Genomic DNA, 72,089 nt, shown 5'->3' on the forward strand with positions numbered 1-72,089 from the left:
AATAACGAATAATAATGATATAATAACGAAAAATTAAAATACCCCCCCACCTAACGATATCATCGTCCATCGCGATGGTTTACGTAACCATCGTCAACTGCCAATTTATGGGGACATCGCCCAACCCTACTGTCAAGTCAGGATATTCTTTAAATAATAAATAACGTAACCAAACGCTGTCATATAGCCCCAGAACATTTGGAATATACATTATTTTTACCAAAGGACCACTATGTGATAATTTTGTATCTTTTTACAAGTGCTGCTCGCCATACACTGCAATTATGTGCACAAGCACATGCAGGACTTTTTTTTAAATTTCATGTTGTGGTCTGGAAAAGAAAGAAATATATACAGCATTAAAGCAACACAAAAGGGTGAGTAAATAAAGATTTAGTTTTCATTTTCGGTAAATTATCCCTTGAATTAAGAAATTACTTTGAACCCATACCTGTGTTTTTGATATCATTAAACTGCATTACTTTGTGTGTGTGTGTGTGTATATAGTGTAAATATATAGTGTAAATATATACTTGTACATATTAATCTCACCTGATCAAGGATTGGAGCCAACAGGGTTAGTCACGTTTGTGACATGTGCAAATAACTTGTTTTCCTTTGGCTCCAAATCCTCAGTTGTTTTCTCTTTTAGAGATATGCAGTAATTAACCCTTAAGAGTTCCTAGGGACATTTTGTGCCATTTTGATTTTGATTTTTAAACCATCTTGACTGTGATGATTAAATATTGCCCAAACTTGCCAAAGGTTAATCATTTTTGATACAATTTAGAATATTGGTTTCAGTTTTTTAAATTAGCTTAAAATGGCTAAGCTACGCAAAAACCGACTAATGTGTTCCTTCGGACAAAAACTGCCCCATTGAAAACCATTATAACTACCATTTTTGACCCCCCATTTATCTTAACATAAACTAATACATACCTTTATGTCAATATATCATTTTAAACTACTGGCCTTGAAGTTTTAATTTTTATACTTGTCCACCAGGTGGCGCTACTTTTTACCATTTCATGCATTCATCAAAATGTCAAAATTTTTGCTGTTTTCTGTGGACCGCATAGCTGCTGAAAAGATAAACCTTTAATGTTGAAAATTGGTGTGTGTTTAAAAAAAGTGTGTCTGAGTGGTAAGGGGGTGGGGTGATGTCGGGGTGGGGTCGGTGATGAGTGGGGCAGGGGGGCATATTCAACATATCCAAATTCTTCTCTTTTTGAAAGGCACATTCTGCGTTATAAACTAATTCAGTAATAAAAACGATGAGAGGCCAGAACCGAAACAAAATCAATCTTCATTTTGGTTCTCGCTCATGTTGTTTATGCAAATACACTGCTATAAGTATGAACAGTATAGCAGAAGTAGTGAAAATGGCAAGGCATTACAGCACACATAAGGCTCCTGAAATAATCATGCACTTCAAGAGCGAGGATGGCTCCTCATCTTCCTCCGAGGATTCTAAGGTCGACACGGAGGCCTCAGAGGTAGAGGTAGAAGTAGACCAGCTGGAGTCTAATTCATTAGAGAGATCTTCAGAAGACTTGTCAGAAGGTGAGAGCGGAGAGGAGATGGATGAAGTGGCGGCAGGATGGACGTCAAAAATTGAAAAATCTTCTGGTCTCCCACAAACATGGAGACGCTCCGCTACTTTCCAGCAGCCAGAGATTTGATCCCAGGGCTCACACACTATGCCACTGCCCGAATCAGTGCCCTGACTTCAAGCTTTTTATTGATGCTGATGCATGAAATCCTGCAGCATATTGGGGCCATGACAAACCTACATGGGAGACAGTCACAGACTGGAGAGATCTTGAGACAGAGAAACTGCAGGCTTATGTGGGGCTGCTCATTCTGACCGGTGTTTACAGATAAAAAATTAATTAGCTCTCAGTCTCTGGAGTGAGAAATCAGGACAGGTCACTATTTGGGCTACGATGTCCCACAAAAGTTTTTACGACATCAGCTGAACACTGTGGTTCGATTAACGTTAACATATTGGCATTTAAAGGGTTAAAATTTCCACAAATTTAATTAATATTTGACATGTATGTTTCAGGAAGAAGTAGTGTTAAAAGATTTAATAGTTTAAAGTGGAAAAAAATATTGATGTATGATATTTTTAGAGCAGGTTTTGGGAAGGTGTTAGCCTGGTTAGCCAGACCTACATCAAGATGTAAGGTCTGGCAACTCTTCACACAAACGGCTCAATGCAAGGGGCGGGATATAAGGTTGTCCCTCAAAATGCCTCTGTACGCAATAGGATAGCGCTATGACCAATCAGAGCAACGAAGAAGGTGATGTATGAGTCCCATGCGTTTCCCCACCAGTGGAGCTAATTGGTATATCAAACTTTTACCGTAACCAGTCGGCAAAACTCCAAACACATCTTTCTTGCTTAAAAAGGGCTTCAGTAGGGTTATTTGCTCTTCACTCAAAGAAAAACATAAGTCTAAGTCCTCCAGAGTCGCGGCCAAAGCCGCTTCAAAAGAAAGCTGTTCGCCAGCAGCAGCAGCCATTCTTTGTTTTCAAGTAGGAACCGTCGCAGGCAGCTCTGTCGTCATCATGTTAAGCCCGCCCCACAGACGCTACACACGATGTGATTGGCCTGACCAAATTTTGGTTTTTGGAGCTGTTAAGTGTATTGTGAGTGCCTAGACTAAACCCTGGCAGCAAATATATTTTGCGGCCGCTAGGGTGCGTCTAGATTTCTAGGCTAGGAAGGTGTCATTTTGGTGTCATTTTGGTCTTAGGATCACAAGTGTGAGTTTTGTATAAAATCTGACCCTGTTCAAAAAATAACAATGCATCAAAATCAATGTTGCTACCAATCTTTGACCCATCCCAGGGTATAATAATAATTATAATCAAATGGTAGTTCAAATGTTTTTTTGTGGGAAAATTTTTAGTTTTTTGTTTTTTCTGTTAAAAAAACATGGACTAATGTAAACAAACAGGCATATAAAGGGTTAAAATTTCCACAAATTATATTAATATTTGACATGTATGTTTCAGGCAGAAGTAGTTCTAAAAGACTGCATCGTTTAAAATGAAAAAAAATTCACGTATGATATTTTTAGAGCCGTTTTTGGGAAGGTGTCATTTTGTGGCCTTAGGAACACTTAAGGAAGTTTTTTATAAAATCTGACCCTGTTCAAAAAATAACAATGCATGAAAATCAATGTTGCTACTAATCTTTGACCCATCTCAGGGTATAATAATAATAATAATCACATGGTGGTTCAAATGTGTTTTTTTGGAAAATATTTAGTTTTTTTGTTTTTTCTGTTAAAAAAAACATGGGCTAATGTAAACAAACAGGCATATAAAGGGTTAAAATTTTCACAAATTATATTAATATTTGATATGTATGTTTCAGCCAGAAGTAGTTCTAAAAGATTGCATCGTTTAAAATGAAAGAAAATATTGACGTATGATATTTTTAGAGCAGTTTTGCGAAGGTGTCATTTTGTGGCCTTAGGAACACTTAAGGAAGTTTTTTAAAGGAACTCTTGAGGGTTAAGTTCCCCCAAGACAATACAGTTGATGTTGTTCCTTCCAACTGGCTTGAAACAACAAATGAGGTATTTTTTATAGAAAATTTGGTGATATTTATTGATGTCTGATTACTTGATCAATTCATCTCTGATTGCAAATGTGAATATAGTGTTGTGTGAATAATCTTCACTAAATCAACATTGTAAGCTAATGCCTGTTGACATGAAAATCTTTTTTTTAACAGGGTATATATTGCTATTGGCCTCGAAAAAACTTTACAGCCAAAGTTAAGCGCAGAGACGTTCCAGATCCTGCCATGTGGTCAAAACACTTGGCATCTGTTCTGGTTTATGCAGGTATTTATGATTTGATTTTTTTACATTATCATGTTTAATACTGGAGATGCACCGATCGACCTTCCAGAGACCGAAATTGGCAGACACCGTTCTCACGACATTCCAATTTTGAGCTCTTGACTCATTATCCAACAGCTGCATTAAGTTCATTCGGTACCAGTAAATGTGATCTGTTTTACATAAAGACGTAACCCGAACTCCTGTACAGTCTGCCCATCCCTATATTGGTTCTTGGCCCACATCCGCAAAGGACACGTTGATATTTTTCCACCAGTTCACTTGCTCGTGTGCAGGACTCTGCTGGGGATTCGTTTCCAGAACAACAACATAACTCGCTGCTGAACTACTATAGTACAATGTATAGTGTTGGGAGAAACTAACTAGCTTGTCATGACTGTTTCCTGAAAATATAGTAACTGTGCTGCACATCTGTTGTTTGAACCATGTTGATTCAACAATATAGTTGATGATGTCCAGACAAGTAGGAGGTGGAGTAACCTACTAATTAATCTGTTCAGATCGATTTAATGTTGCTGAAATATATTTAGATTAACCGATATAGAATGCACTGCATGTCGCTTGCTTGTTTTTTTTTTCAAAACCTCATACTAACTAGGAACTATGCTTCTAACCAGCTGACCAACTGATATTTGGACATCTAACATAATGTCAGTAAGCTTGACTAAGTTTGAGAGCACTTTATTTTGAGATCTTTTCAAATGAAAGAAGACCATCATAAAAAATATTTTCATGACAGAGAAGTGTAGTTCTTAGAAAGAAAATTGGAATTGGCAAAAAAATCAGTATCGGCAGGCCACACCTACAGAAAAAAAAACGGAATCTGCCAAGATAATTGCAATCGGTGCATCTTTATTTAATAATCATTCTGGTCAAAACAAGCTGCCATGTTCTTTACAGAAAACTATGAGGAAGCCAGACTCAAGTCAAACCAGGCAACCGTTACTTCAAACCTGGAGAGTGATAAAGAACCTTCCCGAAGACCAGTACGGCGGCCAGCCAGATACAGAAGACCACTGGAGGATAGTGGTAAATACTGTTTAAAAAATTGGCAGAGGAGAATATATGAAGAGTTTGGTTCCAAAACGCGATAAACGCCATTTTTGAAAAAAATAAGTTACTGCCAAAATCAGCATTATATCAGGTCAGTAGTTAAAAGTAAATTCTTAATTTTACGCAAAATCCAATATCCGCCGTGTTATTCTGTCATCTTTTCTCCCTTTTTTCCCAAAATGCGATAAACGCCACTTCCCCATTTTTTACAGAACGCAATAAATCCCACAGCGCACCATTCACGCAATGTTAACAAACATGGCGGCGCGCTGAGTACATGGAGTCCTAGTTTTCCTCATCTACTTTGTGATCAACAAACAAAACAAAATAATACTTTAATTGCATTGATAAACCTGTGATGGTTTTCTGTGATGGGAAAGAAACGTAAGCCATCAACATCTAATAATTTCCCTGAAAGGCACTCGGGAGACGGGTGCTTGTTCTCCCGACAGCATCAAGCTTCTCATGGTAACACATTGACCCCAGAGGATCTTATGAAAAACTTTCCATAATTTTACTCAAAGTCAACGAAAATCGAGCAGGACCAAAAACATTTTACAGCTGATCTCTGTGAAAGACGTTAAGCGAAGACGTCAAGTAACCGCAATGACAGTGATCTTATTATGACAAAGTAAGTGTTTTGATTAATGACATTAATGTTTATATTTTTAATTAGTGTGTACAACTAGTCAACTAAATGAATATAACATGGCAAAGATGAATGCACATTTATATAGGCTATTGATTCAATAGATTTATAGCATTTTGAATAAAAACTTGTCATGGATTTATTGCATTTTGTGGAAAAAATTATCCGTTTTTATAATAAATCTTTGAAAATCAACTTATGGATTTGAATTTTTCATGTTTTTATAACCTAAAGATGCTATGTGAAAGTTTGTAACAGAAAATAGTTGTTTTCATCTTGCCACTTTCTTGGTATAGAAAACACGTTTTTACCAAAATTTGTCAAAATGGATTTATTGCGTTTTGGAACCAAACTCTTCATATATTTGTTATTCAAATGTTGCAGTTAAATTGCCACTTTTGGGAGTACGGTCCCACAAATAAGATTTAAGAATGTATGAATGTAGAATGTTCATAACTGGCAGATTCAAATGTGCTTTGGCTTGTGCAAGCAGGGTTTGTGTAGTGTGTAATACATGCAGTTGGTTAACATTTGTTGGTCTTAAAACTTCCATAGAAGACATGTTTGTTTAAATCAGATTACTTTGATCATGATTGCTATCAAGGTGTGAAGATACCTGTTACCCATTGTAAAACTTTACCTACCCTAGCTTTAAATGTAAATATTTTGTTACATTTATCAGGGTTCCTGTGGGGTCTTAATTTCAAAATCAAAATGCAACGCCTCTAATGCTGGTTGTAATGCTCTGCCAGCATGTTAGAATAATTTTTTTTTTTTTTGATAATTTCTTTCGCTCATCTCCGCGTATGCCTTTAACCGCAGTGATAGTTGAGAAGCCATTTGGATTATCATTATTATAAACTTAAATTTACTGCTGCCAGCTAATAGGTGACGACATGACAGTTTGCCAGTGCGCTCTCCCTCAAAATGCTTGTGTCACATGCAGACCCATCAAACACAAACCTGCACATTAACTACATAAAGCATTTCCCGTTTGCAGAAAATATCATATATGATTTATAATTATGAATTAAATGATATATAAGAATTCATTGGTGCAGTCTCTCACTCTGCCATGCATTAAAGCCCACTGCTTGCGTGTCCTGTGCATAAGACGCCAATGTCTCTTCTCAATTGAATTATTTCTATTTTTGCCATAAAATATGTCACTTCTATTGTTTTGTCTCAAGATGCACACCAGTATTGTATTTAGAAGGTGTGTTCCTAAGAAACTCCTAAAATGTCCTAAAATAAACAAGACATAGTCCTGGAATAATCTAAACCCTGTCCGGGAAACCACCCCTATATATTTTAACATTGTTATTAACAAAAACAATGTATTTATTTAGATTTAGGGATCGTAAGATTCCCAGATTTGCTCTGTGCATCGCATCGGTAGCTGGTTCATATGTATCTTTATGTATGTTGTAGGCTATGCAATACCATACATAATATGGATATGCGTATTGCATCGGACTGCACATCCCTATTAAGTTTCGTCTCATCATTATTGTCATTTTAAATGGTTTTGCCCACTTATGTCTATTTTATTACCAAAAATATCAGATTACTTGATAATCATCAATTACCAAAATAATTGTGAGTTCCGTTAAATAAATGGCTGTTTTCTATTCATGTATTTTATTATTAAGGATTTCTTAAAACGTCCTCTTGAAGTGTAAAAGTCTTGTCTCTTATTCTCGTGAACCCAATCCTGTGTCTCGTTTTGATCTTGTTTTTTGTCATGAAAGATAAAAGGTCTTAAAAAATTAATGGACACATGCACACTGGTCTATAAAATTGGACTTCATTGAGATTTTAAATTTCATTCATAATAGTTGTAAAAAGTTACATTTGACTTTGTAAAACCTGCAGAAACCCTGTTCATGTGTAGTTGACTTATACAGTTATGTTGTATAATTGGAATTATATTTCTAGATGAAGAGGACATGCCAGCACCAAAGATGTCACGCACTGTAAATACATCCAGATGTAAGTTATTGTTTTAACAAGCTTGATTATCCCTGCATAACAAACATTTCCTTAAGCGCTCTTTTTACATGCTAGGTCATGAGGAAGATCAACCATCATCAAAAAGACCCATTAACAAAGACAACATAATGAGCACACCAACGTGTGAGTGTGTGTGTGTGTGTATATATATATATATTATATGTTTAGTGTTTCATTAATTTTAATTTATATTTAATTTCGTTTTAGTCACCCCAAGGAGAGAATTTTTTGGTGAACGAATGGCAAAGAGTGAGTTTCTTTGTTTTGGTATATACACATTTTTAATTGTTGTTATGTTTTTGTCATTTTTAATTAGCTTCTAAATAGATAGTATAAAAACAACTTAACTAAAATGATTGCTGACATTAAACCATTATTTATTTTTTATAACAGAAAGCATTCCTGAAACGTTGCCAAGAAACACATTTTCCGAACCTTGTTCTTCAGGGCTTTTAATTCGTCAAGAACCTGAGTCTGACAGGGAACTTCTATTCGAAGGTAGGAAATTATATTAAAATTATTATATTCGTTTTTTTGTGTGTATTAATGTGTCACAATTTGGATAGTTATCTAAAAATAGTTGGTTTATTCCTTTACATTATAATCATTCTTAACCATTTAAAGGTCATGAATCTCCTTTTTTTATCTTAGTGTTGTTCTGAAGAGTCATATGTGCATCTTTTGCAGAAGGGTTAGAAAAATTATGATTTTAATTTTAAATACCCTTTTTAAAGATTTGTGTTGCTGATCATAGAAGATAATGGTAGCATCTGTTCATTTTAATTTTAGGAGAGAATGGTTAATTTTCATCTTGTGGGTTTAAAGCTAACATCAGAGCAATGACTAACATAGATGGTTGATGTACATTGACAGTTCATCAGTTTATCGTCTCCCATAATTATTCATGAGTCAGAGGGTTAAGGTCTTACTTGCTCCATAAGCGCTCCACTATCATGAGTAAAATTTATGCCAACGCATTCAAATGTTACATTTATAAAGCTAGTTTGATATAAATCAATGACTCAAATCAGAAAGAATGTGATGGTTATCAGAGGCGTCATGCCCATTCAAACTGAGGGGGCTCGTGCCCCCTTGGTTTTTTTGAGCCAAATGGAATTTTCATGCAACCTCAAAATCAAAGAAGCGCCCTCGGTTACTTGTCTTTTAATCGGTTTAATATGCACAATATTACGGTATCAATTCTGTGCTGCGTCACTTTTCAGAGATGTTTGCCGTTTTGATAGTGTTTTTATCATGTTACATTACATATTCTGGCGCTGCAGTCAGCGCAGTCGCAGATGTCATCAGCGTCTGAGCGCGCTCACTAGCTCTTTACTGTTGCTGCTTCATTTGGCTATCTGAGGAATTAAAACATGTAAGAAACACTCACAACAAACCCCAGTACGGTAATGTGCAGTTAACATCCTCTGTGTAGAAAATGTATGGTTTAAAATGTGACCGTCTCAACGTTATATTAGTAGAGATTTCTAGATTCATCTTCTTGGTACTACGCCAAAGTTCGCCAGAGTTCACGGGGGCGCAGAATCACACATGCTCACATATGAGGTAAAATTGAATGCACAAATCCGTTCCTCTAATAATTTTATCTAAACATATTTTATAAAATCATTATTGAACATTAAAATCAATCACGTGGCTATAGCTTATGTCATTTTCGTTGTTTATATACTTTTTATTTAAAATTACATGCATTGTAGTGCTGCCACTAACGACTAATTTTCTAACGACTAATCTTTCGACTAATTTTTCGAATAGTCGACTATTCTAAACGACTAATTAAAAAAAACTCAAGTGTTTGTTATTTCATTGTGTCCATTTTATTTTGAACCCACCGGTGTCATAAACAATATGAATAACTTAAATGTTACCAAATAAAAAATTACAATGTAAACAATATAAATAATAATAAAAACTTCCAGTGCAAAGTAGATGCTTAACAGAAATATGAAATGTTTCACTTCTACTCTTTGATCTTATATTGCATTTTAACACAACTGAATGCTATTTTACATATTATCTGTTCTGTTGTAGCCTATAAAATAGTGACTAAACATGACCCATCACCTCGTTTTTTATCCAACCAGCTGTTCCTTTAACTGCTGCTAAAATCCTGATTTAGATATGCAAAAATCACCATACATTTACATTGTAGCTTTACTGCTGTTGCTCTTCTCATAATTGTTGTTGTGTTTTGAGCCATTTCTTGATTTTAAATGCGAGTGATATAGCGCAGACAATTCGGTGCAAATTCAGAAATATAAGAGAATACACTGTTGTTGTTACATAGACTACAGAACACGTCATACAGCATCATAGGGAGGGAGAAAGCTCGCACACAGACTCACACTACTGCTAATCTTTCTTCAAGTCATGTTAACTCGATCAGTCGTCTTTGTGAGAGACATCTGTGAATGTTGACGTTTACGCAAAAAAAGAAAGTACATTAAAAACACTGCCACCTTTTCACTGTCACGTAAGAGAGAGGCGCGCGCGGTCGAGGCGCTGCAAGCAACATGAGTGATAGAGAGAGAGAGAGAGAGAGAGAGAGAGAGACGCTGAACACTCGCAACAATGAATTGAGCCGTTTAAAATAGTAAAATAAAAATGTAAATGGGAATCATGAAAAATCGATTTGTTGCGTCCAGTGTTGATTCCGTTGCGGAATCACGAGCAAACACTGATAGCCTTTAACATCCAAAGACAGAGTCATTGTACTTCTCAAAAGAGTTAATAAAACAGTACTGACTAGCTCGCCGTTTCATTAATAATCATATAACAGTTACTTACGTTGTCCTAGTCTCTGTGGGTGTATCGTCAATAACTCCCGAGTGTTTTCGGTTGAGATGCTCGTGCATTGTCGTTGTGCTCCCGTGATAAGCCAGCGACGTTTGGCACGGTGTAACAGACCACTCTTTTATCACAACTTGGTAGGGCTGGGCGATTAATCAAAAAATAACCGAAACCGAAATTCAGAACCTCTAACCGACATTATTTTATCATGTCGGTTATTTCGGTTTTTAATCCTGTTAATACTTTCCCTTTAAAAACAAACTGCTGCATGTGATGTTGCGTAACTCCGCCCCGTCCTGTCAGTGGCACAGCGAAACATGGAGGAGAACTCAAACACTGTTTAACTGAGCAGCAGGATCATCTAGTGCCCAAAAGAAGCACAGTACTTTTTTTAAGAAGTACTCGCGAATGTGCAGGCACCTGTGACAAAAATACGGAATGCGCGATCGGGTTTTTACCGCACACGCGCTCATTTTAATCTACCGATGGGTCTCTAAGCAGCCCGGGTAATGTCATCACATCTCACTCACTCAAAACCGTGAAAAGACGTGCCCGCGTGAGTTTAATTAGACACTTCAGAAATGACGGAGAGAGAGAACGGGAGAACTTCTAGTCTACATTAACACCAAAAGCATTACAGATGAGAATAAATGTCTTAGACATCAGTGCCCAGTTAAGAAAAAATGGATTGAATACAAGAAACGTGTAAAGGATACAGTCCAAGTATGTATTTTGCCCTACTCATCTCATTACAATATGCTATCTGGATACAACTTATTATGTATGTATCTGATGTCTATAATTAGTCATGGGGGTTGTATGATTCTTTGGTTCATAACTTCCCATTCTGAAAGTTTCATCAATTGTACATAATGACATGGAACATCTGCATAGAGTTAAGTCTATTTAATATTTTTCAGTAATGCAGTTATTTTGGGAAAAATGTGAATAATTGCATTGCAGGCTGATTTAAAGGTGACATAGAATGGTTGAACGGAGTATTTATCCTTGTTCTGTGATGTGACATGTAGACAAAATTTTTTTTGTTTGGGTCTGTAATGCCTTAGAAGCTTCCTAAAAACTTCTCTCAGAAAGCTCTTTTAGGGTGGGGGATTTCAAACAAGTGGTTTAGCACCTTTTTGGCTCCCCCTACTGGCTTAACTTGCAATCTCATTACTGATTGGCTGACTTTGCTGCCACTCTAAAAATGTAGCCAATTATTTTAAAGTGGATGGGCAGTTAGATGCATGTGATGTCATAAGCATCAGTTTTTCAGATTGGGCTGTTTTCTGGCTGATATTTCTAAAAGAGGATTTTCTATGAGACTGAGATGTTTAGCACTTTTTGTATGTTTGTGATTGTGGGTAGACTACCATTATTCAACAAAGACAAGGTAAAATGGTTTTTCCTTCTCTGTCCCCTTTAAGGTGTGCCCTAAACTTTCCAACCTTGTCAGTAGGGCTGGGACAACGCGTCGACGTAATCGACGACGTCGACGCAAAAAATACGTCGACGCAAAATATGCGCGTCGATTCGTCAGACCCAAAAAGGCGGCGCCGTAGAATACGTCAGACCCAAAAAGGCGGCACCGTAGAATAGTAGCAACGCGAGTGGCTTCAGTCCAAGCCGGTTTCACAAGTGTGAGCAGTACGTGCGGCGCGTGTTTTTTTTAGCGCCCATGTTAACAAGCATGCACCTCGCCGCATGAGCAGCGCGAGCTCGCGGCTCTGTAGCAAAAGTGCTGCAATCGTTTCTGCGTCGGTTCTGCTGCGCTGCTCATGCTCAATTAAAGTGAAAGTGCTTTGTTTATGGTTTAACTTCTTCCACCCTGAAGCTATTTTGGGGATTTTCGCCTGGATTTGGCCTACCCAATTTCAAAAGCTTCCCATACCCACATGCAGAGGTTTACATACAAATGTTTGGTATCATTTTACAGGAAACCCTTTGAAATTACATAAAACACTGTTGAAAGTGCTAAACATGGTTGTATGTGATGTCAGTCCTCTAATAAACAAAAAAATAAATAGGCGCTTTTTGATGTTTTTTTTCTAAAGTTTTTATTTAAAAGTGTATAACTCTGGCCCTGAGTGCCTCAGCTCTCTGTTTGATTCCAGCAATTGCCAGCTTACAGAGGAAAAAAGATTTTTTTCTCTATCTTAATCTATGCAAAAGTTATTTTACTCCAACTGATGGGAGGAATAATACCCTTTTTGTATACAATTTCTGCCTAAAAACATTTGAAGTGCTCCCATAACCACATACAGTGGAATAAATGCAAAATCTTTATATCATTTTAAAGAAAACCCTTTGAAGTTACATAAAAAGCTGCTGTTTGTGACAAATAGTGTTATTTATGTTGTTTTTCATATGATGAAACACCAAATTTTCTTTTTTATGTTGTAAATACTGTCTTTGATAGTGTATAACTCTGGTTCTGTGTGCTCTAGCAGACTGCAGACAGTTTTGGTTGTTAACAGTAAACACCCAAAAAAAGAATGATCTCTTTAGCATGTCGCATTCAAAAGTTATTTTCATTTTACTGAAGTGTCCGAAAATACATTTTTCATATAAATATTAATTTTTTGTTTTGGACATATAATAAATAACAAGGGATTATTCATGCACACAACCAAAGAAAATGCTGTGAATGGACTCATTTTTTAGAGTAGGACCTAAGAGAAAAGATGGTGTATTATTTGTGGCTATCTGTGCTATCTGAGCCAGTCCACACTAAATTTTCCCATATGTTTACAAAAGACGATTTTTTACCTTATTATTCATTCAACTATTGTTGGATATGTGTTAATAATAGAACAAAAATAATAGCCTTATTCCTGAGAATGAGAGCTTTTCATTTGATATAAGACTTGCCCATGTTTGTCATACTTGAAAAATATGAAATATGTGAATATTAAATCATATAAAAAATTATGGGGGGGTGATAGTGTAAATTAAGTGTAAATAACTTTCTTACAGTAAAAGATTTCTCAAAGTGATGCATATCTGGAGAAAGTAGAGAGTCTAAGCTTTCAAACAGTATCTCATAAGTGTTACTGGGGTCCATGATGGACCATTATCGATTAAATGAATATGTTATTTGTGTGTAAATACGAAATTTTGTACCCGGGACTGGGTCCTCAGGGTTTAAGAGGTTAAATGCTTGTGGATTGACGCAAAAAGTGTCATTTTAGCTTAAAATCATGAATGTGAAGTGTGTTTTAAACAGTCATGACTTTGAGCAATTTAACAGAAAGCAATGAAATATGTCACTGTTGCCAGAAGACTGCGCTTTCATTCACTCTCTGTACAGCAGTAAATGAGTCCTAGTCTATCTTAACAAACTTAAGAGAAAGAGATTTAATAATATATGTGCTTCTTAAGTCTATAATTGTGTTTATATCTGTCATTAAATGGACTAGAACAGCACGAAAACAATGTGGATTAAACAAATCAAGTTATAAAAGTTACACTGACCATCAAAAGGCACATTGAAGAGGTTTTGCTCATAAATGCATGTAAAATAAAGTAATTTGAACTTGAGAGTTTTATACTGTTACTAAACTGCACAGTATGAGCTGCAAACGCTTTATTGAATGCTACCTCTGACTAAGAATGCAGTATTTTGCACTTGTATAGTCTTTTTTTATTTTGAAATTTTAAGAGCAATGAACATATATTGAAATGTTTACATTCAGATATGTAAATCAACATGTATAAATTGCTATTAGTTAATTAATGGGGAGATAATCGAGAATCGAATCGAAGTCGAATCGGACTGATAAAATGAATCGTTAGATTAATCGATGCATCGAAAAAATAATCGCTAGATTAATCGTTTAAAAAATAATCGTTTTTCCCAGCCCTACTTGTCAGTGAACTATGAGGCAAAAAAATAATCGTTTATTAATCGTAACCGATGTCAAATGTTAGATTAACCGAGGTTTTGATTTTAGGTCAAATCGCCCAGCCCTACAACTTGGCTTAAAATACTTTCATACTTCGGAAGCTTTCCGACTCATAATTCCATAGACTCACCTGCCACCGCCAATTTTTCAAAATTAAAGCAGTGAAGGCAGGGGGAGATGGAAGAAAGATGATAGCGTTGCAGATTAACCAGCAGGGCGCGCACAGACTGGTGTGGAGGTGAATTACTTTGAGCCATTTGAGACATGAGACAGAATTACAGTGGGCCGTTTGAGACGGAAAAAAATAAATATGCGACTCCTCGACTAAAAAAATTGCCGTCGACAAATTTTCATCGACTATTCGCGGCAGCACTATGCATTTATTGTGCAAAATGAAAGCTCTATAATATTTTGTTTAATGTCTGTGTATGCACAAATTTCTGTGGTCTGTGCACACTGTGCCCCCTTAAAAAAATTGGTCCATGACGCCCCTGATGGTTTTGACGACGATAGGGAAGTTATAGTTGTTGTAGCTGGATACTGAAAGCATGTTTTCAGCATGAAACAGACTGATTAACATACACAATAACTTAATGTATTTGAATAAATGCAATCTTAATGCTACGTTATCTGTCTGTGATTCGAATAAGCAGAAATCTGTAAAAATTTTGTGATATGAAAATAACTGAAAATAACTTTCATCCTTCCAAAACAAAGTTGCACTGAAAAATTCAGCAATGACTTCTGTAAAAACTCGGGATCTAAAAAAAAACCTTTTTACACAACAGTGTTTAAATAAACATGCTGAAATATTGTCTCACAGTACACATCAGCAAAGCTTTTGTGATATTTCAAAGCATGCTGAGCTTTGAACATTGTCCTGTAACATTACATTTACATAAGCAAAGCTATTCAGTGTCCTTGTCTTGTTTGTTAGCTAGACATTGTTTTTCTCGTTTTCAGCTGATGTGTCCCAAGATGTTCCTTCATCAGCTGGGCAAACCAATTTGTGTAAGTCCAAACTTCTTAGTAGACTGGGATGTACACTAAAATTTAAGAGGGGTGGCACTGGGACTTCCAACTACATACAAACGTGTTTAGTGCATAATAATAATAATATATTTATTACAAATGAATACAGATAAATTTTTGTTTATGGATAAACATCTCTTTCAGCATCTTTACAGTACTCCTAGTTAAATGTTTATCTTTTGTAAACAGTCAAACTTACTGTATGCTTCTTTTTAGTCATTATTTTCCATTTTACATCCATTAAGTAAGCATTTATTATCATTATGTAAATTATAATAAGTGTATATAATATAATGTTATGTCTTTGTTTTGAAATGTTGAGTTGAGTGCTGCTGGACCTCCAGTATCCCAAATTAGACATGTGCCACTCCATTGTCTTTATCAAGCAATTTAAATATTGTGCTGCAGATGTTTGACCTGCTTATCTTTTGCATGTTAACATGCACATTTCAGGCAGTACTGAATTGAAGAAGCTGGAGCGAGCCATGTTTGTTAGGCTGGACAAACTGGAGCAAAAGATGTCAGCCATTGAAACTCTTTTAAGAAGTGTTGTCCAAACAAACGACACTTCTTGTGAGTTTCTGGTGAATCCTTGCCAGAGCTCTCAAGAATTGGATGATTTGTGTCTGAAGCTGCAAGACAATGACTTCCGAAAAAAAAACTGTATGTAAATTTCATCTTCTGTATTTTCCAAAATACAAGTTGGTGATTTTTCATCATCTAAAATGTGCTGTGATGTATATAATGCTGTTATCTTCAAGCAAGCAAAGCATGCTCAAAGCACACAAATTGTCATGTGTTGTGCCATAGTTCATTGCAATCGAACTTCATGTAGTCTTGGGTTCCGTACCAAAGTACAATTTACATTTGTTTTCATTTTATTATCATTGTATACCTGAGGCTTAATTATAATACTGTCTGACAACTATCCCCACTGTGTAAAATTGTTTTCAATCCCACCTATCAGTTAGTAGGAGTTTCTGACATGGTTCATAATTGTATTATCTTTTAGGTAACAAGACAATGATTAACACAATACATCATAATTTTTGGTTAACTATACGTTTGTGATGTTACATTATGCTCTTTTGCACCGATTGATAAGAAAACACAGACATTTGATGCAGTCGCAGTACTTCCCGTCTGTGGTTTCCGACTCATTACCAGGTCTTTTATCATCCATAAAACTATCTGCAAATTCAGCGTCAAACTCTGGGCCTTGTTTATAAAACATTTGTCACCAAAATGACAGGAACATACAAACACACTTGCACAACTGCGTTGTTGCCCTGGAAAAACTAACTGTATCCACTGTTCCCTTAATGCTGGGTTCTATGGGAAGCTGAAAAATCTCCATCACAAAATTTCCCTCACAAACAGAAACACACTTCTTTGGTGACTATAGGCTTGTTGCGGTAGTTGGTATAACCGGTGATACACGGTGCTTCAGCCTCTCACCGGTTAGATCGCTTACCCACCGCAACACCGACTTTCACCGTAGTTTTGATATTTTCTTGTAAATAAATCATTTAGTTTCATAAGAGAGAGCAAACACTAACAACTGAATGTGTCTGCTGCCTGAATTCAGTGGAGCTGAACGCACGTCACATCACAGAGCATATTCCTGTCAACGTGTGCGAGGCAAGCTGACTGAGCAGACAATGGCAGAAGACACGTGCTTACTTGTTTTGTTATAATATACATATATAATGTTTAATATAAGCGAGATCGTTTTGTTGTTGTTAGGGCTGCACGATATATCGAAAGTGTATCGCCATCGCGATAATTGTGTGTGCGATATGCATATCGCATGGAGCTGCGATAACTTGCATTTATTTTACGTGTCTATCATTTGAGTGTTGCATGCTTAGATCGTCCAAATTACACCGATCAGAAGGTGATTCCCACACACTTACTTTACTTGGGCGGCTCTCTCAAGTATATTAACAACTGTCCACGTATATTTAGCATCAAATTTTTTTTTTTTCTGGCCGTGATAATGACATTATGCGTGCGAGAGCAGGTCGTGTGTTTTCTGATGAGTTCGCTGTGCGTTCGGGTGCTTTCTGTTTCTCGATGGATTAGGTGCGACGCAAAGCTCAGTGTCACATTGTTTCCTTCCATGTTCCTGAACTTGATCATAGCTGTATCTGTTAGAGGTCTTCACGGAAGGACACGAGTCTATATTTTGAAAGGTCAGTCCCATTTTAATTACTTCAGGTACCGGGTCTGTTTAAACCCAAGTCGATCAGAGACGCCGTGAAGAATCAGTCAGCGCTAACGCACTATAGCGCATGTGCAGTGTCAAGCGTACCTCCGGTTTCTATGGCGATGAAAACTCTTGTTTATATAAAGTCACGGCCACGCGCTGCACTTTCTTTCTCCCATATTTATAGTATTATTATCAATGAATTGTCTTTTTATATGTTTGCTAAAAAGATGGTAGCAAATAACCAATGTTAATGCCAAGCCCATTGTACTGAACGAGCAGCTAAAATTGTCAAACAGTCATTATGTAAGCTGAATCTACATACTTTATATAGAGTATACTTTTGAATCTAAAGTAATGACGGATTAAGCTCTTTTAATCTGCAACAGAGGAATAGAAAGAGAGGCAATTTTACTGCTTCTACACAAACCTATCAACTTTATAATCTTTAGACCTATTTATAATCCATATACCTGCATTGTCTATCATTAATATATTATACATTTTATTGTATAAAGTTAGTCTTTCTACACCTCTCACAATGTTAATAAATCCCTTTAAAGGGGGTCATATTCACAAGTTCATTCAGCTTTGTTCATGTCAAACAGGGTCCCCGCGGGTCCTTAAAAAGTCTTAAAACGTCTTAAATAAAATTTTCGATTTTTAAGGTCTAAAAATGTCTTAAAATATGGAATTTCCACCAAGAAGGTCTTAAATTTCATGTCAGACTCATCATCCAGTGTTTCCCATACATTGTTATATTTCATACATTTTCTATATGTATTTGTAGTATTATAATTGTAATATTTTAGTATTAAAACTGCTTTATTCATTGTTTCGAGCGCTCAGCGGCGCCGCTCTCGTGTGCGCGTGCTTTCTCTCTCTCATTCTGCGTCGTGTAGCACCTCACACATGGCACGTGGGGGAAGGACTTAAGTTGGCAGTGTTTATTCTTTACGCGATCTACAATAATACTTTTACTTTTAAAAGCGCTTATAACACAACAAGACGAGAAGAGCAACGGTAAAGCTCTGCACTGCATGAGACACACAGGTAATGCCAAAATCACCTCGTAATGTTATATCAGCTCTTAAATGTAAATATATGGTGAAATTGCGAAGCGTTTAGCTATAAATCAGGATTTAAGCAGTAAGTAACGTGGTTGGATTAAACACGAGGGTCGTGTTATTGGGTCGTGTTTAGTCACTATTTTTTAGTCAGTAACCCTATTTATATACACAGGCTCTCAAGTCTCACGCATTGACCGTGAGACACTAGCATTTCAGTCAGTTCAAACGCCACACCTTGTATTTCTCACGCTGAGAAGTAAGAAATAAATTGTCCTGCTATATTCAATAAATGGACGAGGCGCATGGCAGTTCTGTCGAGTTCAGCGGCTTCCTTCGAGTTTTTTAAGTGTGCTTTCAACTTTACGCAGCGACACAAAACCGACACGCAGATGACATCAGGGTACCGCGAGAAATCTTGCGAAGGAGGCTGATTTCAAATCGCTCTCGCGTTACTCTGATGTCATCCACTTGCCGTTTTTTTGCAGCGCCTAATGAAGTCGTTCACACAATGCATCCTACCAGGCAATCAAAAATAAACGAAAAGTTGTTTCTGGTGATGTTATCCCGCTGCTAGCACGTTCATTACTAACATGGATTTAACGGAGTGGAAGTTGGATGAGCAAGATCCGATGAATGCGGTAGATATAACCCATTTTTTAAGCATTTTGATTTTACGATTCCTGGACGAAATCCTTGCCTTTGATCAAAGACATTGAAAGCTAATATTGGTGAATGAAGCCAAATTCGTGCTAAATTATTATTGATTCAGTCAAAAACTCCAACAGCTTTGCAACCTGAAGCTTTAGTTACCTGAAATTAAGAAAAGTACTAGAGGCTTCCTGAAATATATAAAATGTAATAGAGATGCATTTCATTATTATTGCCCTTTCATCATTAAATGTTCTGCAATACTGTATGTGTACAGTAAGCTCAAGTTAAAAGAGTACAATTCCATAATCCACTTAATGTGCTCTATTTTCATGTACTAATGTTGTACTTAATATAGCCTTCATTTTTTTTTGTTCTTTAGTACATTAATATGAAATATGCTAAAATGTAATTTAAAAATGTATTTAGGTACCACTTAAAATAAATTTGAACCCATCTTTGTATGAAAGATGAGTACACGTTAACTTCAAGTGGTATACATTTTTGTAATACGAGATATGTTAAATGCATTTCAGTTCATATTAATGTAATCTCAAAATAACACTGATAATGACACTTAGATGTTTTTAAGATTATCTTAAGTACTAAAGTAGAAACTTTGTATTATGTACAAAACTATTTTGTGAAAATTGGGCACTTTAAAGGGATAGTTCAACCAAAAATAACAATACTGTCATAATTTTCTCACTCACGTTTTTACAAACCTGTATACATTTTTTTGTTCTAAAAAACACAAAGGAAGATTTTTTGAGGAATGTTTGTAATCAAACCTTTAATGAGCCCCATTCACTTTCATAGTAGGATAAAGTATAATATGAAATTCAATGGGGCCCATTAACGGTTTGTTTACTAAACATTAGGTAAAATTAACGAGTTAGCAAAAACTTGAGAATTGGGTTGGGCCGAGGGTCACTGTTGCAAATACCCCTCTCCTGACATCTCACTCCAAACTTTTGGTAAAACTTGAGAGCCCTAATTTCCATGTCCGACAACAAAACAGATAATATGTAAAAATATAATTAAGTTGTGTTAAAATACAATATAACTCAATTAACCTACTTAAGTCTGTGTCATTAATGTTAATCAAACAACCCAAGACAAAGAGAAAATCCCTTCTGTAGCTCTAAAAAATAATCATATTTAATTTATACAAAGACTTTACCTAATGTGCAACTTTGTCCTTTTTTATAAATGTTTGTAATTTCTTAATTTGTTACTAAATTTTTCCCACCCCTTTTTTGCTGATCTGAAAAATGAAAAGATCTATGCCTCAAAAACTGTAATGTGATCTGAACCATGAGTTTTGTGATCCGTCACACCCCTATTTTGTAATGTTCTGGGCTGTCCTCCATGTCTTTTTCAAAATGCTAAGAGGGGCCAGAATTTATAAATTAACTGAAGTACCTTAAAGGCAGATTTTTACATACACAGTCAACCATGTCAGAATTGTTAGGCGAATTAGCACTTAGTATAAAAGTTGTTGTTTCCCTGTGATGTGTCCTCAGGCGTGCTGTGCCATGCTATGCTTCAACACACAATTCTGTGTCGTGTCGCGCTGAACATTTTCCTGTTTTTTATGATAAAGTCTTACATTTTTATTTTAGAGGACTTAAAAAGGTCTTAAAAGTCATTAAATTTGCTGTTAAAAAATGTGCAGATACCCTGGTCAAAGAGAAAGGAAATAGAGTTTGGAGTAGTTGGATTTATGAAATTAATATAAATATTCAATAAATCAAAGTACTGCTTTATGGTCACACATTACTAGTTTTTTGACACATGTATAGCATCGTTTAATTACATCTTTAGAATATGCATTACCTCTTTATTTCATTACATATCTAAATGCTAAAATAAAAGCAAATAAAAAATAATTTCTCTAAGTAAGACATATCGCAAGGCATATCGCCATCGCACCCACCAACAGAGCTATCGCATATCGCATATTTTCTCATTATCGTGCAGCCCTAGTTGTTGTGTTATTTATTAAGAATAATAATAAACCCTTTATTCAACCATTATAAATGGTCTTAAAAAGGTCTTAAAAACTTGAATAAACCTGTAGGAACCCTGACTCGCATTGCACACGGATATGCGATTTAACGCAGCGTACGCAAGCGCTACATTTAAACCATTGCATCTAATTCAAAAGTGAAAGTAAAATGCGCATGTCCCCACCCGGGTTTGTCACGCGCTGATTAACCGGTGGGAAAATTCTGTCACCACAACAACCCCGGTGATATTGATTTTGTGATCTGAAAATAAAACAACAAATCTGTTTTGACCAATTCCTGTATAGCGCTGCTCGTGACATCTGTAACCCGAACGAAGTACGTTGATGGGCGTGCCTTTTGCTCTCGCTCTAGTTGATGTGTGCATGCTTTTTTCCATGAGAATTGCCTATACAAGGTGTTTCCTCATACTTTCATCCGCTGTGTCATGAAAACTTTCTGAGATTTGTGCAAATATTGACAAAGTGTATTTGGAAAAGATGTCTGTCATACGTCTGTTTTTTTACCTAGCCCATCTTTAGCTTGAGAGTCCAACTATGGTAATATGTCAGAATACATGAATTGAATACATGAATGAGCATTTAGTATATTTTATGCAGGTGCCCTGATTTACTAGTAAAGTAAAATTATACTTTCAGTTAGTATAGTTATAATTTATACTTTTATTTAGCACAAAACAATGTACTTGCTTGTATTTAAGTATATTTTTGGTACATTTAATACTTTTTTTACCTGGGTTACTTTTCAACATTTTTAATTTAACTATTCACAGTACATGTATTATGAATGGAAGCAGCTATCTGTTCTAAAGTAATTCATTCTTTTTTTATTATAGGTCCATTACTTAAAGGTAGGGTAACACATTTTGAAAAATGCTAACGGTAGCCGCCTAGCAATGAAATCCCGATCCCACCCTCAAGTCAAACCGCCATCCAAAGTCACGCATCTTCCAAAACACATGAACACGGACAGAACAGACGGTCAAATCTCATGTCTCATTCAGCAGTGAGACAACTGTGCAGTACAAAGTCGAATAACACTGCCAAAATAACCAACATAAACTACTGGTTTACATCAGAATTAGTTTAAGCACACGTTCGGTTGTGTAGACGTAGTAACTACGCTAATCCGTAAACGAACACAAATTTCATAAGCAACACAATGTTTCATCAAAGTAGAATATCTGAATCCATCTCAATACAAACATATCGCGTACCTACCTTACCAAAATAAACAGTGCAACGACTCTTTCAGACCCTTTGCGTCCTGCAGCTGTTTGCATCTCGTGGTAAAGCAGTAAAGTTACCGATGTTCATTTGGGTTTTTGCTCTTGCTGATCCAGGCAGTTTTTGCTGTTGTTGTTATAAAAAATGCCTTTAGTTTTGTGCCTCCTGTGTAGGTTGTCAATTTAGCAAAAAAGTTTGCTGTTCTCACTTTTTACAGGCAGGAGGTGAGCGCACGTGAGCGCGCCGATGACGTGTGGTGTCTGCGTGGACTCGCTGCGCGGTGGGCATTTAAATTATGCTTACGTATGAGGGACAAAAATGGAAACGTCCGTTCGGACCGAGGTCTATGATTTGTTGAACATTTTTTGGTCCTGCGCCTTTCACGGATGACATAAATTTCTACAAATACATTTAGACAACTTGGCACGGTGATTGCTATCAGGATGTAAGGAGACTTTTAACCAGCATAACAAAAAATGTTTCAGGATCAAATCTGTTACCCTACCTTTAAGCCTCCTCGGAGGCAAAACACCTGGCGATGCCATCCGCAGGGTCTTGCGTACAATTGGAACTAATGGTCTATGGTCAAAATACAGCATGAGAGGAAGGAAGGGGAAAAAATTTTTGGAGAGCTGAACATTTGCAGCGTGATCATTCGTGAGTATTAAATTCTTAAGACTCACAAAAGGAACACTTGATAATAAGATCAGACCTGCCAACCTGTAGCCTACGCATTTTGCCTAGCAGGTACCCATTTTGACCTCAAAGTACGGTGGTACGATTTGTCACTCTAAACTATGCAAAAACCTGATGACGCCTCTGCCGCCCAAAGTACTCGAAACAAGCAACAGAAAAAATAAAAATATGTCCAATCATAGCACTGGATTCAACGACCAAATAGAAAGCGGGGATGATTGACAAGTCGTATGGCCAATCAGTAACAAGAGTCTGCTATCAACGGAACCTTAAAATCCAGTGTGATCTCTGTCCTCCACCCGCTGTTTCTGACAATCTTTTTCAACGGAGAGTCAAGACGTCTGACCCCCTAAGGTTAACTGGTCAGGGTGAATGTGCAAAGTTGAAATAATTATTTAGCTTAATCCTATGAAGTCGATGGTCTCGCAGGCTCCGTTTCATAACGTGCACTTGACCGCAAGATGCGCTAACATTACTTCTGATTTGTAAATTAGCATATTTTATAATTGAGCGCTTACGAAAAAGTACCATGATTTTACCATGGGGCAGATCATCAAGTTTTAGTCAAATAAAAACGGAAAATTCACTCTCAGTGAAGGGAATCCACCTGACATCCGAGTGAAGCGGATTAAATGCGCTCTACAATAATGCGCTCTTGATAATTGTCAATAAAATAAAACGTCATATACAAACCACATCAAATAAAGTTTTATACATGGAGAATATCTCGTGTCTCGAGCACCCACGTGATAGGTGCCCATGCCGTACTGTACTGTAAACAAAGCTACAATAAATTAAAGACAGACATACAGTAAACAGCAGTACTGTCACAGTTATGGTTGAATTTAAAGCAGTGTTAAAATACTGTCTTAAAGGGGTAGTTAACTTAAAAAATGTAATTCAGTCATAGTTTACATAACAGTACAGACCGTCCAAACCTTTGAGTTTCTTTATTGTGTGGAACACAAGTTATTTTAAAAAGTGTTGGTAACCAAACAGTGTCTGGTTCCCACTGCTCTCCATTGTATTTTTTGCTAGTCAGGGAAAAACAATTTTTTTTGTTTCACTCAAGAACGAAATCATGACGGTTTGGAACAATATGAGTAAATGATAACAGAATTTCATTTATGGGTGAACTATCACCCACTATTTAACAGAAATATCACTTTAACAGTGTTTGTGCAGACATGCTAAACTTTGGAGAATACAGTACTTAACATTATTAATGTTATTAATCACCATGTATGGCAAATTTTGTTAAACATGATTTTATTCACATTTATAATTATTTTTAAAGCAGATTATGGCTGGATGGGAAAAAAGTGAGTGCAATGTGCAGTATGTTACCTTGAAAGTTACCAAGAGGTGTGTGTGTGTGTGCGTGTTTGTGTGTGCGTGTGTCTGCGCGTGCATGTGTTAAATGATATGTTAAACACCCGTGTTCTGTCCTTTCGGCCGATGCTACTGTACTCAAAAAAATTCCAAGGTTGGCAGGTCTGTAAGATGCATTTACAGTGATCATATCCAACCCAGGCTCACTTGCGATATGTACCTCTGCCTACAATTCTACATATCCTGAAATGCATTACTCCTGGTACAAATTGTTGCAGCTTTCAATGGAATGTTCACAAGAGGCATTTTGTTTCTGTTCATTTTGATGGGGGATTTGTAAAAGTTACAAAGCAGACACATACAGAAATTAACATCCACTCCTCTTTGGTAAGTAGATTTTTACTGTTTGGTACCTGTTTAGAATCGTATGCATGCAAATGTGCGAGATGCATAGCAACTTACACGGTCCTTGTGGTTTAATTTTAATGAAACACAGCTGACCAAAACAGACAGATGCATGTGAAACATTCAATACCGTCCCTTTTGTTAGTCACCACTATGGTCCTGTACGCCTCTAGTGGCCATTCCATCGAAAGCTTCAATGATTTGTACCAGGAGTAATGGTTATGCAGAAATGTAGGCAGAGGTACGTATCACGAGTGAGACTGGGTTGCACTTAGCATCACCTATTCTGCATTTTGTTGCCCTGTACTTTACATGTGCAATGACAATAAAGTTTAATCTAATCTATTCTTTTAAGAAATGGTTCTTTAAAGGGGTCATATGACAAATATTTTGTTACAGTTCACATAAATGTTGCCTAAAAATTTAAGTTTTTGCAAAATAATGTGATTGTTAAAAATGCTAGTTTTTTATGCTTGTTACTTAAATGTTAATTATCTTATGCAAACCTTTTTAGAAGCCTGCCAAAAGATCCACCCAAAAGTGCCAGCTAAGGTGTTAGAGGACTGCATTGCAGACACTTTAAAATATGCTCCCCATCGTGAGTCAAGGGTGAGTCACCCCAGAATTATGACAGACAAAAAAGAAACAAAACTGCAAGACAAAAATACACAATTTTATTTCATTTCTGCAACCATGCCTCAAGTTTACAAAAACGAGATGTCTGAAGGTGTATATTCATTATTTTGCAAAGGCACAATGTGTTTTTTTTATAGTGAGTGTAGTGTACACAGTGTTGGATATCTTACTCCTATCCGTGTGACTAATACTTTGTATTTTAAACAGTGGCGGCCGTTGACTTCTCTTCCGAGGGGACCGAAAATCAAAATATGTGTATTGGAGTGTCATGTGTGTTGCTCGTCATTCCAAAATATGTGTTTGTTGCATCATGTGAACACACTCACGTTCACAAAATATTCCCAAGTCACTAAAACTAAACTATGATTACATATAAGATTAAGGGAGTATCTGGCAAATTATATCTTTTATCATTTTCATAAACCCTTCAGACTTGTGTGCAGCAGGCACTTATTTTGACAAGAAGCATGATGCACATGGTTCACATGATGCACAGAACACATATTTTAAAATGATGAACCACACACATGACGGGCTAAATGCATGTTGTGACGTATTGTGCGCCCTTGAAAAAGAAATCACCGGCCGCCACTGATTTTAAGTAGTCTCTGCTGTTATAACGTCAAAATTAGTGAACGCGCTTGAGCCTCACATAAACACAATATCAGTTATAGTATTGACATTACAGTTTGTTAATCATAGAACGCATTGCAGTCACACACATTTAACGATCAGTTGTACATTCTGTGTTGGTTAGTGTGAGCATTAACTTACCACGCTGACCAACACTTTTTTTGTGCATGTGATAAATTATGCTTAAAGGAACACGCCAACATTTTGAGATTTTAGCTTATTCACCGTTAGATAAGTCCATACATACCTTTTTCATCTCTGTGAATTCCGTAACTCTGTCTGACGCAGACCCCTCTAGCTTAGCTTAGCACAAGGACTGGAAGTGAATGGCTCCAGCTAGCATACTGCTCCCAATAACATTTTCCTATTTCTGTGTTGTGATTTGTATCGTCACACCGTGTACAAATAACAAGGTCCTATGAGACACAACCATCTTTTAAGAGTATACATACTGGGAACTATATTCTTAGAAGGTGAAGCACTGCTACTTGGGTGGAGTGATTTGCTCGCAGCACCCAAGAAGCCCCCTGGTGAGGAGCAGAGAGTTTGGTCAAAGTTGTGCTAATCACTCCACACAAGTAGCAGTGCTTTGTCTTCTGAGAATAAAGTTCCCAGTATGTATACTGTTAAAAGATAGCTGTGTCTCTTTTAGGACCTTGTTATTTGTACACGGTGTGACTATATAAATCACAACACAGAAATAGGAAAATGTTGGCATTATTTTGTCATTTATTGGGAGCTGTATGCTAGCTGGAGCCATTCAATTCCAGACTTTGTGCTAAGATAAGCTAGCGGTGGGTACGTCAGACAGAGTTACAGCATGCACGGAGATGAGAAAGGTATGTATGGACTTATCTTACTTTGGGGGATACGGTGAAAAAGCTAAGATCCCAAAATGTCAGCGTGTTCCTTTAACAAGGATACTGGAACCAGGAGCTAACTATAAAACCTTGCTTACATAATCATCATAAAATGAAAACACTTGCATTTGTGATTAATGACAGATGTACGTTTTTTTTCTTGTTTTACGTAAATTCATTTTGGCTAGACGTTTATTTGTCATTTATAATGATTGTTGTAGAAATCTATTTTAATTTGTAATTATGTAAATTCAAAACTTTGTATTACAATTGTATAGCTACATTTCCAAAATATCTTGTTTCTGAATACCAGAAAACTTTAAAGGATTAGCTTATAGTTTGTAGTTTATAATAGCAGTTTTGACTATTCATATTTAATATTTGTACTTACTGCACAGGATCTAATCAATTTTATTCTATTTACTTTTACAGATGGAGCATGAACAGCAGACGGACTAGTTTTCAGCACCCACACAGACATCCACATTTATTTAAGTTCTTACTGATTGTATGTTTTTATTAAAGTACTTACATTTCCTGTCAATTTATAATTATTTTTCATTAGTGTTAACCTACATTTTAAACTTTGTTACATTTTATATAATTTTATCTGTTAACGAGTTAAGTTGTACATGTTGTTACAGTCTTGTTCAAAATAATAGCAGTACAATGTGACTAACCAGAATAATCAAGGTTTTTAGTATATTTTTTATTGCTACGTGGCAAACAAGTTACCAGTAGGTTCAGTAGATTCTCAGAAAACAAACAAGACCCAGCATTCATGATATGCACGCTCTTAAGGCTGTGCAATTGGGCAATTAGCAGCAAACACACTGTGCGGTGATCATGCCGAATTTCTGACACTGCCAGAAAACTATCGTAGGCTATCTTTGGACGCAAGACCGGGAAAACGGACGTCTTTGAACCTCTCTCACTGTACGACATAGGACCACCGATGGAGAGCCACGATCACAGAAATCGCGACGATAGTTTCACGATGGCAATCTTTCGTCTGGGACAACCAATTATCGTGCAGTGTATTCCGGGCTTAAGATGTTTCTAATGGAATCCTATAAGATTTAAAATTTTTGTTTTGTCTTAAAATCCTTTAGAAATATCCTCTAATAGAATCCTTTAGGATTTTTCTAATGGAATCCTATAAGATTTTTCTAATGGAATCCTATTAGATTTTTCTAATGGAATCCTATAAGATTTTTCTAATAGAATCTAAAGCCCGGAATACACTGCACGATAGAAACCCGGCAGTATTACTGAATGACCATGTTTCCCTCCCTCATTTCCCCCTGAGAGGAGAGATATCTGCATTTTGGTTCTGCAAAAAAGTCCTCCGATGATGTAATATGACGATTTTTGCATCATCGGAGGACTTTTTTGCAGAACCAAAATGCAGATATCTCTCCTCTCAGGGGGAAATGAGGGAGGGAAACATGGTCATTCAGTAATACTGCCGGGTTTCTACAGATACAAAGCTGAATGCTAAATCGGTGAAGTATCCCTTTAAACTCGGGTACGAGAGGCATGTAGACTGTACAATGATGACACGGGAGCTTCGGCGGCTGCGTCACACGTTGCGCAACGTCACCAGCATGCGCTCGTGGTAAACAAATACCGGCGCGCAGGTCGTAGCAGCAAACACACTGTGCGGTGATCATGCCGAATTTCTGACACTGCCAGAAAACTATCGTAGGCTATCTTTGGACGCAAGACCGGGAAAACGGACGTCTTTGTACCTCTCTCACTGTACGACATAGGACCACTGATGGAGAGCCACGATCACAGAAATCGCGACGATAGTTTCACGATGGCAATCTTTCGTCTGGGACAACCAATTATCGTGCAGTGTATTCCGGGCTTAAGATGTTTCTAATGGAATCCTATAAGATTTTTCTAATGGAATCCTATAGGATTTTCTAATGGAACGGTTCCAAAATATGATAGAAATTCTAATTAGATTCCTGTACAGGATTCTTATTAAAAATCCTATAGGATTTTTTTGACAAGAGATTGTAGTAAAACCAAGGTTAATTTTCGTGGTATTTGTAGTAACACTCTGGTCATACAAATGACATTCATTTCACCAAAAAACATGGTTATTACACTTTTACTATAATAACATTTGGTTAATTTTCATAAGGATTTGCTAAAGTAATAGCTTGATCTGTGTTAATGCCCAAATCAAGTTATTTTCAATATTACTTTTTATTTTTAATTGCCACACTATGACCAAAAGCCTATAAATCTCTATCACCTCATGTAAAATACTGTACAGTGGGGGAAATAAGTATCATTTAAATTTTCACCTGACTTTGTGCATTTATAATGTGTACACAGATATTCAAATTTGCTCACTGTGACTGTAAAACCCCTAACCTGAATCATGACCTTCTGTATTTGTCATGGTAATTTTTTATCATTATGATGATTATAACAGGCTGTTTCCTACAGGAAGAAGATAGATCCATTGCTGCCCAAGCTAAGCTTTTTTGACACAAGTGTGACATCCCGAAAAAAAAAAAAACATTAATGACCGGTGGGTGAAGGACCTCCTCCTGAGGTATGTGCAGCTGTTCGGTCTCCTGCTACCTCGAGGTGAACGTGGACAGGGCAATTCATGGGCAGGGCCGCCTCAGGTCGTTCACTTTCCTCGAGATGCGGCAGCCTGCACAAGCTGGGACCGGCCAAGAGAGGAAATGGCGCAGGAGACGCGTAAACCTCTACAAAGCAGTGGCTGGTGATGAAGGAGGAGGACATCACCACCAAGTCCCTGAAGTGCTTCAGGCGCTACATTCTCGATAGAGAGGTAGGTCACGGTGACTTTAAACAGCCTTGATTGTTACTAAACACATGCTATGTTAAGGCAAACCTCAAAGCTGAAACTTCCCTGTAATTCACAGAAGCCTCCACCAGATTCCACTCTTCCTGCTGTGACTTCCAGCTCTTCAAGAAGAGAACCAGGCCCAGTCAGTAGATGTTCATTCAGAGAAGTATTCTGAAATCTTGCAGAGCAATCAAAGACAATGCGAATCTTGCCTGGCTTCTGCGGGTTGTAAACCCCATGATGAGGTATATATACCATGCTGGCTGATTGTTTAACTGCATCTCTGGGACCTTTTCAGCATTGCCTCTTGCTATTATGTCTTTCATGAAAGCCAGGTAGTCTTTGTGGTATTGCTCATCCCTCTTTAAACGCTTGTCTAAGGATTTGAGTCTATGCTCTGCACACGCTTTGTTGTTAAAAAATACATCCAACCTTATTGTAAAGTGTCACCATAGTAATAATGTGCCCATGCTTATGAAACTTAAAAGGGTTTCGGCCTTCAGCCTTCATCAAAAAATGTCCACGTACACACATGCACTCACACTCCCTTGATGCAAATGGCAGGATTACAATAGTCTCTGAGTTCTGCTTGACTATTTTAATATTGTACCCATCTTGGGGATTATTTTCTCTTCACTAGAGAGACTAGTGCTTGAGTGGTGCAGTACTCACTGTATCTCCTGCTGCTCTCAACAAGATTAGAGACCCTGCACTTTGACTCCCAATCCTGCCCTCTTCATGGTGTCCAGGCACTCAGCGCTCATTCTGTACCAACAGCTAACATTAAAGTCACCTCACTGTTGGATGTACTGTACTGATGTGGCATAAGCATTCATTTAAATGAGCTAGATACTATGTTTTGATTGGAGATTTCTGTTTGGCTTCATTGCAAAACGGAGAGCTACAGCTATTAACCCTGTTGCAACCAATACATTCAAAGAAACATATAAACTTCTTTTTATTCTCTAATAGCAGTTCAATGTGCTTCAAGATGACTTGTGCACTTTTTCTAACATGTCACGAGCAGGCAAATTGATATCATGCCATGCAGGGCTTTTACAGTGATGAGTTCATCTGTTCCACATCCATCAAACTAAAGCAGCATGTCGGTTTACTTTCACCTCCATTTAGTTAAATTCTGTGAGTCTGAGGACAGACTGAAAAAAATTAATAGATCATTCTCAAAAGAAGTCCAATTCATACGAAGAGCAATATACAATTGAGTTGTTCACCCAATCTTTAAAAAGAATTTGTTTTAAACCTGTGTGACTTTACTTTTATCCGCATAACACAGAAAAAAAATGTAGGGAATGTTTATGATGTATTTTCCGTATGATGAAATTGACTTTTTTCATGTACAACTATCAGAATTATTTTAGCTGAACTGTCACTTCAAGAATTTGCTTAAAATTACTGTAAGAAAACGGTCACAGTTTCATGTGAGTAAAAAACGAAAGTTCTGATTTGTATAGTTTTTAGTTTTGATTTGTTGTATTCTGGCTTAGAAGTCACTCCAACAGGCCCGACACAGCCCAGTGGATCCCTGGAAAAGCATTCGTCACCATTGGCACTCAATATGACCATTCAACCGGTCTCTGATGAAGTCTAGCTGCGTTTTTGAGCCTGGAGGCCAAAGCCTGGGTTGGCTGAATGGGGGATAGAAGCAGTGGAGGGGCGTGGGGACGTACTTTCGTGCTTGCTTGAGTTGTATGCTATGGCTACTGCATTTGCTGGTGATGACGGTTTGATGCAGGATCCCGAGTTGGAGTCCTTGGTGTAGTTCTTTGTGCCCGACTGAGCAGAGGGTTTGTTACCTGTGTGGGACTGCGAAGAAAAGACACGCTCATTCATCTCACAAAAGCATGAAACACGACACAGTGCACTGTGCTGGACGGTGCTATGTAGTGTGTGACAGCTGTTACTTACTGCCCTTAACGCCGAAGGCGCATAGGGCAGCAACAAAATTTCTCTACTTTTGTCAGTCTTGGGCCAGAGTGCCTATCGTTCCCCAGGTGTGGTGGTGGTCCATATGATGCCGGTATGTCCTGTCTCTGTTGAGCGTCGCATCACCCAGTCAATGACAAGATTGAAGAGTAATGCAGACATCGCGCAGCCTCGTCGGACACCGGTCGTTACCTCAAACCAAATGTCGCTTCCACCCACACAACAGCTGTAGTTTTTGTAAAAGCTTTTAATGAGCTTCACCAGGTGTTTTGGGATTCCGTAAGCCCTCAATATGTGCCACAAGTTATCTCTGTGTACACTATCAAATGCTTTCTTAAAATCTATAAAGTTCACATGGAGTTGTCTTTGCCATTCTGCACTGTTCGATGATGTTCCGCAAGGCAAATATCTGTTCTATACAACTCCTGCCTTTTCTAACAGCTGTTGGAGCAGGGTTATCTTGGCACCATCTAGTGGTAGTTTAAAGAACATGCAGATTGTTGTCAAGAATTCCAACCATGAATTTTCACATACCTTATAAATGGACAAAATATTTTTTCTTTGATACATATTTCTTTTGCAGTCACATGCAAAGCAGCAAGCAGCAGGTGTTACATTTTAATAAGACTAGGTGAATGACTGACCGGTGTTTTGAATGCAATCGGAGAGCTGTAGGCCTTTGCGAGCGTTGTGCTCTTCTTTGAAGCGTTAGATGATGACGCTGACACTTTTTTCTTCAGAGGCTATAAGGACACAATCCAGCACATGAAAAAATAAATGAGACATTTACACTTCTTATTTATGGCAGACATATTGGTATGTTGGGAAATGCATGTGAATACTGTCACATTTAAAGGCTTTTTGGAGGCATGATGCACGTCTACAATACTGTACAAGCTCTTTAAAGACCCAAATTAATTAAAAAAAGCAATCATTTATATTTACGATTAATTCATTAGGTTGCCAATTAGCACCCAAGACTGAAATCAGTACTGGACACCCTGTTCCTGAATTATGAACACCAGTGATATTAGTTAGGCTCTTCTACTGTATATTTGAGTCTTACTTTCTTATAGTTCATATGTTAAAAACTTTTGAGAATCTGATGATCACTTTTTTTAGCTAAAGTGTCCATCGTGATATCCGGTTTATTACCTTCTTGTTTGGGGCGGAGGGATCACTCCTGTCTGTTACGTCCTCCACAGAATGTGTTTGGGCGTCTGAGAGCTCCTCTGAGGTTCTAGGCCCTGATCCTTCGTCCTGAGTGGATATGACAGAAAGGCCCTGCAGTCTATCACTCATCTCTACCGTTTCTTCGTCGTTTCGTGAGTCCTGAAACGTCCGCGGGAGGTCAAGGACGTTAGTGCACGTTGTGGTGGATGTATCCCCCTTTAAAACAGTGACAATTTTTTGTCATTTGCCAAACTGAAGAGAATTACATTTTTTCTAAATCTAGAATATAAAATTCAAGACCTCATTTTCACAGGGGAAGAGAGTGATTGAGTCCTCTTACCGAAATCCAAGGGTTATCTAGCAGCTCACTGGCTGTAACACGGTAAGCCGGATCAACTTTTAACAGACATCGCGATACATTTTTAGCTATAAGACAGAACACAAAAATGTTACGGGCAGTTCCATGCAAATGTCAGCCTTACCATTAGAAAAAATATATTTTTACTCGGGTATCTCAGATATCAATATTTGGTGGTGTAAATACCCATGCAAGGTCTCTAAATATTCTTAAAGCAATTTTTCATAGTTAGGTAAGCACAGTTTTTTTTATTCTTACACCCATAACAGAGATATGTCAACTTCATAATGTTGTTTTCTTCAAATATGCACACATTACATATATATACATATATATAATGCCTCTAGTTTGCATTTTTTCAATTCCTACACAGTTTGCTTTCTCCCAAAAACTAGTAACTTTTTTGTCACATCCATAGGGTGTGTACACTCACCTAAAGGATTATTAGGAACATCATCATTAATGCAATTATCTAATCAACCAATCACATGGCAGTTGCTTCAATGCATTTAGGGGTGTGGTCCTAGTCAAAACAATCTCCTGAACTCCAAACTTAATGTCAGAATGGGAAAGAAAGGGGACTTAAGCAATTTTGAGCATGACATGGTTGTTGGTGCCATACGGGCTGGTCTGAGTAATTCTGCTCAGTTACTGGGATTTTCACGCACAACCATGGTGTGAATGGTGTGAAAAGGGAAAAACATCCAGTATGCGGCAGTCCTGTGGGCGAAAATGCCTTGTTAATGCTAGAGGTCAGAGAAGAATGGGATGACTGGTTCAAGCTGATAGAAGAGCAACTTTGACTGAAATAACCACTCGTTACAACCGAGGTATGCAGCAAAGCATTTGTGAAGCCACAACACGCACCACCCCACCGGGTACCACTCATCTCCACTACAAATAGAAAAAAGAGGCTAGAATTTGCACAAGCTCACCAAAATTGGAGAGAGGAAGAAATGTTGCCTGGTTTGATGAGTCTCGATTTCTGTTGAGACATTCAGATGGTAAAGTCAGAATTTGGTGTAAACAGAATGAGAACATGGATCCATCATGTCTTGTTAGCACTGTGCAGGCTGGTGATGGTGTTGTAATGGTGTGGGGGATGTTTTCTTGGCACACTTTAGGCCCCTTAGTGCCAATTGGCCATCGTTTAAATGCCACGGCCTACCCAAGCATTGTTTCTGACCATGTCCATCTCTTTATGACCACCATGTACCCATCCTCTGATGGCTACTTCCAGCAGGATAATGCACCATGTCACAAAGCTTGAATCATTTCAAATTGGTTTCTTGAACATAACAATGAGTTCACTGTACTAAAATGGCCCCCACAGTCACCAGATCTTAACCCAATAGAGCATCTTTGGGATGTGGGGAATGGGAGCTTCGTGCCCCTGGATGTGCATCCCACAAATCTCCATCAACTGCAAGATGCTATCCTATCAATATGTGACAACATTTCTAAAGAATGTTTCAGCACCTTGTTGAATCAATGCCATGTAGAATTAAGGCAGTTCTGATGGCGAAAGGGAGTCAAACACAGTATTAGTATGGTGTTCCTAATAATCCTTTAGGTGAGTGTATATTTCCCTCAAACATGTATTGACTGATATTTTTCTGATGTTTAGACATTATCATCAGGGGTTTAGGAAAATATAAACAGATATCAGAGACAACTCTAACCTGCATCACTAATGGTGCGCCACACAGGGTTAGAGAAAGTGAGTCCTCCCTTCATAATCATCTCAGAAAGTTTCTCCTCAGAGCTGGCTATGAAAGGAGGCTCTCCACATAGCCTGCCAAAAAGAAACACTACTGCAGTTAACCACTGGACAACCAACAGAGCGGCTATTTGTGTGTGCGAACCGTGCAAAGTGTGTGTTAATGGAAACAGAAGAGCTTTAAGTGTCTGATTGCATGTTAATCATTGTGTGTGTGCGAGTATGAGAATGAAAAGAGGTGAGATCTTCTTAACAACCCCTTGGACCCGAGAGCCTCAACTGATGTGTGAAGTTTTGTTTCAATTCACCATACGAGACAACACGATGTATCCAAACAGCGTCTTTATTTAATACATCAGTGCGTCGACTTACGACACCCCACAGCACCGTGAAAACTATGCAAAAGATAAATTCATATTCAAACATCAAATTGCATAAATAGACATCACAAACATTACACAAACATTCATTGATACGTTAATTTCATTTATCGATCAACATACCTTGCTACGCTCTCCAAGGAGTGCAAACCAGATATCATAATCCTGTCGTCAACATTAACCGTGCATCCAATTTCATTCACATGATACGAAGTGTATAAAATACACAATTAAATAGCAACTCAAACAACTGGCGTCTACCATACATGTCCTCTCTTACAAATTCCCCTGGAGGAGGAAGAGCAATCTTTGATTTCATCTGAATCAAATGATTTGGTGTTAAGGGCTCAAGAGAATTGGGATCATTTATTTCGTCAACTGTTAAAGGACGACTGTTTACAATGGACATAGCCTCATAAAAGAGTGTTCTGAGAGAAGCATCATTAAGTCTTCCCATACTTTGAGCCAAAGTAACATTCAATACATTTCGGATGGTACGTATTTGGCGGTCCCAAACACCGCCAGCATGACTTGCTGACGGAGAGTTGAAAACAAACTCACATTGCTTTTCAGCCATGAATGTCCGAAAGGCATGGTCATCACATTGTTTAAGTGCTTTCCTCAATTCATTTTTGGCTCCAATGAAATGTGTGCCTTGATCACAATAGAGTTTACACACAGCTCCTCTCAGGCTAATCAAGCACCGCAGGGCATTAATGAATGAGTCTGTAGAAAGATCTTCCAACATTTCCAGGTGGACAGCTCGGGAGTAAAAGCATGTGAATATTAGGCCATATCTCTTGTACTCTTTACGATTCCTTTTATCAGTAAAAGGTCCAAAACAATCCATTCCACAATACGTAAACGGAGCGGATGCTTCCACTTGCTCCTTAGGAAGCTCCGCCATACGTTGTTCTTCAACTGGACGTCTCACTCTTCTGCATTGCACACAGCTGTTTATTAACTTGGCAACCAACTTGCTACAGCCAATAATCCAAAAGCCATTTACTCTAAGCTCCATCTGAGTTTGACATTTTCCTTGATGGCATATTTGAGAATGGTAATGTAGCAAAATAAGTTGAGTGATAGGACTGTCCTTCGGCAGAATGAATGGGTACTTAAATTCTTCACTGAGAGATGAATACCCAAGTCTTCCTCCAACGCAAAGTATACACTATCTCAAAATTGGATCAAGATTGAAGAGTGGACTAGAACAAGGGAGACTTTCTTCAGCTTGAAGCATCTTCATCTCTTGACTAAATGGCCGCTGTTGAACAAGCTTTATTACCACCTTGGCAGCATTCTCACGCTCTTTGGCAGTTACAACATCAGGACTCTTTTCTTTAAACCCCAATGTATTAATTCATGTGACTACTTTAAGAAGAGTTTTTCCAAGATGAAAATCTAGACAGACAATCAAGCATTTCTGTACCGTCATTACTTCTTATAACAAGAGCCGTAGCAGCTTTAACCTCTGGATCACCAACCAGTAGGTCAATTGTTGGAAAGAATTCCTCAGAAACTTCTGCCTTCCACAAGAATTCGGGACCCGAAAGCCAATTTGTTGACAGGATCTCAGAAGCACAAAGTCCCCTAAAGGCATAATCCGCTGGATTTTTTTATGTATCAACATAATGCCACTGGTTTAAATCAGTACAGGGTTTCCGCGGGGTTGTAAAAGGTAGTAAAAGGTAGTAAATTAAACTAGAAAATGCATTTCGGGACGAACTGCAAAAGTGTGCTTGCTCTGGTGCCGCCAATTTAGTTTGTGCATCCTCACATTGGAGTCCCAAGTTCATGTACAAAGTTTGGTTTCAATACGTGAAAGCGTTCCTGAGATAAACTACTTCCTGTTTTGGCGGCGTCGACGCACATTTAGTTTTTGCGGTTAACTTATTTACTCACTTAAGTACACATAACCAAAAGTTTATAATATGGAATATAACATTGTTTTATGCAGTTTTTTGTCAATGCTAATTATTTCACGACCTCTATTTAAACTATAACCGCCATTTTAATAGCTGGCAAACATTAGGCTAGCTTCTAATAAGAGAAATTATACTTTTAGATTTCGTCAGGGCAGTAAAATCAGGTGTATGTTTGTCAGCGCGATACGCATGCAGTGATGCAGGTGCTGGGCTGTGAGCGATGGGCGATTAACTTACTATCTGTCTGATTATTTAGGCTTCAACGTGGCAAACTCAGCCTAGATTCATGAAGATTTTAACAGAGGTGGAAAGAGTAGCCAAAAACTTTACTGAAGTTAAAGTAACTAAATAAATAATTACTCAAGTAGAAGTAAAAAGTATGCAATGAAAATAATACTCAAGTAGCGAGTTAGTAGTTACTCATGAAAAAATAAATCTAGATATATGCACACACGCACACACACACACACACACACACACACACACACACACACACACACACACACACACACGCGCACACACACACACACACACACACACACACACACGCAGTGCCCTCCATAAGTATCAGAACAATAAAGACAAGATTTTTCTGTTTGATGTGGAGACCAGAAATTGGTAAGATAAATATCAGTATACCAAAAGTTTAGAATGTCACATTTTATTAACCTTTGTTTATGTTTCAACACATACATGCTTTAACAACAAAGAACAACAGCATTAAATGCTGACTTATGTGTATTGTACACAAATGCACATAAGTGAATCAAACTGATCCTACATATTTTATGCTTTTCATGTGTAAACAATCAGGACACAGCTCAGTGCCCATTAAAAAAAATAATGCGACAGATTCTGTACTTTTGTCTCATGTTCATCTTTTAATGTTTAGACATTTCTTGACTCCACAGCAAACAGAAGAATACTTATGAAGGGCATTTCTACAGTATGTGTAAAACTGCAACATACACCAACAGTATACAGAAAAATGTAGCTTGTAGCTGAAATATCAGACAAGTAAACTGACAACAGTTTTGTATATGTATAAAGTTGGAATCTCCTAAGATGGTCTGAGGACATTGACAGTTTACACTTAGACAAAACTCATGTTTTCTTACGTTGTCATGTCACGTGTGTTTTGTGAGAATCACTTACATCATACAGTACATTAAACAGCGAATCAGACGTCAATCATCGATGGATTTTCTTCAATCTGTGCTACAGTGTTTCTGGAGGTTGCACGCGTTTAACTGTGTCTGACGACGAACAGGTCGGCGGTCGCGCGTATGTAATGGCGGGTACATGTGTGAAGTTTTGCTTTTAGTTAAAAGATTGGTAAATTCATTTCCACGTCACCCAACACTGGTTATATTCTGCGTGTTTCTACATAGGTTACGAGTAAAACAGCTTCGGACGATTCCGTGTTTGAAGCGATCTGAACAATTCATTCAAACTGATTCGCGAACCACTTTAAAACATTTGGCCCATTCGCTTTGTAAAGAGTCGACTCAAAAGACTCATTTATTTGCAACACTTTGTAATGAAAACGACTCAAATGAGTCATTAATCCGCGAATGCGCCAGAAACACAAGATAGCAATTTAAAAATAAAATACAAATTTCGTAATTAATTAAAATACCGATGCCAAACGATCACTGCTACCCGAGGACGCGAAACTGACGTCTTTACAAACTAATACGTTTACAATGTATTACATTGATGAAAAAGGGAATTAAACTTGTTGTGCCATATATCACTAAAATAAAAGAAAGGGATTAAAATATGTCTGAATCATATAATTCCTACCTGTATGTGAAAATGCACGTTCTCCAGAGAGCTCGCGTTGATTCAAGCATTCAGAATATAAAATCCATTTGCAGTTTTGCGTCCGAAACTGCATACTGTATAGTGAATAAGATGAAGTTTACGATTCTAAAAATATGTATCCAGGAATCTGTCCATATACGATACGAAGCTTGAGTGGCAGCCGAGGTTACTGAGTCCTCCAGGGCTCGCAGCAGAGTCTGAGGCTGTCGCCTCTTCTCCGGGCTTCTCTGCTTTCTCTTCCTCAGCTCTTCGCTGTATTGTGGCTCTTAAAGGAACACATGATTCTCTCAACAGCTCTTTTAAATTCCATTTTGCCATTTTAACATTAAAACTACATCCCGCCATTGTTATTCAAACTTTTCCACGGAGCAATAGCCTGTTAGCTTAGCTTCTAAAGATGGCTGCCGCTATCTTTACATTCTGTCTAAAAAACACGTTTGAACGTAAAGGCTGCCCTCTACTGGTAAAGGCTAATGACATTTTTTAATTTTACACAGGTTTTAATTGGACATTTTAAAGTGAAAATAACATAATATAGACATGTTTCTGCAATGTTTTTTTTTATCTTGGGCATCTTCACATTGGAGTAAAGAGTTCATATAAACATTTTGGTTAATAAATGTTACAGACATATTGAGATTTGAACTACTTCCTGTTTTGGCGGCGTTGACGCACATTTAGTTTGGGCTGTGGCGCGCAAACGCTTCCGAAAATCAAAAATCCTTCTAGTAACTTTTGTGAGGCTCGGTCCAAGGATCGCGTACGTGGAATTTCATGAAGTTTGGACAAAATTTGTGACCTGTGAAACTTTTTTAAGGTTTTGTGTTCTATCCAATATGGTGGCCGAACGACATGGATCTGTGACTTCATCTTCTCAAGCAACTTACACCGGTACTGCCCGAACATTTTAAAGTTTGAACGGTGTCTCTGCGTCAAACGGTCTGGTCGCTAGAGCTGGCCAAAAAAATCTACCCGGGAAAAATAATAATAACTAGAAAATGCATTTCGGGACGAACTGCAAAAGTGTGCTTGCTCTGGTGCCGCCGATTTAGTTTGTGCATCCTCACATTGGAGTCCCAAGTTCATGTACAAAGTTTGGTTTCAATACGTGAAAGCGTTCCTGAGATAAACTACTTCCTGTTTTGGCGGCGTCGACGCACATTTAGTTTTTGCGGTTAACTTATTTACTCACTTAAGTACACATAACCAAAAGTTTATAATATGGAATATAACATTGTTTTATGCAGTTTTTTGTCAATGCTAATTATTTCACGACCTCTATTTAAACTACAACCGCCATTTTAATAGCTGGCAAACATTAGGCTAGCTTCTAATAAGAGAAATTATACTTTTAGATTTCGTCAGGGCAGTAAAATCAGGTGTATGTTTGTCAGCGCGATACGCATGCAGTGGTGCAGGTGCTGGGCTGTGAGCGATGGGCGATTAACTTACTATCTGTCTGATTATTTAGGCTTCAACGTGGCAAACTCAGCCTAGATTCATGAAGATTTTAACAGAGGTGGAAAGAGTAGCCAAAAACTTTACTTAAGTTAAAGTAAAAGTAACTAAATAAATAATTACTCAAGTAGAAGTAAAAAGTATGCAATGAAAATAATACTCAAGTAGCGAGTTACTAGTTACTCATGAAAAAATAAATCTAGATATATGCACACACACGCACACGCACACACACACGCACACACACACACACACACACACACACACACGCGCACACACACACACACACACGCAGTGCCCTCCATAAGTATCAGAACAATAAAGACAAGCTTTTTCTGTTTGATGTGGAGACCAGAAATTGGTAAGATAAATATCAGTATGCCAGAAGTTTAGAATGTCACATTTTATTAACCTTTGTTTATGTTTCAACACATACATGCTTTAACAACAAAGAACAACAGCATTAAATGCTGACTTATGTGTATTGTACACAAATGCACATAAGTGAATCAAACTGATCCTACATATTTTATGCTTTTCATGTGTAAACAGTCAGGACACAGCTCAGTGCCCATTAAAAAAAATAATGTGACAGATTCTGTACTTTTGTCTCATGTTCATCTTTTAATGTTTAGACATTTCTTGACTCCACAACAAACAGAAGAATACTTATGAAGGGCACTTCTACAGTATGTGTAAAACTGCAACATACACCAACAGTACAGAAAAAGAATACAAGCACAGAATAGACAAGCATTTCAAATTAACAAATTAACTTTAGTCTCAATGTTGATGTAGCTTGTAGCTGAAACATCAGACAAGTAAACTGACAACAGTTTTGTATATGTATAAAGTTGGAATCTCCTAAGATGGTCTGAGGACATTGACAGTTTACACTATAACAAAACTCATGTTTTCTTACGTTGTCATGTCACGTGTGTTTTGTGAGAATCACTTACATCATACAGTACATTAAACAGCGAATCAGACGTCAATCATCGAATTCATGGATCATGGATTTTCTTCAATCTGTGCTACAGTGTTTCTGGAGGTTGCACGCGTTTAACTGTGTCTGACGACGAACAGGTCGGCGGTCGCGCGTATGTAATGGCGGGTACATGTGTGAAGTTTTGCTTTTAGTTAAAAGATTGGTAAATTAATTTCCACGTCACCCAACACTGGTTATATTCTGCGTGTTTCTACATAGGTTACGAGTAAAACAGCTTCGGACGATTCCGTGTTTGAAGCGATCTGAACAATTCATTCAAACTGATTCGCGAACCACTTTAAAACATTTGGCCCATTCGCTTTGTAAAGAGTCGACTCAAAAGACTCATTTATTTGCAACACTTTGTAATGAAAACGACTCAAATGATTCATTAATCCGCGAATGCGCCAGAAACACAAGATAGCAATTTAAAAATAAAATACAAATTTCGTAATTAATTAAAATACCGATGCCAAACGATCACTGCTACGCGAGGACGCGAAACTGACGTCTTTACAAACTAATACGTTTACAATGTATTACATTGATGAAAAAGGGAATTAAACTTGTCGTGCCATATATCATTGAAATAAAAGAAAGGGATTAAAATATGTCTGAATCATATAATTCCTACCTGTATGTGAAAATGCACGTTCTCCAGAGAGCTCGCGTTGATTCAAGCATTCAGAATATAAAATCCATTTGCAGTTTTGCGTCCGAAACCGCATACTGTATAGTGAATAAGATGAAGTTTACGATTCTAAAAATATGTATCCAGGAATCTGTCCATATACGATACGAAGATTGGGTGGCAGCCGAGGTTACTGAGTCGTCCACGGGCTCGCAGCAGAGTCTGAGGGTGTCGCCTCTTCTCCGGGCTGCTTTCTCTTCCTCAGCTCTTCGCTGTATTGTGGCTCTTAAAGGAACACCGATTCTCTGAAAAGCTCTTTTAAATTCCATTTTGCCATTTTAACATTAAAACTACATCCCGCCATTGTTATTCAAACTTGTCCACGGAGCAATAGCCTGTTAGCTTAGCTTCTAAAGATGGCTGCCGCTATCTTTACATTCTGTCTAAAAAACACGTTTGAACGTAAAGGCTGCCCTCTACTGGTAAAGGCTAATGACATTTTTTATTTTTTACACAGGTTTTAATTGGACATTTTAAAGTGAAAATAACATAATATAGACATGTTACTGCAATGTTTTTTTATCTTAGGCATCTTCACATTGGAGTAAAGAGTTCATATAAAATTTTTGGTTAATAAATGTTACAGACATATTGAGATTTGAACTACTTCCTGTTTTGGCGGCGTTGACGCACATTTAGTTTGGGCTGTGGCGCGCAAACGCTTCCGAAAATCAAAAATCCTTCTAGTAACTTTTGTGAGGCTCGGTCCAAGGATCGCGTACGTGGAATTTCATGAAGTTTGGACAAAATTTGTGACCTGTGAAACTTTTTTAAGGTTTTGTGTTCTTTCCAATATGGCGGCCGAACGACATGGATCTGTGACGTCATCCTCTCAAGCAACTTACACCGGTACTGCCCGAACATTTTAAAGTTTGAACGGTGTCTCTGCGTCAAACGGTCTGGTCGCTAGAGCTGACACAAAAAATCTACCCGGGAATAATAATAATAATAATAATAAGAATAATAAAACTTAAGAAGAACAATAAGTGTGCTTTTGCAAGCACACTTAATAAAACTTAAGAAGAACAATAAGTGTGCTTTTGCAAGCACACTTAATTATGCCAAATTAAGGCCAGTAAAAACAAGTAAAAAGTAGTAAGCGTCATCTGTCGAGGTAGTAAATTTTCGATTGCTTTTTGTAACGTTATGATGCCTGGAAATTAGTTCAAATCACCTGCATATCTGGGCAAATAATCAAAGATCTTTCGTCTCTGGGATGTGATCAAAGCCTGGAGTGGAGCCGAATCACGTTCCTCTCTCCGCTGTAAGCGTTCTGTAATCACTACGAACCGGATCCACTCCGGGTTTTCTGACTTTATCACGTTAAGCTGAGGTAAAAGTTTATTTCAGCTAGCATGGTCAAACTTATAATGCAGGAAGGCTCCGATGTTTTGAAGATTGATAAAGGTGTAAAAGACGATTGACTTGGCTTAGCGAAATGATGAAGATTGGCAAGCCTTTCAGTTCGTGGGATAAGAAAACCAAACAGGTAATTGCGTGTCTTTGCACAGTATGACTAACGTAAAGGGTCCTGTATTTTGGGGGTAAATTATTTCTCACGTTACTGATCATCCGCGGCACGCTTTTTAATGCTATGCTGATATAGCCAGTGGCTGGTACAACGGGTTTGTTTAACTCGTGGGTAAACTTCATGTGGCGCCACAACAACCAAAAGGCTGATGACATCCAAATCCCTTGAGAGCGATTGACGAGGAATCATAAGAGGAGACTGCTTCCGAAATGCTCTCGCGGGACTTTGATGTCATCCACCTGTCGGTTCTTGCAGTTGCATTTGCGTGTGGTCACAAAAACGTAACATATATTTAAGCACAGCAGTTTAAAAACAAGTGATTTTAAGCCATTCAAATACAAACAACAGTGCGTCCGCTGTTTCTGTGTCAGAGGAGCACGCTAGCCGCGCATTCGTTTCTCATTGAGCTTGTGTTGTACGTATTTTTGCCGCTTAATTGGCCTTAAATAACACATATGCGTCAAAAATCCCGTCTTTGCAAATATCCTTATATAAACACGACCATTTAGGTCTTAGGAGAAAATAAACAGCAGAAACATTGCGCATAAAATAGCACATCAGCGCTGCCTCTATTGTAACATAAAAATTTGTTGATAAAGGTACAGTCATTCAATTAACAACTTAACAACTGTCACTATGGTTACAGACATCCTTCTACATGAGTTTGACTCAAGTTACTCGTTCAGGGTTTATATTCATACATAACATTACTGTATTAGAGCTGTGACTGTAAGCTGTTGTGTGAACAGAACAGACCCTGGATTATTCGTTTATGTGTACTGAATAATATGATATGAAAAAGTTGTATTTGTTCACATTAGTAAATGCATTATATAACATAAACAAACAATGAAAAATATATGGTATATAATCATTAATTAATTCTTGTTTATGTCATTACAGTAATTGACGGTGGTTCACGGTGCATTCACTAATGTTAACAGTTTCAACTTTGATTAAAAAATGATTAGTAAATGCTAAAATAAATACATTTACAATTAATAAATAATTAATAAAAGATTCATTAAAGGTGGTGATATTCATGTTTTCTTTTTATACAGTATAGTGAGTTATTTAGCTGTTTCGCCTTAATCTGAAATGCCCTGCAAACTACAGCTAGCTATATGCCACATGAGACTTCAATATGGAATTTATGGCAAAAAAATCTCCCCTTAAAATGCTATTGGTCTCGCCTACATAAAGTGTTAGGTAAAGGAATATGACTTGGCCTGAAAAATATTTCAGTCAAAAGAATTTTTTTCACTTTAATTCTTTTTTGTATGTTATATATGTCAAAATCTGTGTAAATAATAGAAAGGTCGCTGATTAACACTTGCAATTCAGTGTCGTGATGGTTTTAAAAAATATTCTGAAGGTAGTAAAAAAGGTAGTAAAAAGTAGTAAATTTAACTTAAGGATTTCTGGATAAACCCTGTATTAAGAGCGACAAGACTCAAAAGCGATCCCCTCACGCTGACTGACTGATATCTGAAGCGCATGCACACAGACGCGCGAGTGCGCGACCCGGATATATAGACATCTACACAAAATTACAGTTTTACAAATATCTGTTTTGATAAGAATTCACGCAGGTAGGCTCTATAATCTGTTATGTTTTAAGTAAATGTTTGGTTAACTGTTGGGTAAAACTATCTGATGTGTAACATTATATTAGATCACTTAGATTTTAAGCAGTCTGTCTCAATGTCAATCAAACAAAAGGAAAAAAAGTTGAACATACATTGATGATGTTTTTGCTTTGTGTGTGCTAAATCTATTAGTTTTACCAGTGATTTTAAGGTATTGATGTGGTAATATAATGTATGGATGTGGAAATTTTTGTGGTAATTTGACTCTTTCAACTTCAAACACGTGTAGTTCTGTCCTATTTTGTTATATTTCAACAAATCATGCATTGTTCTATGTTTTAGTAGAGAATGTTAAAATATGAACAACTATTTTTTTTAAATTTGCTAATTCTGACTCAACTTGCCAGCACATGTCACAAATGATGCAGCAGCAAACAAAAATGGAGAAAGAAAATCTTCTGAAAAGAAAATTCATATACAAAACAATGGCTGGTGATTCTGTTAAAATGTAAACAGGCTGTTGTTAACATACATTTGCATAAAGCATCTATATATGTATATATGATTAGAATATTAAAAACCTGAAAAGTGTTAAATTAGGGTACATTTAGAATGGATAAAAATGTGCGATTAATTTGCGATTAATCGCAGTTAACTCATGAAATCATGCAATTAATCTAGATTAATTTTTTTAATCTATTGACAGCCCTAATATATATATATATATATAATGTGAATTTACCCAGTGTACTGAAACAGCGACAGGGAGAGAAACCCTGAAGGTTCAAAACAACCAACCAGTTAAACGCTGAAGTAAGCACACTGTAAACAAACAGAAGGTGGTGTTTAGAATTCCCCGGGGAAAGAAAAGTTGCAGAAATAGAAAAAAAAGAAAGAAATTGTTTAATTTTTGTTGTTGAATCTTTTGTTTTTATTTGAAGTGTTTGTGCTTAGAAAGATTTAGAAGGAGATGAGAAGTATATGTGTGGTAAAGAAAGTGAAAATGTGAAGTATGGTAAGAAATGGAAAAAGAAAAATCAGTGGTCAGGGAAATTGAATGTAGATGAATGTAGGTCATTGGTGGAAATTTTAAAAATGAAAGCAGCTTTCAAAACAGGAAAGAGAAGAAAGGTAGAGAAAGAATAAGCAAGTGCAAAAGAATGGTATGATAAAAGTGTGAGAGGGCAACAAGGAAGGTAGAAAAGAGAGAAAAAGAAAGAAGGAGAGACTACCTATTTTTAAATCGAAGTTGAAAACTTATTTATATGACTAGTGACCTCATTGCCTTAGTAATATTTTATGTGTTTTTTGCGTATGTTTTACGACCTCAATTCCTTGGTAATGTGTTTTATCTGCTCTTAATTGTGATATTATGGTTATATGTCGTCCTATATTGGTTTTATGTTTGTTTTGTACAGCACATTGGTCAACGGCAGTTGTGTTTAATTGTGCTCTAGAAATAAATTGATTGATTGATTGATTGATAATGATAATGGCTATAATGAAACTACTCTAGGAGCAAGGCCAACCCCTCCCTTACCTACCCCTCCTTTCCTTTCCCTGCCACAAAACTAAAGCCCAGAATTAATTCCTGCAGTTCCCATAGCAGCCTCTAATGCCCCTGTAGCAGCCCCTGATATCAATGCCCATATCACTCCCCAAACAGGTCCTCCCCCATATCATGGACTGTATGACCCTACCAGAGAAGCACTTAATGCAGCGATTTTGAGCCATTGACTTTGTCATATCTCAACAGCGGGTATGGTTATGGTAAATTTAATTGAAGAACAAAAGTTAATTGAAGAACATTTCATTGCCTATGGATTCAATATTTATTTAAAAAATGTTTGTAGGGCATGTACCATTTGTATAAAACATATCCAGCTAAATTACTTGGTTTGTCTGAAGCAATTCCAAACAATCATGACTGTGACTGTATACAGTAGATATTATACAAACATTAAGTGTTGATGAATACTTAGACAATGTGTCAATTAAAAATTCTAATACCTAAACAATCTGTCACTTAAAAATTCCAATTTGATTGTTCACACAGATACGCAGTATTGGACGCTTAAACGTTTTTTCAAACGTGTTTATATTTTAATGTGGGAGAGGGGGTTTTAGGAATCATGCAAACAAAATTGTTTGCGGATGCATAATTTCTCAAAAACACAATTCGGCACCCCAATCAGTTCTAAGCAGAACACCCCAGGGATGTTTGTGAATTGCAGTATGACTTTATAACCTTTCATCTAAAACAAGGGTTATTAAGATGTTTAACTAATAGATTTTTTCATTTGGTGTAAAGTTTTTCCCCACAAAGAAAAGCTTTGCTTCCTTTATGGCTAATATGACAACATAATATTGTGCCGGGGCAAATGGTTTTATATAAAAGTTATTTTTATAACACTATTTTATATAACATTTTATTTTTTAATTAACATTCATTCATTCATTATACTCCCCAAAATAAGACAGGCGATGTGGGATTAGAGTCATGAGAAGATCTTTGTCTTTTAGTAACGAGGGGGCCACCTCATGATGAAGATATGGGGTGGGGGGAAAATGTTTAGCTTGTGATGTTTTGGTCGCCTAATGGTTTCTATAGTTTCTATGGGAGTCAAAACTAGTTATTTTCTAGCAATAGTCAAAACTAGTTATTTTCTAGCAATAGTCAAAACAAGATATTTCCTAACAATTCTGTTTAAACAAAGTTGTTTTTTGGCCATGGAGCTCTTTTGTTTTCTTTTCTTTTGTTTTGTTTTGTTTTTATGTTTTCGCAGAAATATATGATGGCGGCCCTTCAAGAAATTTGCTGAAAAATTCAGGCCAATGGTCATTTTCATTTATTACACTGAAGGGAAGCAGCTGTGAAACCAGGTGATTACGTTTTCATCAAAGTCATCAAACAAAAAACCTGGTCCAGCCCGAAGTTGGACGGTCCCTATCAGGTCCTCATTACTACACCTACAGCAGTGAAGATTGCAAAAAGACCTTTGTGGATACATCTCAGCCACATCAAGAGACTGAAAGCTCTGGAAAGCTCACCCCTGGATGCGGACTAGTGGGGAAGACTAGGCTACAAAGGGGGGCAGCCTTTTTAGTAGGCTGTGTATCATATAGAGATACTCAGATTAGCTGGCCATCTCAAACCTAGTGAAGAAACCAACTGATCCCTTTTCCGCCGTTTTAGGAGCCTACAGAGCAGAAGAAAAATGGCTGACATTTTGAAGATGTTCATCGTAATCCTGGCAATCGTGCTGGTGTGTGAGGTAGACCCTGGTGGGACGAAGAGAAACAACGAAAGAATGAGGAGAAACAGAGAGGAATGGAGTAGTCAAGAAAGACGAATGGATCAACAGAATGGAAACTACCAGAACACCTACGAGATCAACATGTGGTATCGTTATGTGAAGTACGTCGCAGTGGAAACCACACAAACTGCTACGTTTGTTCAAAGATGCCCAAGTCAGGAACGAATCCGCATGTGGAACCAGAACCGGTATTGAAACTATTTGTTTCCTGAGTGTTTGACATCTGCATATACACCAGTACTTCTGAATGCCACTTTAAAGTATCGCCTGCCACCTCCAGTGGATTTAAACACACTGACTTTTAAGAACCTTAAGAACCTGCCAGAAGATAGTTCCGGAGCAGAACTGTCACATCATGTACACCCCTTGTACAACGAACCACAAAGGAGATTTCAACAAGTCTGAGGCTAGGAAAGGAAGCACATGTACCGAATATTTCACTGCTCCCGATGCCATGGGGACTAATCCCCAAACCAACTTCGTCTGGCTATGTGGACTGACCATATACCATTATCTACCGGTCGGGTGGACAGGAAGATGCGCCCCGGTACGGCCTACAGACCATTCATTTGTCATTACTGCTACAGAGGTACATCGTGGTAAGAGAGACATTTTCACAAAACATAATTCCATATGGGGAACGGATGTCCCCAATGACCACAAGCTATGGGCCAACGGACAGAAAGTGAGCCTCGCCTTGTTCCCTTGGCTGGGGACTCTCATGCTAAGGATGGAGACTTTTGATTACAGGTTTGAACAGTTTGTTAATTCTACTCAAGCTGCATTGAAAGACATTCATGAGGAACTGACAGCCCTACGTATGATGGAACTTTAAGACCGTATGGTGCTTGACCAGTTGACCGCCTCCCTCTGAGGTGTCTGCCGGATTATCGGAGCAAGTTGTTGCAGTTTCATTCCTGCGAATGATGCAGACGGAGCAATTATTGAACAGGCCATCAACAATCTCACAAAGTTGCGCGATGCCATGGAAAAAGACTATGTTACAACTGAGGATATGACGCAATGGTTGCTTGGAGGATCTTGGTGGGAGAAACTGTTGAAAATATTCATTCCAATATTATCTGCTCTTTTGCTGATATGCATATGCTTGATTTGTGTGATACAATGTGTGTCAAAAATGACAAAGAAAATGATTCAATCTGTACTTACTGATGCATATTTCTTGGGTAATATTGCAGATGGAGAAGACAATAAATTTGTTGTTCGAAAAACTACTAAAACCTATCAATCAATCAATCAATCAATCAATCAACAAAATTTATTTCGGTCCTCACGCATAATTCCAAAACAAACAAAATGTATACATACATATCAACCGAAAAAGGTTCAGGCTGAAGCTTATGCTTATTTTGCCTACCCTTTATACATAATTACGCAATAAGCAAAACTGGTATATTCAAAATAAACATACAGTTACATAAGACAATTTATGAAGATATAAATACAAAGGTACACAAAGAGAAAACAAATAGAAAAAAAATAACATAAAAAAGTTATAATAAAAATATATATTAATTATATCGTACTTAATTATTCATATAGTTTTTTGTAGTTATTTATTACCTTATTCTTAAACATTTTCTTAAATGTAGTGAGTGATGTACACAATTTTAATTCCTTGTCACAATTATTCCATAGTTTAACTCCTTTAATATACATACATCTGTTTTTTGTATTGGTTCTTGCCCTTACTTTTATAAACATATGCATTCCTCTAAGATTATAATGACTTTCTCTTATTTTGAACATCCTCTGTACACAATTTGGAAGTAAATTCTTATAAACTTTATACATGACCTGTGCCGTATAAAGGTAAACTAAATCAAAAAATTTTAAAGCTTGTAAATTTATAAATAATTTATTTGTTGGTTCATAATAGTCAGCCCGTTTTACAATTCTTATTGCTTTCTTTTGTAACATATATATTGGTTTTGTATTAGTTTTATAAGCATGTCCCCACACCACCACACAATACTGTAAGTAATGTATGGAACTATGAGAGAACAATATCAATCAATCAATCAATCAACTTTTTATTCAAGACACAAAGGTCCATAGAGACAACAAAATAAAACATACAAAACATTAAGAATGATGCAAATGAAGCATCATTAAAACATATACAGGCTACGGATCCAATGTTTCCAAAAGCAGGATGTATACCTTGTGTCACTCTTAGAAACATCAACTAAGGGCACAATGATCATATTCTTAGATCCTGTTAGTCTGCACATGAATCTAAACATAAAATTTCTTAAGACAGCATTAAAAGTGGGCACATTATTAGACACAAACATTGCACTAGCACTACTCCACCTAGGAATTTTAAGCACAATTCTTAGTGCATCATTATAAGCCACTTGGAGTTTTTTCATTTTTGACTCACTAAAATTACACCACAGGTGGGAAGTGTACAATGGAGTGCATTAAGTTTTGAAGAGTGAGATTTTAACATCAGGAGTGCACATGTGAAATTTGCGTGCCAGCATGTTTGCCTGCCCATACAGTTTTCCACACTGACGCTGCAAATCATCATCATCACAGAGGTCATCTCTTATCACATGTCCCAGATATTTAACTTTCTTTACAACCTTTAAAGGTTCACCTGCCAATGAAAAAGAGGGATAGGCACACTTCATATCCTCCTTAGTTCTGGCGATTAGTACCACACTCTTCAAAGAGTTAAATTCTTTATCAAACATAAGTCCATATTAAGAACATATTCTAAGAAGTTGCTGCAGACCAGCACTGGAAGGAGACAGTACCACCAAATCATCAGCATAAAGCATATGATTGATGAGACTATCCCCCACCAAGCAGCCAGTTCTACAACACTTCAACTCCCTTGATAGGTTATCCATATACAGATTAAACAGCAGCGGGGACAGAATTCCGCCCTGCCGCACTCCATTGGAGACATAAAAGGGTGTTGACAAACTCATCCCCCACCTAACTTGCATAGTTTGGTGAGAGTACCAGAACTGCAGAATCCTGATTAAATAAGAGGGAACACCACGATCATATAATTTACCAAACAGTTTCCCATGATTGATACGATCAAAAGCCTTTGAGGCATCCAGAAAACACATGAAGACTGTGCTATTGCGTGATCTGTACCTATGGACAATTTCTTTAAGTGCATAAATACACAGATCAGTTCCATGCTTGTTCTTAAAACCAAATTGATAATCTGTCGACACTAAGTGTTCTGCAAGCCTATCCATAATAATCCCTTCTAGTACCTTGGAGAGTATACTTGCAATTGCAATAGGTCTATAGTTATCTATACTAGTTAATTTACCCATCTTGTTTTTAACTACAGGTACTAACAAGACAGATAACATGGATCCAGGAAGTATGCCATGCTTCATTAACCCAGAAAAACATAAAGAAAGTAAAACTGAAATATTATGGCTAGCATATTTCAAATGTTCTGCTGTTATTTTATCCTGCCCACAGGCTTTATTTATTTTAAGATTGTCAATAGCATAAAATACTTCCTCCGGCCTGATGACTACATCATCACAGTAAGGTATCTCACCCATGTTAAAAACATCACTCTTCACACAGTTAAAAATGTTCTCATAGTGTCTCCTCCAAAGCTCTGCAATGTTTCCAGGTTCAGTAATGCCATCAATACTAGAAGGCAGTGGCATTTTACTGTTGTTAACCACTTTCACCTCCTTCCAGAACTCATAAACATTATTAGTTTGCAATTTTCTCGCCATAGAGTTCGCCCTCATAGTCTGCTCGTTTCTTTTTATAAAACGCACAGCATATTTGAACCTAGCATTAGACCTTACTTTGAGCTCACAGACTGGGCCATGCCTAGGTTTGCCTGATAAAACCCAACTTCTAAATGCATCTCTTGCTTCCATATGAACATCATGGACATAGTCATTCCAACCTGGTCTTGCAATATGTTGTTTAACCCCTTTACTTCTTAGTGGTTCACTTCCATCAACTAAACCTTTTACAATTCTATCATACATTGCACATAGGTCATTATTATGACTTACATTCATACAGTTGCTATCCACACACATAATTGCATCAACAGGTACCTCAATATTTCTCAAGTGCAAATCAATCATTAACTTGTAATATTGCAGGTCATCTTCTGTAAGCCTTGTCCAGTCCAATGTCTCACCTGGTTTATGGCTGTCACTACTACAGACAAGCTCAGGTAGACCCTTAACATTTATGAACATAGAGACAGGAATATGGTCTGCTGTAGCCAAACCATATAGAATCTCAACCTTCTCTATGCAATCATGTGCATCAGCTGTAGATATACAATGGTCCAGCCAGGATGTAGTATGCCAAGCTTCACTCACATGTGTATAGCTATCAGCTGGCAGTAATTCCTTAGTGGATAGAATAACTTTGTTATCTTTGCAGAATTGTGTCAAATGTTGACCAAAAAGTGAATTAGCATCTGATATATCAGCATTGAAATCCCCCATAACAAATATGGATGTAGGCTTGTGCCGGTGTTCGGTAATACGGTAAACCACGGTAGTAAAACTGCACGGTAGTGTTATTGCGGGGTCTTCAAATTACCGCGAAAAGACGTGCATTATTTTTTTCCTTTGACCGGTTCAAATTACACTGCACGGATGCTGCGTAGGTGTCACTCATACGCAGGTGCACACCTTACCGGACTCTCGTGGAGAAGGATGACGGAAGGAGTGCTGCTGCTGCTTACTATTTTTACACATTACAAAAAATAATGTATGGAGTAATGTATGGAGTAAAGTATGGAAGTTTTTTTGGCTTCGTGAAAAAACAAAGAGGGAGTGCTGGTGATAGACAATTCCCCTATCTGTAGAATATGTGGACGGAACGGGTCAGCAAATTACGTGAACACTAGCTTTATGCATCTTCCAGACAATCATCCACAGTTCACGGAGATAAAGGTAAGATACATGGCATCATATTTCATATCTTGTGTCTAAATAATAACAGTTAAGTGTCCGCTTAGCAATGCTAATGTCCGCTAGCTAACGTTACGCTGTTTAGTTTGTCTAATATTATTACGTCTATTAAGCTAACGTTATATTAGCTATCCTACCGCTTGTAAATCTGGTAAAACACATATTATTAATTATAGCTGAAACTGAGCCTGACAGGTAACGTTAAGTTAATTACTTAATATTAAACAGACTACAATTAATGTTAGTGCAAAACGCAGCTGCTAGAGTTCTTACCAGGTCCCGCAAGTTTGATCATATAACCCAAATTTCAGTATATTTACACTGGTAAGTTATCTTTTTACAAAAAAAAATGTTTTAATCTTCTAAATTGTGTTTTATGTATATTTTAATTGTGTACATTATGTATATTTTCATTGACTGTTAAATGCGTTATGTGAATTAAGTGATGTGTCACTGTCTGACTTTCAGATAATAACTATTTAAATATGTTACGTAATTTATTTGACTCTGTATGTTGAATAAACAGTAGTGTGAATACAAATATGCATATTTAGCTGTATGTGTTCTTTTACTAAAATGAAAGGAACACATATTTATGTATCATATTTAATCATACAAACAAGTAAAAAGACAAACTATCAGTAAGCTTTACCTTATTTTATTCTCTATAATTGTCTAAAATGCATCTTTAAGGCATGAAGTAATATTTTTCTTTGTTTTACAGAGTATCCAATCATCTAGCAGTGCTGCTGCTGGCTCATTTTCAGCTGAAGACATACAGTCAACGGTCAAAGTGGCTTTCCAACGTCAGGCTGCATATGGACTGATGATATTTTGCAATTTAATCATTTAAACCACTAAAGTTGACTGCTTTTGCAGTTTGGACTTTATTCTGTTTGAATCTGATTGGTTCAGTTTACTGTGTATTGTTTTATTTATATCATTTTAACAAGTTATTAAATCTTTTATTTACACTATAACAATGACATTTGCTCATCTTTTCAACTTATTTTTGTAATGCATTTCAACACCGTGGTAATACCGTCTACCGTAATAAAACCTTCATAAATCACCGCAACATGAAAATTTAACACCGGCACAAGCCTATATGGATGTATATTCACTTTCCCTTAAGTAAGACCCTATATAAGCAAGCTTATTCAAGTACTCATTTTCATTTTTGTGACATTCATATGGAGTGTATACATTTAAAATTATAAAAACATTCTTATTATGCACCACCTTAATTCCCATGCACCAGTCCACATCTAACCTAATCACCATACAATACAATGTATATAATGTTTTTTCATTTAAAATATGTTTTATTCTATTTAATATCGCAATGGATTTAGACATTTTTGTTTTTACACGGTTTATATGTGATTTCCAGCTTAATTTATGGTCTATTGTAACACCCAAAAATTTATATTCATATACTCTTTCTATTTCCGTCTTACAAATCGTAATTTTAGCTTTGATATTACTTTGTCGATTGCTGAATATTATGAACTTTGTTTTAGTCAAATTCAATGAAAGTCGATTTTCATCAAACCAACTTTTTAAAGCCATCAATTCAATTTTAACTGTTTTCAGGAGATGCTCCAAATTTTTCCCCGAACAGTATAAATTTGTGTCATCAGCAAACAATACCATTTTTTATTTTTTAGACACTTTACAAATATCATCTATATACAATACAAACAATTTGGGACCTAACACCGAACCTTGTGGAACACCACATGTAACTTTCATTAGATCAGATTTAATATTCTTTATTTGTACAAACTGATATCTATCCTCAAGGTAACTGCTTAACCAAGAAATGGCTTTTCCTCTTATACCATATCTCTCCAATTTCCTCATTAATAATCTGTGATCAATAGTGTCGAAAGCTTTTTTTAAATCTAGGAATAACGCCACAGTATATTCATTGTTATCCATAGAAGTGGAAATCTCCTCTACCAGTTCCATCACTGCCATTGTGGTCGACTTATTTGCTCTAAAGCCATACTGATGTTCACTCAATATTTTATGTTTGTCTATAAAATTATCAAGCCTGCACACAAATAATTTCTCTAAGATTTTTGAAAATTGGGAGAGCAGAGAAATGGGTTTATAATTGGAAAAAAGATGTCTATCACCATTTTTAAAAATAGGGATTACCTTGGCTATTTTCATGTTACTTGGAAATATCCCTGTTAAAAATGACTGATTGCAAATATATGTAAATGGTTTTACTATGTATAATATAATATTTTTTAATAATGACATGTCAATATCATTACAATCAGTAGACGTTTTGTTTTTATAATTATTAACAATGTCTATTATTTCCATTTCATCAGTTCCCCTAAATCTTATAATGCTTATTAATTTATTTTTATATGTCTTATATTTATCTTCAGCTTGTTTGGTTCTAGTTATTATAAATTTCCTATATAAAGCATTTTTCTTTTTACATGCCTTCTCTATTCCCTTAGTAATCCAAGGTTTATCATCATTTTTGCGCTTCTTTACAATTTTCTTAGACAAACAATGTTTTTCATATTGCCCAGTTAGTATGTTCATAAAAGCATTATAGGCTCTATTAGGATCTTTATTCTCATAGACCTCACTCCAGTTTTGTTTCTGTAAGTCTTCCCCAAGGGCAGCAATGGATTCTGGCGTTCTATGTCTGATCATCATATAGTTATTAGTCCCATTTTCATTTATTTTTTTAAATAATTTTTGAAAGATCGCAAAAACCGGAAGATGATCTGTCATATCATTTATAAATAATCCACCTACTATTTTCGCTTCAATTTCATTTGTATATATATTATCTATCAATGTAGCAGTATCTGTTGTTATTGGTTTTGTAATCACAGGAAAAAGACCTGTACTATACATTTGTATTAATAAAATCTGTTGTCCTCTTGTGTCCTTTTGGATTCAACAAATCAATGTTAAAGTCTCCACATATAATTTGTATCTTGTTCTCATTCTTTTTCTCAAGAATATCAACTATTTTATTTATAAATGTATCTATACATGTTCCTGGTGTTCTATACACACAACTAATAATTATGTTTTTAGATATTTCAATTTCTATGGTTAAGCATTCCAGGATATTTTCTATAGTCAATGACATACTTTTAATCAATTTGCATCTTTTTTTTTTTCAATATTTTATTTAAAGTTTTCACATTATACAAAAGAACCCCCCCAAGCCAGCATAAAAAAAAGATCATAAATAAAACAATAAGTACATGTATACACCAGAAAACATACAGTTTGAGACCAACATTATATATATAAATATATATATATCTGTCTAACAACATGTATGCATGTAGAAACATACATCCACGTGTACATGTACAAAAAAAAAAAAGGGAAAATAATTAACAATTCTTCCATTTGTTTCCTTGTATGAATGCTTACCAACTTATGTAGAAACTAAAATTGTTGCGCTCTACTAAAAATGTTAAAGAAAAAGACAGGCAACCACTATATATGTAAGGCAGTCAAATAATAGGATTCAGTGATCATTATTCAGGTATTCAAAAAATGGCTCCCAAACCTGTAAGAATTTCTTTGGTTTACCAGCTATTTCGTATCTAATTTTTTCCATATATAGCACACTACTAAACTCTGTGAGCCATATTTCAAATTTAGGTACAAATTGCTTGTTCCATATCTGAAGAATGATCTTTTTTGCTATTGTCATCCCATACTGAACCGTCTGGATTTGATTACCACTGTAAGGCTCAAGAGAAGGGGCCCAACCAAATACAGCAACAAGTGGATCAGGGGGAAAATCTGTCTTAAGTATGCTGGAGTAGAAACTAAACACTTCGCACCAGAACTTACTTAATTTGGGGCAGAACCAAAATAAATGGGCCAGTGTGCCTTCGTTAGACTTGCATTTGATACACAGAGAAGATACAGATGGATATATAGAATGTAGCTTGGTACGGGAGTAATGCAATCTATGGACCACTTTATATTGGATCAGCTGTAAATTAGAGCTGATAGAGCAAGAACTAATGCCCTGGAGAACCTCGGCCCAGGTGTCTTCTGAAATATTTATACCTAGGTCATTTTCCCATGACATTTTCAAAAATTGTGTAGAAGGAGTCCTAGAATTAACAAAATATTCAACAAACCTAGAGATCAGGCCCTTAGTGTCCAGATCAAAAGTTAAACAGAAATAGGGGTGTTCAGGGGGGTTGTAAGTTTCAAAATTAGAGATATTACTTTTAACATAATTCCGTACTTGTAAATATCTAAAGAAATGAGAGGGAGGTAATCCATACTTTTGTCTCAGTTGGGCAAAAGAAGCAAATATATTATCAACATATAAATCTCCTACAGATCTAATTCCTTTTTCCTTCCATACTGAAAAGATTTTATCCATTTGGGAGGGGGGAAATGCGTGATTGCCAGTTATAGGAGTAAGGGGACATATCTGAGGGAGTTTAAAGAACTTTCTAATTTGGTACCAAATCTTGAGGGAACCCATAACCATGGGGTTTAATTTCTTATGCCTTCCAATCGGTCTGGTATTCGCAAAAAGTAAAGCAGGAAGAGAGGAATCTTGGATATCCTGTTCAATAGCAAGCCAGGCAGGCGTAGCGGCATTCAATTCACCAGGGTACGCGCTTCGCCAGTACATTAAGGCCCTCATATTAGCTGCCCAATAGTAATGTTGAAAACAGGGAAGGCCCAACCCTCCTACATCTTTTGTTTTACAGATATGAGTTTTAGATATACGATGGGTTCGGTATCCCCAAATAAATGGCATGATCACACTATCGAGAGTTTTAAAAAATAACTGTGTTAGAAAAATAGGGACGTTTTGAAACAGATAAAGGAATCTAGGTAAAGTAACCATTTTAATCGCGTTAATACGGCCTATCATTGTTAAAGGGAGTACTCGCCAAATCTCTATATTACTCTTTAGTTTATCTATCATAGGTTTGTAATTTGTTTCATATAAATTTTTATAATGTATGGGCACTGTAATACCAAGATATTTTAATTCACTTACAGTTCTAAATGGGAGATTGTTAATAAAATTGGAGCCTGAAGTATCGTATAATGGCATAAATTCACTTTTCTGCCAATTGACCATATATCCGGAAAGGGCTCCAAATTCTCTGATAAGGTCAAACAAAAAAGGCAAAGATGTTTTGGGGTCTGCAAGAAAAAGAAGGACATCATCCGCGTATAAAGAGATCTGGTGCTCTATACCACTCATCATTACAGGAGATATACGAGGGTGATTTCTGATACTTATTGCCAATGGTTCCATTGCAAGAGCGAAAAGTAAAGGACTTAGTGGACATCCCTGGCGGGTACCACGGTGAAGAGAGAAAGAAGCCGATGTATTATTGTTTGTAAGAACAGAAGCAGAGGGGCAAAGATACAGCATTTCAATCCACGAAGTAAAATTTTGGCCTAAACCGAATTCTTCTATAGTGCTTAATAAATAATTCCATTCGACACTGTCGAATGCCTTATAGGCGTCCAGGGATAAAATAGCAATTTTGTCATGTTTTCCTTTGTTTTTATACACAATATTCATGAGTCTACGCACATTATGAAAAGAAAATCTCCCAGGAATAAAACCTGTTTGATCCTCGTGTATTACGGAACCAATGCACTTGTTTAACCTATTTGCCAGAATTTTTGTAAATATTTTAAGATCATTATTAAGAAGGGAAATGGGTCTATAAGAGGAAGGGTCCGTACTATCTTTGTCTTTCTTTAAAATCAATGAAATATTTGCCATGTACAGTGTTTCTGGTAACTTTTTGTTCTCAATAGAGTTGTTAAACATCCTTAACATTAAGGGGGCAATTTGATCTGAGAATGCTTTATAAAATTCAATGCAATAACCATCGGGGCCAGCTGCTTTCCCATTAGGGAAATTTTTGATAGCTGTGAGAACTTCCTCCAATGTAATGTCTGCATTTAAACTTTCTCTCGCCTCCTCACTAATTTTAGGGAGGCCAAGAGAACGAAGAAATTTGGTAATGTTCAGTGAGTTTCCATTACTTTGGGAGGAGTACAATTCTTGATAGAATTTCTGAAAAACATTATTTATTTCAATTGGCTTAGTGGTTAACACACCAGATTTTGACTTAATAGTATGTATGGCTCTGGTAGCTTGTGCACACCTAAGTTGACGTGAGAGTAGTCGATTAGGTTTATCCCCTAATTCAAAATGTTTCTGCCTGATTTTTAATAAGAGAGAGCGGATTTGAGTGGACAAAAGAGTATTGTATTCGTATTTTAATTTCATAATACGTGTCAAAGTTGAATTAGATGCTGTAAGTTTAAACTGCTGTTCTAGAGTTGACAACTCTTTCTCAATCTCTGACAGCCTTTTGCCCCTCTGTTTTTTCAGATCAGCTTGAAATGCTATAACGTGGCCTCTAATGACAGCCTTAAGAGATTCCCATAAAGTTGAGTCTGATACATCCCCCTTATCATTTAAAGAGATGAAATCCGCTAAATGAGCATTGCAAACCGTTTTAAAATTATCCTCATTTAACAGGTTGGGGTTAAAACGCCAAGCGTAAGGGGGTCTTTCTATACCAAAATCTACTGTTATAGAAACCGGGGAGTGATCAGATATTAGAATATTATGATATTTGGAGGATAAAATCTTAGAGGTTAATTTGAAATCAGTTAAAAAAAAATCTATTCTTGTATATGATTTGTGGACATTAGAAAAAAAAGAATAATCTTTGTCAGTGGGATGATGAAGTCTCCAAATGTCCATTAGATTTAAAGAATGAATTAGATTGTTGAGAACAGTAGTTGAGTTGGACGGTTTGGGAGGGCTTTGTGAGTGCCTATCCAAGAAAGGGTCTAGGACACAATTAAAGTCCCCACCAATAATTAGGTGAGTGGATTGTATATCAGGTATAATGCTAAAAACAGATCGAAAAAAATTTGGGTCATCAAAATTTGGAGCGTATAAATTCACAAATGTGACATGTTTTTCCAAAATAGTACCAGACACAATGAGATAACGACCATTAATATCCTGTTTAGTAGTTAAGTGTTGAAAGGGAATGTTTTTGCGTATTAGTATTGACACCCCGCGGGCTTTTGAAGAAAATGTAGAGTGGTACATCTGGCCTATCCATCTACATTTAAGTCTGTGAGCTTTGGAATGTTTAATATGAGTCTCCTGCAGAAACAAGATGTCTGCATGCAGCGTGTTTAAGTGGGTAAAAACTTTGGATATTTTAACTATATTATTTAAACCACGCACATTCCAGCTCAGAATATTCAAATGTTTCTTAGGGATGCTCATCAAGGCCTGGTGTAAAGTAAAATGAGTGGTGAATTGAACACAACCATCTATATTGTTTCATAAAGAAAACAAAAAAGTAGGTAAACATATCTAATACAGAAATAAGCTGGCAAAAAAATAAACCCGTGACATCACTTTTTAAACATAAGCGATAGTCAAAAAGCCCCATTACAACGTGGGATCGCTGAACTGAACACAAAAGAATAGATGGAAAAAAAGAAAAATCTACAGTCACTCCGTAGCGAAATCAGTAAAGAACTAACTGTTCTTCAAAGCAATCACATGTCGCTCCGTCTCCACTCGATATTGACAGGAGATAATAACTTCGTATGTAATACAGTTGTTAGTGCTTAGGCATTCACATATACGAACATATAAATATGCAAGCCCATATGTATACAATAAACACGAACCTAACTATTTGTCCTGATAGACTTGTTATAGTAGTATATATTACACAAGGATACCAACTTCAAGTCGTATTTACCACAACCGGACGTTACCAGCGTACATCCATCACACTGCAAGGCTGTCAATGTAGGACTCAGCCTCTTGTGGTGACGAAAATATTTTCTTCGTCTTGTCGTGTGTAAGGATAAGGCGAGCAGGATAAAGGAGACCATATTTTATTCCTTTGGCTCTTAGCTTCTCTCGAACTCCGTCAAACTGCTTGCGCTGGGATGACACATCTGCTGGAAAGTCCTGAAAGATGCTGATGCGGCTCCCGTTAAAAGAGAGAGGGCTCCGGATCCGGGCAAGGCGCAGTATTTCAGTCTTAACCGAATCATGATGTATCCTGGCAATCATTACTCGCTGTCTGTTATTTACGACGGGACCGATGCGGTGAGCTCTATCAACTTTTAAACCTTGCGGGAAGTTGGTTTCTCCAAGCAGAGTGGACAAAAGTTCCGTAACAAATCGTGTCGGGTTGCCTTTCTCAATATTCTCTGGAAGACCGGCTATCTTGATGTTCTGCCTGCGAGATCTGGCCTCTAGGTCCGTTAGCTTGGCTTTCAGAGAAATGTTGTCCTGTGTTAAATTAGAGCAAAGCTGCTCTAAATGAGAAACGCGGCGCTCGTAATCAGTGCTAGCCTCTTCCAGGTCCGCAATACGAGTGGTGTTAGCGGCTAATGCAGATTGCACTCCTGCCAGGGAAGCTTCCAAGTTATTAAACCGAGCATTCATTGAAAAGTCAATTTTTCGAATTGCTAAAAGAATAGCTCTGGGAGAGGCCTCTTCTTCACCGACCGAAAGTTGAGAAGCTTCGGTGTTGATGAGCTCATCAACCGACTCGCTTCGACCGCTACTAATAGGGTCAGCAGGCGCCAGCTTAACTGGTGAGTCTTCCGTCGTGTTGACAGCCGGGGAAGAAGCCTTTTTGACAGTCTTTTTAGACTTATTCATCTTTAATGCATTAGCTTTGCTAAATTGTGAAATTAAACAGGAATTACGAAGTTTTTAGTAGTTTTATCAGATAAGTGTGACGGAGCTGAATTTAAATACGTCTTACTCCATGTGCTGCTCTCTAGCGCCCCATCAATTTGCATCTTAACGCTGTGTCAACATACAAAGCAACACCGCCTCCTTTTTTATTCACTCTGTTAATTGTAAACAATTTGTATCCTTCCAATTCTACATCTTCTACTTTCTCATTATCAAGCCAAGTCTCTGACACAGCTATCACATTGAATTTGTTAAACTGACACACGTAATCCTTAATTTGAACAAAGTTTCTATAAAGACTTCTACTATTGAAATGTAGTATTGATAATGCCCCTTCCATATCCACATTTTTATTAAATTGTTCTTCTGTATAATACTCACAGCAATTAATATTTACTGTATTGTAAAAATGATTTTCCGGGTCAATATCATTTTCAATATCATACATTTTATAGTCTGTGTGATTGAAAGTCTTTAAATTCAAATTTTCGTACTTACAGTATTGATTTTGTGAGTAGTCTGACACACAGTCCTTGTGAATAGTAACAAACTCCCTATCATCAATATCTGTGTATGGGAACAAAAAATCCTTTTCAATGTCCATCATTTGTAGTAAGTGAGTTCATTTGATATTACTCCAACGTCTTCACTTGTAACACAATCATTGTCATTTATCACGAATATTTCTCCACATACAGTAGACTTCCGTCACGCGTACTGGTCCAATTCTTTAAGTTCTCTTATTGTGAGCACTTTGGCTTCTTCTGGTGTTCCATTTAACCGTATCATCACTTTACAATTCCTTGTCCATGTAGCCTGTATCTTGTTCTGTTTCCTCAATATGCGTGCGCATCTAGCAATTTCGGCGTTCTTCTTTGTAAGGTGTTCATTCAGATACACCCCTGTACCCTTCAACTTTTTAGCTTGCTAACAACTTTTGTGTTTCCGATTCACAAACCGAACAACTATGACAGGCTTTGCTCCGCTGTTCCTTCGGGGAAGGGTATGACAGGCCACAACATTATCACTCTGAATGTTCATATTCTTACTTTCAAAGAACTTTATTACTTGCATTTCCAGTGTTAGAATTTCCTCTGGCAGGGCGTCTTCGCCAACTTTATCCTTGGCCACAGTACTGGCATACATTCGGTGTGTTGTTTCCAATCCATTTACAATTAAATCCTCCATTCTTGTGTATTGTTCCAGATCATCAATCCTTCTCTCCAATCCTTCAATTTTCTTATCCTTCTCTTTTACAAGATTCTTCAGTTGTTTAACTTCTTCCATCAGGTCAAGTAGCATAACTTGTTGTTTAGCAACTTTGCTCAACTCATCTGACATGAAGTTTAAGGATTTTCGAATCTCCTCCAACTCTTTCTCAACTGCATTGCTGATTTTCTTTGGTGCCATTTTGTTTGACTTTTTATTTCAATAACAATATCACTTTAGTATTATTTTATCATTGTCTCAAAACAATAACTCTCTTAAGTAACTGCATGCTACAAACTGCATGTCACATGGAGCCGCCATCTTGGAAATGTCGAACTTTTCCCACTTACAAAAAGCTACTTAGAAAAACCTATGATGATACTGTGTAGAAGAAATTTCATTTTGTCTATTGAGGAAGGTTTAACCCTAAAGTGCCTAAGCAGGTAACGGGTTACAACCCGAAGTAAAAAGACATTATAAATGATAAACAGGAGGGAATGTTGGAAAAAATGTATTTCTTATTACATATTTGAATGTTTTATGTTACCATTTATGAATGTATAATCAATGGTTTAGATTTATGAATATATATAGTAATTTGCTTAGAATCATATTAAGTCCGACTAGCTACTTAGAAAAACTGCCACGGTAAAATAGTGCATACAATGTTCTTTTGTTATCATATGACCTTTGGTAACTGCATCATCAAGCTGCATCATCAAGTTACTATCTTGTTTTGGTAAAATGTAATCAATCCTATTTAATTTTCCGTTTCCGGGTCGAGAACGTTGTGCGCATCTGTGCTGCGACTTCGCACCTAGATTGATTGTTTGTTTGTTAGTCTGTCTCCTTCCTGCTTGGATATATACATCTGTTTATCAAGACTTTGTCTAGGATTACTCAGCTCCTTACTGCTGATTTCTGAACCGGACTATTATAATTTTTGAATTGTTGTCTGTGACTTTGCCGCCGGGCTGCTGCGAGCTCTCTACCTGCTTAACGTCTTAACCACATTTGGCTCTTCGGACGGGTGAGTTACCGCTCTCTCTGTCGGTTGCGCTGCTCGTTTAATAGCTTGCTATCTAGGTGTGTCGTCTCCTATTTAGTCTGCTGTTTCTGGTGAAGTGGCGTTCAGGGTTTGGCTAACGTGGTCTTTGCCTGTGATCGGCTTGTTTTTGCTCAGCACTAACATGTGTCGGAGAAAACCTTTCCTTTTTCTTTTTTCTGCTCTGTTCGGCCTCATTTTTTCCACTTTCATAATGGATATTGGATACTTACCATCTCAGTTAAGGGCCTTGAACCGCCACCCGCGTCTCGATTCTGCGACGTATGAATGCTGCCGGAGTCTAGGGATTCTCCGTCGCTCTCGATACATTCACCGGTCGCAGCGTGTCTTCAGGAGCACATTTTGCTCGAAACCTGATACCCCACCATGCATCTGGACCAATTGTAGATTTTCGTCCGTGAGCAGACAAGAACCCACCTCCAATACTTTAAATCGCTGTTTAATTAATCTCTCTGATGCTGAGCAACATATCACCAATTTCAATTCCCTGCATCGTCGCTTTGCGCTACTGAACTGTCGCTCAATATCGGACAAAGCCTCTTATCTTAACGAAATTATCACTGACAATAAGCTTGACATTTTTCTTCTCACTGAAACTTGGCAAGCCCCGGATGATTTTCTGCAGTTGAATCTCCTTACACCTGCCGGATATAATTATCTCTCCAGACCCCGTCTCCATAGTAAAGGGGGAGGTCTCGCTATAATTTACCGCGACAATCTCCGACTAACGCAACTCTTTTTTCACTACATCAATTCATTTGAATATATGGTTTTGAAGGCTCACTCTCTTATAATTATCCTGCTCTATCGTCCTCCTAAAACTCTGTCGAGCTTCTTTTCTGAACTCAGTGAACTATTAACCCTTGCGTGTTCATTGTCATTTCCCATTGTCCTGCTTGGTGACTTTAATATTCATGTCGATACGGTTTGTTCTAACACTAATCAATTAATGTCAGTTTTTGAATGTTTTAATTTGACTCAGCATGTTCATTTTCCTACCCATACTCGCGGCCATACTCTTGATCTGATTTGTACATCAATGTCTGATAACTGTTCCATTTCTTGCTCAGATTTTATGATCAGAGATACCAGAGTCAAAGTCTGCCTATACATAAGAACTGCCTTAAAACTGTTATTTCATATCGCAATCTGAAAGCTATTGATACTGAATCATTCTGTAGCTCTATTGTTTCTTCAAACCTCTCCAATGTCTCCAATATTTCCTCTGCCTCTGCTATTTTACATACATACTAATCTACAATCTCTGATATTCTACAGCAACATGCCTCTATTTAGACTAGGCTTGTCCCTTCCACCCACTCCTCTCCTTGATGCCGTCCACCAATGCTTCTCTGTTGATACAATACTCAACCACCCACAAAATCTATCCAGTCAAATTATGTCCAGCTTTTCTTTGACAACCCCATCTTCTGTCTCTAAGTTAATTTTGAAATCCAACTCCTCTTCCTGTCATCTTGACTTCTCTCCTGAAACTTTGCCATTATTCCATCTCTGCACCTATCTCTCACTGCATCAATACATCTCTTACCTCTGCTTCATTTCCTCTGCCACTAAAAACTGCTGCAGTTACCCCTGTTCTTAAGAAACCCAACCTCGACCCCTCAGTTTTATCTAACTACTGCCCCATTTCAAATCTACTGTTCATAGCCAAATTGCTGGAAAGCACTGTAGCCTCCCAACTTCAGTCTTTTCTGGTTAAAAATAATCTCCTCGATCCCTTTCAATCTGGTTTTGCCGCCTCCATAGTACGGAAACTGCGCTTGTAAAGGTAGTGAATGATCTACGGCTCTCTGCTGATGCTGATTCTCTGTATATACTTCTGCTACTTGACCTCACCTCTGCCTTCGACACCGTCTCTCATGAATTACTCATTACTCGTCTCTCTAATTTGGGTATTTCTGGTTCTGCTCTTTCCTGGTTTTCTTCCTATCTCACAGACAGACAGTTTTTCATCTCAGTTAAGGACTCCAAGTCACCTACTGTCCCCCTGAAGCGAGGTGTTCCTCAGGGATCCGTTCTTGGGCCCCTTTTATTCATAATCTATATCATACCACTCGGTCAGATTTTACAACGCCACGGTCTCAACTATCATTTCTACGCTGATGATATTCAATTATACTCTATTTGCACACCCACCTTAACTCCCCAAATTGACAAAAATTCAGCTTGTGTAAAGGACATAAAAGATTGGCTTAATTCTTACTTCCTTAAATTGAACATATATAAAACTGAGATCATTTTTATTGGAACTCCGTCACTAACCACCAATATCTCTTCGAATTTCACCTGTGAAATTGCTGGTTCTCACATCACAATATCCAATACTGTCAAAAATCTAGGTGTAATCATTGACTCAACACTCTCTTTTCAGTCCCATATTAATTCCATTGCAAAATCTGCGTTTTTCCACCTCCGCCGCATTGCCCAACTCCGCCCATTCATCAGTACCAAAGACCCTGAAACTGTCATCCATGGATTTGTGTCATCACGTCTCGATTACTGCAATGCCCTTTTCATTGGTCTACCTGTCAGCTTCATCTCCAGGTTACAATATATCCAGCTGCTAGACTTCTCACTCACACTAAGCGTTCTGCTCACATCACTCCAATTTTGAAAGATCTCCACTGGCTCCCGGTAGTCCATCGTATAAAATTCAAAATCCTACTGCTGACCTTTAAATCTCTGCATGGTTTGGCTCCCCCTTATCTCTGCAATATGCTCGTTCCCTATACCCCAACTCCCTCACTACGTTCCTCTGACTCTAGTCTTCTTGTTATCCCTCCGTATCGCCTCTCTTCAATGGGGGGCAGATCTTTCTCTACTATTGCACCCAAACTTTGGAATTCTCTTCCCCGCTCTCTCTGCAGTGTAAATAATATAATTGAATTTAAATCACTACTCAAAACCCACCTGTTTTCTGAATGCTACTCCTGCTGATTTGATTATGCTGTATTCATTCAAAATTCTCTGTGAATGTTATGTTTTGCCTCTTAATTTCTGTTTTGTATTTTTGGACCTGCCTTTGTCTCTTCTGTACTCTTGTGTCCATTATCATTTTCATCTTGTTAAAATTGTTTTTTTTTTCTCCTTCCTTGAGCTCTGGAAAGGCGCTATATAAATAAAAATTATTATTATTATTATTATTAATCCTATTAAATGTGTGATGTTGTTACAATTGTGAAAGTCTGTGAGGTTCGACCTTCGGAAAGAATGGAGTTAACCAGTGATTAAAATGGAGTTAACCAGTGATTAAAACCTAAATAAAAACAGTCCCGCAGGAAGACTCAAGTTGAGAGACAGATGAATGTTTCCTGATGAGACATCTCAATCTGGGTTCTCCCTGCAGAATATTACTACCCCATTCGTGGTCTGAGTGTGTCTTATTTTTGTTAAGGTTCATAAGTATTTTAAACCTGACAAACAACTCAATTGTATATTGCTCTTCGTATGAATTGGACTTCTTTTGAGAATGATCTATTAATTTTTTGTCAGTCTGTCCTCAGACTCACAGAATTTAACTAAATGGAGGTGAAAGTAAACCGACATGCTGCTTTAGTTTGATGGATGTGGAACAGATGAACTCATCACTGTAAAAGCCCTGCATGGCATGATATCGATTTGCCTGCTCATGACATGTTAGAAAAGGTGCACAAGTCATCTTGAAGCACATTGAACTGCTATTAGAGAATAAAAAAAGAAGTTTATATGTTTCTTTGAATGTATTGGTTGCAACAGGGTTAATAGCTGTAGCTCTCCGTTTTGCAATGAAGCCAAACAGAAATCTCCAATCAAAACATAGTATCTAGCTCATTTAAATGAATGCTTATGCCACATCAGTACAGTACATCCAACAGCTCTCCTGACCTCAGATGTTTTTTAGAGTTAAATGTGTATTTGCTGGTCTCCTTATCGCCATACCGGTCATCTTTTGCCAAAAAATAATTACCTGTACTTGTACCTGTTCCTAGTAATTGTTGTTGTCTATTACAAATAAACCATCCAAATAGAAATATTTTAACATTCTGTTGACTTATATTTATGTCACTGATATTTACAACATATTTGTGACCCATTTACTACGTAGAAATGTTCCTACAGGTGCAACACAAATAAATAAAAGTGAGGTGACTTTAATGTTAGCTGTTGGTACAGAATGAGCGCCGAGTGCCTGGACACCATGAAGAGGGCAGGATTGGGAGTCAAAGTGCAGGGTCTCTAATCTTGTTGAGAGCAGCAGGAGATACAGTGAGTACTGCACCACTCAAGCACTAGTCTCTCTAGTGAAGAGAAAATAATCCCCAAGATGGGTACAATATTAAAATAGTCAAGCAGAACTCAGAGACTATTGTATTGAGGGAGTGTGAGTGCATGTGTGTACGTGGGAATTTTTTAATGAAGGCTGAAGGCCGAAACCCTTTTAAGTTTCATAAGCATGGGCACATTATTACTATGGTGACATTTTACAATAAGGTTCGAAGTATTTTTTTAACATTCATAAATACATTAGCCAACATGAACTAACAATAAACAATAGTTATACAGCATTTATCAATCTTAGTTTGTTATTTTTAGCATTTAATATATATTATTAAAATATGTACATTTAAAAGTTGTAACTGTTAAAATAATAATAAAGCTTATCCTACAGGAGTTGTGCCGTAGAGGTGTTGGATGGGATGACTTGCTTCCTGAGGATTTGTACCCACGGTGGGAGGAATGAGATGGGTTTTCAAAGACTGAGAGAAGTCTCAATTCCAAGATGCTATCATCCAAAAGATTTTGGAACTGAATTGCACCATTTTTCAGACGCTAGTAGTATAGGATATGGTGCATGTTCGTAATTGAGATATAAGTGTCAGGTTTAAAATACTTATGAACCTTAACAAAAATAAGACACACTCAGACCACGAATGGGGTAGTAATATTCTGCAGGGAGAACCCAGATTGAGATGTCTCATCAGGAAACATTCAACTGTCTCTCAACTTGAGTCTTCCTGCGGGACTGTTTTTATTTAGGTTTTAATTAACTCCATTCATTCCGAAGGTCGAACCTCACAGACTTTCACAATTGTAACAACACCACACATTTAATAGGATTAAATAGGATTGATTACATTTTACCAAAACAAGATAGTAACTTGATGATGCAGCTTGATGATGCAGTTACCAAAGGTCATATGATAACAAAAGAACATTGTATGCACTATTTTACCGTGGCAGTTTTTCTAAGTAGCTAGTCGGACTTAATATGATTCTAAGCAAATTAGTATATATATTCATAAATCTAAACCATTAATTATACATTCATAAATGGTAACATAAAACATTCAAATATGTAATAAGAAATACATTTTTTCCAACATTGTTCACCCAATCTTTAATAAGAATTTGTTTTAAACCTGTGTGAGAAAAAATGTAGGGAATGTTTATGATGTATTTTCCGTATGATGAAATTGACTTTTTTCATGTACAACTATCAGAATTATTTTAGCTGAACTGTCACTTCAAGAATTTGCTTAAAATTACTGTAAGAAAACGGTCACAGTTTCATGTGAGTAAAAAACTAAAGTTCTGATTTGTATAGTTTTTAGTTTTGATTTGTTGTATTCTGGCTTGGAAGTCACTCCAACAGGCCCGACACAGCCCAGTGGATCCCTGGAAAAGCATTCGTCACCATTGGCACTCAATATGACCATTCAACCGGTCTCTGATGAAGTCTAGCTGCGTTTTTGAGCCTGGAGGCCAAAGCCTGGGTTGGTTGAATGGGGGATAGAAGCAGTGGAGGGGCGTGGGGACGTACTTTCGTGCTTGCTTGAGTTGTATGCTATGGCTACTGCATTTGCTGGCGATGACGGTTTGATGCAGGATCCCGAGTTGGAGTCCTTGGTGTAGTTCTTTGTGCCCGACTGAGCAGAGGGTTTGTTACCTGTGTGGGACTGCGAAGAAAAGACACGCTCATTCATCTTACAAAAGCATGAAACAAGACACAGTGCACTGTGCTGGACGGTGCTATGTAGTGTGTGACAGCTGTTACTTACTGCCCTTAACGCCGAAGGCGCATAGGGCAGCAACAAAATTTCTCCACTTTTGTCAGTCTTGGGCCAGAGTGCCTATCGTTCCCCAGGTGTGGTGGTGGTCCATATGATGCCGGTATGTCCTGTCTCTGTTGAGCGTCGCATTACCCAGTCAATGACAAGATTCAAGAGTAATGCAGACATCGCGCAGCCTTGTCGGACACCGGTCGTTACCTCAAACCAAATGTCGCTTCCACCCACACAACAGCTGTAGTTTTTGTAAAAGCTTTTAATGAGCTTCACCAGGTGTTTTGGGATTCCGTAAGCCCTCAATATGTGCCACAAGTTATCTCTGTGTACACTATCAAATGCTTTCTTAAAATCTATAAAGTTCACATGGAGTTGTCTTTGCCATTCTGCACTGTTCGATGATGTTCCGCAAGGCAAATATCTGTTCTATACAACTCCTGCCTTTTCTAACAGCTGTTGGAGCAGGGTTATCTTGGCACCATCTAGTGGTAGTTTAAAGAACATGCAGATTGTTGTCAAGAATTCTAACCATGAATTTTCACATACCTTATAAATGGACAAAATATTTTTTCTTTGATACATATTTCTTTTGCAGTCACATGCAAAGCAGCAAGCAGCAGGTGTTACATTTTAATAAGACTAGGTGAATGACTGTGTTTTGAATGCAATCGGAGAGCTGTAGGCCTTTGCGAGCGTTGTGCTCTTCTTTGAAGCGTTAGATGATGACGCTGACACTTTTTTCTTCAGAGGCTATAAGGACACAATCCAGCACATGAAAAAATAAATGAGACATTTACACTTCTTATTTATGGCAGACATATTGGTATGTTGGGAAATGCATGTGAATACTGTCACATTTAAAGGCTTTTTGGAGGCATGATGCACGTCTACAATACTGTACAAGCTCTTTAAAAGACCCAAATTAATTTAAAAAAGCAATCATTTATATTTACGATTAATTCATTAGGTTGCCAATTAGCACCCAAGACTGAAATCAGTACTGGACACCCTGTTCCTGAATTATGAACACCAGTGATATTAGTTAGGCTCTTCTACTATATATTTGAGTCTTACTTTCTTATAGTTCATATGCTAAAAACTTTTGAGAATTTGATGATCACTTTTTTTAGCTAAAGTGTCCATCGTGATATCCGGTTTATTACCTTCTTGTTTGGGGCGGAGGGATCACTCCTGTCTG

General features: G+C 37.2%; 1 protein-coding gene across 1 annotated transcript; it reads left to right on the forward strand.

The window, feature by feature from the left end:
- The first annotated feature begins 3,541 nt into the window (after positions 1-3,541).
- Positions 3,542-16,505, forward strand: LOC129413765 (uncharacterized). Its single transcript, XM_073867543.1, has 9 exons — positions 3,542-3,596; positions 3,755-3,866; positions 4,785-4,913; positions 7,525-7,578; positions 7,654-7,722; positions 7,807-7,848; positions 7,993-8,097; positions 15,279-15,326; positions 15,801-16,505. Exons 2-9 carry the CDS (start codon positions 3,827-3,829, stop codon positions 16,016-16,018), a joined length of 705 nt encoding a protein of 234 aa, XP_073723644.1. The 5' UTR covers positions 3,542-3,596; positions 3,755-3,826; the 3' UTR covers positions 16,019-16,505.
- The last annotated feature ends 55,584 nt before the right edge of the window (positions 16,506-72,089 follow it).

Source organism: Misgurnus anguillicaudatus, chromosome 5 (assembly GCF_027580225.2).
Source record: "Misgurnus anguillicaudatus chromosome 5, ASM2758022v2, whole genome shotgun sequence".
Classification (NCBI taxonomy): domain Eukaryota; kingdom Metazoa; phylum Chordata; class Actinopteri; order Cypriniformes; family Cobitidae; genus Misgurnus; species Misgurnus anguillicaudatus.

Excerpts from the sequence above, each read along its gene's own strand:
- LOC129413765 (XM_073867543.1), top strand. The coding sequence starts at position 3,827 with ATGTGGTCAAAACACTTGGCATCTGTTCTGGTTTATGCAG. Across the intron at positions 3,867-4,784 it reads ATCTGTTCTGGTTTATGCAG|AAAACTATGAGGAAGCCAGA; the intron begins GTATTTATGATT and ends TGTTCTTTACAG. Across the intron at positions 4,914-7,524 it reads AAGACCACTGGAGGATAGTG|ATGAAGAGGACATGCCAGCA; the intron begins GTAAATACTGTT and ends TTATATTTCTAG.